We start from the raw sequence: 72,089 nt of genomic DNA on the forward strand, positions 1-72,089 counted from the left end.
TACAATCTTTTTGAATAACAAAACCCCCCAATCCTTTGCTCAAAAACGAGCTAAATAAGCTGAAACAAATAATTTCTAGAGTTAGGGCATAATCTTGTGATTAAAATCTAAAAATGACAAATCTTACCTTAGATTCGAGTTTGGAAAGTTGAATCCTAGTCCAAAGGGATCTTGAGAGGTTGAGATAGCGTTTGGATAGTGTTTGGGAGTGTTTAGAGGCTGAAGAAGTGAAAAATGAGGGCTTGAGCTAGAGTTAGGCTTTTATTTTGTGAATCTGTAGCTCTATAGTCGACCTTGTAGCCTTGGTAGTCAACTATGGCTTCCTTTTCTTAGCTATAGTTGACTAAAGACCTTATATAGTCGACCTTGTAGCCTTGGTAGTTGACTATGGCTTCCTTTTCTTAGCTATAGTTGACTAAAGACCTTGTATAGTTGACCTTTGGCCAAAATGTTTAGGTTTTTTGAGTTCCTAACTCACTGTTCTATCTTAGGGTCAACTTTTAGCCATTGGGGGTCGACCCTCCAAGTCCAAACTTGTAAAAATTCATCCATTTGACTTCTTTTTTCAACCATTCTTTCAATCATCATTCACTGTTAGTTAAATTTTACCTACGCAAATATATGTACCAAAAAGATAGTATAACGGTAAACAGAGTATCGATCCCACAGAGAATTGATATAAAATTTTACTAAGGAGTAAAATTAGAACAATTTAATCTTATCCAAACAATCAAAATTAAATAACTAAATTAATTAAAACTAATTAACCAAAATTTAAACTAAAAGGAAAAATCAAAGTGAAAATAGTTTGGGTAAAAATCAAATCAAACAAACCTACGATTACAATATCCCTCACACTTCATCTAAGTCTTACTTTTCTTCCTGAACTTATTTCAATGGGTTAAATTGCTAATCTAGAGTCCTCAATTATTTATAAGGGTCTCTCAATTTGTCTAATAAAAATATCTATTTTAATGAAAACATATATCCCTATGTGAATTGAAATTAAAATAGACTCATTAAGTTCAAGCTCTAATCTGGCTACATATGGCATTTAGATATATACTTATCCTATACATAAATCAATTAATACGATCATATGCTATCTCAATATTAGTCTACACTAAACTTCCATTCCCAAGTTTGTTTAAGTTCCTAAATCAATTTAATTGGCAGCCAATCAATTAAAAAGCATTAAGAACAAATTGAAATAAACAAGTCAATTCCCATTAAAGATAAGCAAGAAAGAGATTGAAAATTTAGATTATGTGTGAGTTCAATTGCAATCCTAGAAAACAAAATTAGCTAATCATAATTGCAAAGACAAATAACATCATATAAATTTTAACCATTGAGAGTAACAAGAAAAATAAAAGTTAAGGAAGAAGACAAAACAATTATTTGCAGCCATGTTTTTCAAGTTTTTGCCTCAATTTTTTACTTCCTGAATCTCTAAGGGTTGTCTCTTGATTTCTCCTAAATCATCCTATTAATACCAAAAATCTTAACCTAAAATTCCCTAAGTTAACTTACTAGCTCTAACTTTTGGGCTTAAAAGTATAATGAGGCCCATACATAAAATATCATCTTCAAAATTTCCATTCTCATAATAGTACACCTTGTTATCTTTTGACATAATTTTCTCTATCTTCAAGGTAGAACTGGGCAAAGTAGTCTGCATAACAGTTGTAGCTCTATCTCATAGCTTTCCAATGGTCTAAAAATAGCATCATTTGGAGTTCTGTAGAGAGAGTTATGGGAAAAACACTAAAGCATATGCAAGCACTAAGTCCTTCAAACATGTAACATCCCGTCCCTTCTGAAGTTAGTTAAACTAGAGTAATATTAGAAATTTGAGATGAATTATGATCATTGATGATGCTGGAAAGCATAGGAGATTGAAGGAGAATTTACGAAATAAAAAAATATTTTAATAATAAAATAATATTAATTTATTAATGGTGGCTGCTATGACGGCGTAATATCAAAAGCCAATATTAAGGAGTTAATTTTGGCTAAAGTAAGAGAGAGTAAGATCAAGGAAATGGAATGTTGGTGGGTCCACGTGCCATTATAAAATAAAGTATATATATATATATATGGACAAGGATTATATACCTATATACATGGATATACATACATATATATATATATATATATATATATATATATATATATATATAGTTTCCTATTTGTAAGTAAGATTGGAATTTTAAAAGTGTAAGAGAATTTGAAGTTCAAGTGGTGTATAAGTGACATATAGAGAAATTGCATGTGCATTGGAAGATGAAATATAATATATGTGAAGAAAATTTAATATATATTTATATATATATATTAAATAATGAATAGCGATATGTAGATAAAATATAAGAGCCAAGGCCATTCTAATGTGAAACGGCTGGCCACTCAAGATGAAAAATGTTGCATGCAAAGTGACTATTCCATGCAAGTGAAAATAGAGAAGTAAGTCTCTTTGTTGCCTTGGTATTAAGAATATATTCCATCCTTTCTTACTTAAGAAATAATGAAGCAAGAGAAAAGGATACTATACCTTGTCATTAATGCCATGCAAGAGAGGGAAAATATATATATATATAATAATTAAAAGGTGGAAAAGCAAAAAAAAAAAAACTATGGGTAGATTTTGCCTTCTTGCAAGAGAAAGGAATAAAATCTTTAAAAAAGAGTTTTCCTAGAGGAATCTGCCCCCTTTGTAATGCTTGTGGTCTGCCATTGTTTGCACTCTAAACTTGACACCTTTAAGCAATTAAATCCTTGGATAATTGTGGGTAGCAATTTAGCAAAGTGAAGCCTACCATTAAACCCCTTAAAATCGAGAGCATCAAGGAACAAATTCAAGCAAAAGATCAAGCTAGAGATACGATTTAGAAGAAGCTAAGAGTTGAAGGAAAGAAATTAATTACGGGAGTTAAGAACGGTTTATGTTGTTGGAGATTTAGCATTCAACCCGAGACCCTAAGGAAACATTCTTGAGCTACATTCCAACTCTTAAGGTAAGAATGGTACATTGTTTTAGTAGTCATATTTTTAGGATATTTAGTTGAGAGTTTAATTTTTGGTATGTGGTAGCAAGGAGGTTCAGATAAAAAGGTTAAGAAAGATATTGAGGAAATAGTAAATTGGGCCTTGTGAAGGTAAAAAGGATTTTAACATAAAGTTATGAAAGTTGAGCTTTAAATTTTGAGTTAGTGAAAAGACTTATTGATTGGGTTCTGAAATTTAAATTGTGTTTGTATGTGGATACATAGTTGCTAAAAGTTAAACTAAGATTCAAATTTTATGGGAGAACTGAAATTGAGTGGCTCTCAAAGATTCGGTTGAATACTAATAATGGTGCTGGATATTTACAAAGGAAATGTATTGAGTAAAAGAGATTTTGTGGCAAAATTAATTGGTATAATTGGTGAGAATTCCCACCAAATGAGGTGAGTGGGCAGTTCCTTTTTAAAGTATTATTGAATGGTGACTATGATATATTAAATATGCTGGATATGCCCACTGTATAGATATTATTCAATTACATTGAGTTCCAATGTTTATATTTGGATTGCAATCGGGTTGCATGAGTTGTTAGTGACTAGGAATTATTATTAAGCTTGTTTTATACTGTTGGTCCCAAAAAGGTGTGCTAAAGGGGATGAATAGCACTTTTTGAATGTCACTAAACTTGACTTCTAGTTAGAGGCTAGTTAAAGGACAATGATGAGAAGTTAAATGTTGGATGAGGGAATGATTTAAAAAAGAATGAAATGAAAAACAAAAAAGGATAGACAATGCACAAAGATTTATAGTGGTTCGGTCTCTTTGACCTACATCCACTACCTTGATCTTCCAATCAAGGATTTTCCAACCAAATCACTATAAACAGTGAAATTTCGAAGCTTCCACCAAGCTTTTACAATGGCTTTTCACAAGCTCAGCCACAACCTTTAACAATGGTTTTTCAAGGGATCAACCAAAACCCAAAATCTAACTTTTCTTAGGCTAGGTTAGAACCTATACAACCAATCAAGCTAGCCCAAGCTTGATTAATCCCCTTAGAGTGATTCGCACACTCTATGTAATCAAGGAAAAAAGATATAAAGAAATACCTATGATCACTAACCTGATCTGAATGGTACAAGATGAAGTGCTTAACTCTATTACAAAGATTAGAGTGAAGTGCAAGAACGATAGAGAGAGTTTTTCCTATGTTTGAGCCCTTTTTGATCTTGGAAGCATCTTGTCTCCTTCTTAGCCGTTGGGGGTGTCTTTTATAATTGAAAATCAACTTTGATGGATGTTGACAACTTTAAACCATTGGAAACAGTTTGGAGTCAATTCTAGCTGTTAGTTTATCTTTTAGTATTCAAATTCAAATTTTTAAACAGAGTGCTCTTAGTTGACTAACATTCTTCGTAGTCAATTAAGTCGTCTCTGTCTTGTAATTGAAATCTCTAGCATTGTGTTCTTAGTTGACTAACCATACTTCTTAGTCGATTAAGTTTTCTCTGTCTTGTAACTGAAGTCTCTGACAGTGAGCTTTTAGTTGACTAACAATATTTCTTAGTCCACTAAGTCTTCTCTATTTTGTAATATGCTTTACTCTCTTAGTCAATTAAGTAAGGCCTCAACCGACTAAGAGCTTACTGTCTTTGAACCAGCCAACTTCACTTTTGGATTTTAGCTGACTAACTCCCTTGATTATCCGACTAAGAGGCTTCTGTTTTGTGGCTCATTTGTAACTCCTTTTTCTAATGATTTTTTATATTTGCTTTCCAGTGATTAATCTGTTATTGACATACATTTGTCATTCTGCACACTCAAGTAGTATAATTAGATATAAATGAGTGGGAATGTTTTATTATCATCAAAAACTTATGGAGCCAACAATCTCCTTCTTTTTTATGAAGACAAAGCACTTCTTGATTAATAGCATAGTGTTTATTCATTCCTTTTGTTCTACACAAGATGAGGAATTTCTCCCCCTTAGTGTATGCACCCCCTTAATGTATGCATGATCTTTTCAAGTTATTTTGTTATCCAACCTAGCATGCCAGCTAGTTTTTATCTATTTCTTAATGGAGATAACAAGCATTGATTCAGACATTTAATAAAATATATTCATGAATTGTCATATGAGCTTGCAAAACTATATCATCATCAGCATATCATCAACAGACCATATCCATTCTAAAATCAAATGTCATTAACAAGCCAACAAGGATAACTCAATAACATAACAAAAATAAGTTATCAGCATCCAAATCCTACTCATCAGCAATTAACATAGCAAAATGTCATAAATAACTAAACATTACAAGAATCTGATTCCTAAATTACTTTATTGTTACTTCTATTTTCTACTTTTCTCTCCCTTTTTGTCATCAACAAAACAGGGATGGTCTACTAGTTTAAAAGGAGTCAAAGAGGGTGGATTCATTAGTCCTAAAGTGAACATTGATGGGTATGGGAGATGACAAAGGTGAAGATTTTTGGGGTGAGGAATTAGGTGAAAGAGTGTTTGAGACTTAGAGAGGATCTTGGCTAGAGGATTTGACTGAGGATCTAGCTTTGTCAGCCAATCTAGAAGACATTCTTCTTTTGAGGAACTTGGTTTTTGTTGCCATTATCTTTTTGCCTTTTCTAGTAAGTTTAGGTTTATCTTGTGTAGATGCAACTGTTTTTCCTTTCACTTTGTCTAAGGGTTCATTTCTGCTTGTGGTGCAAGTGGATTCAAGGGAAGTTCTTGCAGAAGTTGGTTTCTGTGTTTTGCCTCTTGCTACTTCTTTTTCTAGTTACTCTTCCTTTACCATCTAGTGAAAGACATCCATAATTAAAACTTCCTTAAAATTTGTTGGAGATGGCTTAGCTTTTTGTGCTTCATCATGTTGATTATAATTGTCACTAAGAGATCCAACCACTTTTGTGTCATCATTGTATTCTCCTTCAACTTTAGGTTTAAGAGTGGGTTGTTTTCTTGCTAGAGCATATTCAGGTTCACCACCTTCAATTTGAGAAGCAAAATTCTCAATAGTTTGTCCTTCTGGTACAAGACTTGGAACTGCCAAGGTACCTTCAGATGCAGGACCAGAAAGTGTTTTTCCTTTTTTTCTTCATAGAATTTGCCAGCTCTTGTAGATGATCTTTAATTTTCAGAATTCTCTCAGACTGATCAATAAGCTTGCCATCAATTCTCATCAATAAATTTAAAATCATCTCATTTGAGATTTCAGAAGAGGTTGACTTTGTCTGAGTAGAGGCGGGATACTCACTCCTTGGAGTGTGTTTGGGAGTCTTGATGAATTTTTCTCCTTTCAATTTGTACCCCATTTTTGGTAAACTTCCCAGATAGATGGCTTAATCTCTATTTTTAACTTAATCTATCTGATATCTGGTGTTCCAGATTCCCTTTTTCTTGACCAGAGAAGTGATTAGGTTTCCATAAGTCAGATTAACTTTATCAAATTGATAGGTTCCTTTCATTCTTTCAATCATAAATCTTCCAAGATTGAAGGGAGTTGCATTGAATGCATGCTCCATCAGCCACATATCTTGAAGACTTACACAGCTAAAGCTACCGCTTCTTCCATGAATTGTTGAAGCTATAAAGTAGTGCAGGATCCTAGTTTATGGACTCTTGATAAAACTTGCATAACTTCTGGAAGCGTACCTTTCCTTTTTCCCAGTGATAACTTCCTACAGAGATGAGGGATCATAATCCTTTGAAAATTTATACTCCCCCACATTACACTCAATTTTCAACATATTTCCCAAATTAGTTGTAGTAACCACAAATTCTTTCCCATTCAGAAATATATTAAGACCATCCTCAACAAAGTCCTCTAGATCATCAAGCTCAGTTTCATCTAGTGCAATGCTAGAGTAAAATTCTCTGACAAAACCACCACTATAAGTTCTATTTTCAAAAACACTTAATTTCTTTAATTTTATTTCCTTAAAATATTATGACAAACCCTCTTTGATCTATGGTACTTCATTAAAACTGTCCCAATCAATGCATTTCCCACAGGAGATAGGTGCATTCTCTGTTTTCCTAAATCTTTTCCCATTAAACTTATTCCTAAATTTTGTGGATGAAGAATTACCTTTTTTGTTGGATTTACCTTTTTCCATCTCTTTCTTTGATTTTGATGCTTTCTCTTTCTGTTTCTTCCCTACCTTTTCAGTTATTGGTATTGGCTCATTCTTTTTCGCTGTCTTTTGAATCTTAGATGGTGGACTGTCTTCCATGGAACGTTTCTCTTTCTTTTTTTCAAAAGCGTCACTTGGTAGTGTAGATTTAGCCATCGTTCTTGGTAGTTTTAGACTTAGGGTTTGAAGAGTTTGAGATGAGGGGTTTCGATTTTGAGAGGATCAATTCCAGATAAGAGAGAGTAAAAATGAGAGGGTGTGGAGTTAAGAGAGGTTCTTACTCTCCTTCTTTAAATAAGGTCAAATATCCCTTTTTCAAAATTCAAAATTTTGGCTCCCTTTTTTGTTTTTCAATTAGATGGTTTTTCTTTTTCTACTTCTTCCCCTGTTCTACTTTTCTTTTTCCTTAAATATTATTATTATTATTTTATTTTAGTTTCTTAATCGATTAAGTTTTGCATTTAACCAACTAAGTCAAGCAATCTAAATAAAAGAATCAACACATAACATTTTTAGTAAGTTAAGCAATTCTCTTAATCAATTAAGTTTCTACTGTCTTATGAAAGAAGAACTCAAGATATTTACCTAAAGCTCCTTTGTATTAAGCATTCCTAGATTTCTCCTAATTTCACAAAATCTTTCCTCAACTAAGGGTTTGGTAAAGATATCAGCCAATTGATGTAAGGTGTTGACAAATTCAATCTTAATGTCTCCTCAAAGCACATGATCTCGAAGTCGAATTTCAATGTGCTTAGTTCTAGAGTGCTGAACTGGATTTTTTTAGATGTTTATAGCACTCGTGTTATCACAAAATATGGGTATATTATGCATGGTTACTCTAAAATCTTAGAATTATTGTTTAATCCATATATTTAAGCACAACAGCTTCCTAAGGATATGTATTCAACTTCAACTATTGAAAGTGCAACAGAGTTTTGTTTTTTACTTGACCAAGATACAAGCATATTTCCAAGAAAATGACAGGTACCACTAGTGCTTTTCCTATCTGTTTTACTTCTAGCAAAATCAGCATCAGAGTATTCTATAAGACTATAAGATGATCCTCTTGGATACAATAATCTTAAACTTTGTGTGTCGAAGAGGTACCTAAAGATTCTTTTTACAGTTGTGAAATGTGACTCTTTAGGATGTGATTGAAAACGTGCACACAAGCATGCACTAAATTGTATGTCAGGTCTGCTAATAGTTAAGTAAAGCAAAGAGCCAATCATACCTCTATAAAACTTTTGATCAACACTCTTTTTGTCAAGCCCTACTCTATAATATACTTGCCATGTCATTCATGTATTTGACAACATGCTTGCATACTTGAATACCTCGAAAAAATCATCAAAAGTCGATAGTGTACCTAGTGGTACAACTAAGTTGATTTAAGCCTCGAACTAGTTCAAATAAAGATTTTAAGATGCAATTGAGAGTTATTGAATCTTAGAATGACTTAATATGGTGATTCGGAGTTCGGAGATTGATTTGGAGTTAAATTGAAATTTTCATAACATAGGGGTAAAATGGTCATTTTTCCACCCGAGGGCAAATTTGGGAAGGTGGATGAAATTTTGATCAAGTTTGACTATTTGGAACATAATTTGAGCTTGAGAAGTGAAAAATTTTAATTTCGATAATTTTTCGAACATAAGGGCAAAAAGGTCATTTCAAGTGTCCACAAGGACGTAATTAGAATTTTTGGAATTTTACACCACCTTGACATTTGTCAAACCCATGAAATTCATTTTATACTTTGGATAATTGAGGGATTTTATGTGGTGGAGAAGAAATGCTTAATTATTAAGTTTTATGTATGGACCAATCACATGGTGACAAGTGTCAAGCTTTAATACTATTATATTTTCCTTTATAAACACAACTAAAACTCTCCCATCTCATTTCTCTTGGCCGGCCAAGGCAAGAACAAAAGGGAAAAAGCATAAAACAAACCCTAGAGAAGAAAATCAATAGAAAATTCATTGGATTTCAAGGAATTAAGCAAGTAAAGGTAAAATTTCTTAATTCTAGCTTGTGATCTACCTTTTCTATGCATTCTTTTTCAATTACCATGGTTAAAATTCAAGATCTCATGAAGGATTCATGGCTGACCAAATTTAGGGAGAGAAGATTTGATGATTTATTTGGTTAGATTTCAAGGTATCTTAGTGTTTTTAGTTGTTTGGTGATGTTTAGCATGAAAAACAAGCAAGAAATTTCATGCCCTTCACCTACACTCCTTGGCTGAAATTTTCAAGAGAGAAATTGGATAATGGACTTTGATGAATTTCATGCTATTTAGATGTTTTTAGTTGTTTTATGATGTAAGGTGTAAAAATCAAGCATGAAAATTACATGTTCTACACTAAACCTTCAATGGCCGAATTTTACAAGGAAGATATTGATGATAGATTTTTGTGATATTACATATTATTTAACTTGTAATTGATGACTTGGAATGTTGGAAGTGGAATCAAGTTAATTGGAGTTGAATTGGATGTATTGGCCAATTAACCGGTGTATAGATCGAATTAGGCCAATACCATTTTATTTCGATACATAATTGAAGCTATGTAGAACACCATATTTAGATAATAATCCGAACATTTCGCATCCCATTTCATGCATTCATATAGAGCCTAAATTAGTTTTATAATGGTTTAGTACAAATATAGTAAATTGCTTGTTGTGCATTATGTTTAGGTGGTGAAACTTTCGATAAGGGTAAGGAGATCGTACCCGAAGACCGAGACTAGGAGTACTTCGACTCTCGATATTGTGAGTAACCTTATTATCGTCTTAATTATCTAAAGTAGTTTTTATTCGTTTTTGTGATTTTATAGAAAAATGAGTTTAAATGGCAAATCCTTATGTTTTATAAGTAAAATGTGATTAAATGAAATGAGTTTTATAAATCATTTTGAAATTGAATGATGATTTTAGAAATTGAGTAATTGGAGATTGTTTAATTTTGTTGTAAATTTATGATTTGAATTGAATGGCTTATGGTGATATTGGCATGAATGGCTGAATTGGATATTGTGTTGAAATTGTATGAACTGTTTGTTTTGCCTTAACAGGCTGGGTAGTAATATAATTACCATGTCATGTTGTCGAAACTTTTATTGATTTGGTGGGATATTGATTAGTCACTGCAGTGGTGGGTTTCCGTGGACCAGCATATTAGAGAGGGGCACGGTAAACCTGGTTATATTTTATCTCAGTAAAAGAGGCGCGGAGGGTATCTCCTAAGGAAAAGCTTTAGAGTTCACTACACACTAAACCACCACGTGAAGGTGAACTCAGCCAACGCCAAGGAACGGCTATGCTTTTAAACGTAAAAATGTGTTTTATGCATATATGAACTTTTCTTTAACAGCCTTGGCAGACTCGGTTAAATGCCCCGACCAAGGTATCCCCGAGAATGAGTTTTGGCACAAGCCAAATTTTTAAGAAATTCATAAGCCATGTTGATTATTTGAGTGAAATGAAATTATTTTATTTAGTTGAAATGAGTTTGAAACGTTATGAATCATAGTACGATGAACTATTTTAAATTGTCTCCATTTACTCGACTTTGGATCTTTTAGATGATGTTTGTTTACTCACTGAGTTTATATAAACTCACCACCCTCCTTTCCACTCATTCCAGGATTAGGACAATCCGTAAATAGCTGATTACGTCGAGGGTTATTATTGGACTCGCCTCCTCAAAAATTGTAGGTCCATAGCCTTTGTTACCTTTGGTCATTCGGGAGCCCACACGTCATTGTAAATTAAATTACATACTCTGGTTATCTGTGTTACTGTATGTATGGATTTCTTTTACTTTTACGCTACAAAAATTATTTACGCAGAGTTCTATAAATATTGTTTTATAAGAAAATGAAATATTTCATTTAATATTTTTATTTTATTCTATTAGCTACAATTTCAACCTAAATGAATGTTTTAAACATAAAAACTTGTTTTTAGTTATGAAATGTGTATTTTCCCCTTTATATTATATTTTCGACAGGTTTCAAAATTTTTGAGAAAAATGATCAAAATGCCCTTGTGAGACAGAAAATATTTTTTTATTATTGTTTTGATTTGAAAATAGCTTATAATCTTTTAAAATGTGATATTTAGTAATTATTGCTCACAGGGAGGTGCGAAAACTGATATTAAGCCTTGCAAGGTTTCGGTTGGCATTCAAGGTAATGAATGTCTATCGAGACATCGCGACGGTTGTCACGGGCTAGAGGAGAGTACCGAGTCATGACACTTTCCTGGTTCATCTTTATCAAGCTTGGTAGAGGGACTCATTGGTGTGCTAATCGACTACAGCTTCATCACATCAAACATTTTCAGCATGTATTGAATGTATCTTTCTTGATTGATGAAGATACCATCCTCACATTGTTCACCCATCATGCTCAATTCAAACTCACCCTGCATTTCTTCAACAAAGTTCTTACACAAAGCTTCATTAGTAGCACCAAATACAATGTCATCCACATAAATTTGAACTATAATTAAATCATTCAAGTATCTCTTAATAAACAGTGTTGTATCAATACTTCCTCTAATATACCCTTTTCCAACTAAGAACTTTGAGAATCTTTCATACGAAGCTCTTGGAGCTTGTTTTAATCCATATAAGGCCTTATGCAGTTTGAAAACATAATCAGGCTTTTCAAAATCCTCAAACCCGAGGGGTTGTTTGACATAGGCTTCTTCTTGAATAAGACCATTTAAAAATGCACTTTTCACATCCATTTGAAATAATTTGAAATTCATGAAACATGCAAATGCAAGCAATAATCCTATGGCTTCTATCCAAGGTTTCATCATAGTCAATACCTTCTTCCTGATTATATCCTTGAGCCACTAGCCTAGCTTTGTTTCTTATTACATTGCTTTGCTCATCTACCTTGTTTTTGAACACCCGCTTTGTACCAACAATTGGGTGATTGAATGGCCTAGAAACCAATATCCATACTTTGTTTTTTTCAAGTTGTTCAAGTTCTTCTTGCATGGCCAACATCTAGCTTTCTTCTTTTTCAACTTCTTCAAAATTTTTAGGTTCGATTTATGAAATGAAAGCTGAGTATTCACATGTTTCTTTAATTCCTTTTCTAGTTTTAACTCTTTCTGAAGGATCACCAATAATTTGCTCTTGCGGGTGATCTTTGACGTATTTTCAGCTTTTTGGAATATCACTATATTGATTTTCAACTCTTTGCAAATCTTCTAAAGATGGAGCTTTTACTTCTCTTCCAAGAAAGTTTTCTTCACTGTTTTTCTTATTTTCCATTTGTCTCTCAAGGTCCTCTGCATCATTTTCATCAACAAGAACTTTCTTTTGCAAAGCATTAGTTTCATCAAAAACTACATGAATGGACTCTTCAATTGTTAAGTTCTTTTGTTAAAAATTCTATAAGCTCTTGAGTTCAATGCATACCCTAGAAATGTTGCCTCATCACTCTTAGTATCAAATTTTCCAAGAAAATGTTTTCCATTGTTCAAAATAAAGCATTTACAACCAAAACTTCTAAAATGAGAAATGTTTGATTTTCTACCTTTGTATAATTCATAGGGAGTTTTAGATATCATAGCCCTTATTGAAACTCTGTTTAGAATGTAGGCTACTATATTGACAGCTTCTGCCCAAAAATACTTTGGTAAATTATTTTCACAAAGCATGGTTCAAGCCATTTATTTTAAAGTTCGATTTTTTCTCTCAACAACCCCATTTTGTTGAGGTGTTCTAGGTGCAGAAAAGTTGTGATCCTCCTTTTTCATTATAAAAGTTTTCAAATTTATCTCCTTCAAACTCACCTCCATGATCACTTCTAATGCTAACAATGAGAAGTCCTTTTTCAATCTGAACTCTCTTACAATATTTGCAAATACAAGTAGTGCATCATTTTTGTGAGCAAGGAAGTAGACCCAAATATATCTAGAATAGTCATCAACTATCACAAAATCATATGATTTACCTCCTAAGCTAGTTATGTTGATTAAACCAAATATATCAATATGTTGGTCCCTATAATATGTGCTAGAGGGGGGGTGAATAGCATAATTTGGCTCTTAACAATATTGGAAACTAATTTCCATAACTTAAGAAAATAAAAATAGAGTACAAGATGCACAGTAATTTAGAGTGGTTCGGTCCAAGACCTACATCCACTACCTTGATTATCCAACCAAAGATTTTCCCAACAAATCCACTAAGATTCGGTGAAATTCACAAGCTTTCACCAAGCTTTACAATGGCTTTTCAAGGCTCAGCCAAAACCTTTTACACTAGTTTTCAAGGGCTCAACAAAAATCCAAAGTGGTTTTCCAAGGCTCAACCACAACCTACAACAATCAAGCTATCCCAAGTTTGAATAATCCCTTAGAGTGACTTCCTCACTCTAAGAATACAAGAAGAGTAGTAAAAGAAAGTACCTACGATCACTGGTTGATCTGATTGGTACAAGATTGAGTGCAAAACACAAATGCAAAGAGTAGGCGTTTAAGTGCAGACAAGTGTAATGAAGATTTTCTGATTTTTCAACTTTCTATAGCTCAAATCTCATTCAAGGCCTCTAAAAAACTTGTTTCTAATTGTTGGAAGACCCTTTTATACTTGGAGAAGCAACTCTGATGGCAGTTTGGCAATTTTATATCCATTGGAAATAGTTGAAGATGAGTTCTAGCCGTTAATCTGTCTTGTAGTACTCTGGATCAAATTGCAGACAAAGAGCTCTTAGTCGACTGACTTGGTTGACTAAGTTGGTTCTGTTTCAGGTTGCAGATTCTAGCAGAAAGCAGTTAGTCAACTGACTTGGTCGCCTAAGTTGATTCTGTTTCTCAAACTCTTCAACCCGTCATTCCTCCAATTTGAAACTTGGTCAACCAACATTCTTCCTTGTTTCACCAAGAAGCTTCCTCCTTATTAGATAGTTACATCTTGTTATTTTTATCCCTCTTTTTCTTTTGATATACTCTTTGAAGAGTTAAAAAATTAATTTCATATATTAATTTTCCTGCACACTTAAGTAAAGGTATTAGACACAAATAAATAGGAATGTTTTATTATCATCAAAAACTAATGGAGCGAACACAATATGCAACAATTTAAGAGGTTTAGAAGTTGAAATAATATTTTTGGCTTTGAAAGATGTTCTAACTTGTTTCCCTAATTGGCAAGCATCACAAATTTGATCATTCTCAAATTTAAGTTCAAGCAATCCAATAACCAAATTTCTTCTCATTAGTTTTGAGATGGTATGCATGTTTTATGGCCAAGTCTTCTATGCCATAACCAACTATCATTTCCATCATTTACCATAAGACATGTCTCACAATCTAGCTCAAGATCTTCAAGAAATATGACATACATATTTTTTATTCTTATTCCTATGAATGAAATTTTGTTGGTACTAATATCTAAAACCTCACATTTATATGAATCAAAACATACCTTAAAGCCTTTGTCACACAGTTGACTGATACTTAAAATATTGTGCTTTAAGCCTTTAACAAACAGCACGTGATTAATTTGAGCATGAGAATTCTTACCAATAGTTCCTATACCATGAATTCTACCTTTTGAATCATCTCCAAATGATACAATACCTCCCTTTTTCTTATCTAGTTGAGCAAACAGCATTTCATTTCCTGTCATGTGTCTTGAACAGCCACTATCCATGTACCATGGTTGCTTCTGCTTTAGTTGAGCTTTTGAACATATATATTCTCGGTTTGGCTCAACCTGAAAGATAAATTTTCAGTTTTTCTTAATAGGTGCCCATACCTTGATGGGTCCTTGAAGGTTAGTTGCTACATAAGATCCTTTTGGTACCCAAATCATTTTTGTTCTTTGAGTGCTTCTTCTTCTATAACAGTCATAAGAAAGATGACCTATTTTGCCACAAACATAACATTTAGATGAGAAACCATCAAAATTTCTCTTAAGGTTTATTTTTCTTCTTGATGTTTCTTTTCTCAAACCCTTAAGAGCATTGTTTTCATCAATTGCCTTCTGCAATGCTTCAGTTCTGTTTTCAAGTTTCAATTTCAGAACTTTAAAATCTGTTCTAGAGTGTTCTAGTTCAGTTTGCAAAAAAAATTTTTGTTCAAAAATAAAGTTGAAATCATGCCTTATCTTTTCTAAATCATTCTCAAAAAATGAAGTCTTTCTTTTTAACGCCTTATATTTTGATGCAAGTTTTTCAAACTCATCATAGAGGCTTTCATATTCTTCTTGAATTTCATCAATTGAAATATCACAAAGAGCAGAAGATACCTCGGATTCATCATCTTTGGCCATCAGACATAGGTTTGCTCTTTCTTCCACTTTCTTTTCTTTAACTTCTGAACTTGAAATATCACTATCAAACCAAGTTGCAGCCACTATAGCTTTCTTCGATTTTTTATTTTTCTTGGGAGTTTCCTCCTTCAGCAAAGGGCATTCTGATATGAAGTGTCTAGGTTTCTTGCACTCAAAACATATAACATCTTCCTTCTTGTTAGACTCATTTTTATTTTTGATTTTCCATGAAGAACTTTGATATCTTCTGTAGCATTTCTTAACCAATCTTCTATCTCTTTGTCCCATAAGTTTTCTAAATCTTCTTGCTACCATGGCCAACTCTTCTTCATCGTCACATGATAAATTATCTAATTCTTCTTCAAGAGTGCTTGCTTTTAAAGCAATGTTTTTCTTCATTTTTTTGCTTTTCTATTATCTTCTTCTTCTTCTTCTTCTTCTTCTTCTTCTTCTTTATGCTCTAGCTCATGAGTGAGAAGAGAGTCACAGATTTCATCAAGAGTGATGACATTTAAGTCCTTAGCCTCTCAAATAGCAGTCACTTTTGGCTTCCAATTTTTAGGCAGGCTTTTAAAAGTCTTTTAATAAGTTCATGTTCAGGAATTGGTTTACTTAACTGATTGAGTTTATTGATAATGCTAGCAAACCTATCAAGCATGCTAGTGATATCTTCACGAGGTTCCATCTTGAACATTTAATAGTTGTAAGTTAGGAGAGCTATTTTGGATTCCTTGACTTGTAAAGTCCCTTCATGGATAATTCTAAGTTTGTCCCAAACTCGTTTGGCAGTGGTACGGCTTGACACTTTGTTAAACTCAGTGGGAGTCAAGGCACAATGTAGAGTATTTATTGCCTTAAAGTTTGTTTGATCATTTTTTGTCTCAACTTCAGTCCATTCAGCCCTTAGTTTAGGAATCATTTCATTAGTCACAACATTTATGGTCAAGGGGACAAAAGGTCCATCAGTGATGGCATCCCACATTTCATAATCTATTGCCCTTATGTAGATAGACATTCTAATTCTCCAATAGAGGTAGTTTGATCCATCAAACAAAAATTGTCTGTTTATGGACTGTCCCTCAACAACTACAGATTTTTGAAAAGCCATTTGGATCTCCCTTAGGATGTTAAGCCTTAAGAATGAAGGATAGGCTCTGATACCATTTGTTGGTCCCAAAGAGGTGTGCTGAGGGGGTTGAATAACACTTTTTGAATGTCACTAAACTTGACTTCTAATTGGAGGCTAGTAAAGGTCAATAATGAGAAGTTAAATGTTGGATGAGGAAATGATTTAAAGAAGAATGAAATGAAAAATAAAAGAGGATAGACAATGCATAAAGATTTATAGTGGTTCGATCTCTCTTACCTACATCTACAACCTTGATCTTCCAATCAAGGATTTTCCAAACAAATCTGTCACGACCCGGAACCATCATTGAGTCCGTGACAACCGTCGCGATGTCCCGATAGGCACTCATCCCCCGAATACCATATCGAGACCTCGCAAGGCTTTCGTATCGGTTTCTTATCTCCCCTGTGGTTAATTGTTGCCAAATGTCGTATTTTAGAGGCTTTTAAGCCTTTTTCTGATTTAAAACAGTGAAAAAATAAATTTCACTTCACAGGGGCATTTTGGTAATTTTTCGTCAAAAATTTCAAATTCGACCAAAATGTAGTACTTAAGCGAGAAATGCATATTTCGAAATCGAAATTAAATTTGAATGTCTAAAACGTGATTTAAAATGGAATTATCACCATTTAAATAAAATAAAAATATTTGACAAAATATTCTATTTTCTTACAAATTAATATTTATAGAGTATTCTGAAAATGATTTTTAGTACCATAAAAGTTAAATATATTTATACAAACTATAATACGGAAAACCAAAGTATGAAATTTAATTTACAGTATTACATAGGCCCACAAATGAACAAAAGTAGTAAAGACAGTAAACCTATAGTTTTTGAAGTAGTATGGCCAACTATAGTTCTCGACGATGTCTGCTATCTACAGGCTAACCCGGCCTGAAATGATGGGATAAAAAAAAAGGGTGAGATTATAAAATCTTAGTGAGTAAACAAACACCATCTAAATAATCTAAAGGCGAGTAAAGGGAGACAATTAAAAATAATTCATTTCAACAAGTTATTCACAACACGAATATTCATTTCAACTAAATAATCAATATGGCTCGTGAATTTCTCAAAACTTGGCTCATGCCAAATCCTGTACTCGGGGACACCTGGACCAGGGGTATCCAATCGAGTCCGCCAAGGCTGTGAAGAATTTTATATATAATCATAAAACTTGTTTTTATTTTGAAAAAAAAGCAGTCGTTCCTTGGCGTTGACTGAGTCTCACTTCACGTGGTGGTTAACGTGAAGTGCACTCAAAAAGCCCACCTCAGGAGATACCCTACGCACCTCTACGACTGAGGTGAGAATATAAAAGAGTTTACCGTGCCCCTCTAATAGGTTGGTCCACGGAACCTCGCCACTGCAATAGCTAATCTTTAATCCACCAATTGATCAGATTTCAATGGCATAGCATGGCAATTACATTACTAACCAATTTATCAAGGCAAAATAGATAGTTCATATTTTTCAACACAAGTATAAATTCAGCCAATCATGCCAATTTATCACAAGCCATTTAATTCAAATCATAATTTACAATAAATCACATGGTCTCCAATTACTCAAATTTTCAAATCCAACATTCTATTTTCAAATCAATTTATAAAAATATCAATTTATTTTATAATTTCATTTATTTTATAAATTCATATTTTTCTCATAAAACAAGAAATTCATCATTTAAAATAATTTTCACAAATCATAAAATTGAATAAAAATTACTTAAGATAATTCAGACGATAATAGGTTTACTCACAGTTTTCGAAAACTAAATTCGGATACTTCAACTATTACTCCTCGGGTGCGATTTCTTTGCCCTTGCCAAAGGATTCGCCACCTTGACAAATTGCCCAATTAAGAGGTTTACTACTTTGGTACTAAACCAAAATAAACTAATTTATACTACTAATGCATGATATGAAGTGCAAAATGTCTAAATTTTGCCTAAACGTGGTGTTAGCCTATTTCGATCTTTTACCCGATAAATCAATATACGCGTCCATTTAAACTCCAAATTAATTTTTTTCAGTTTCTATACCTCAATTGCACCCAAATTGACTTAATGTCCCTCAGTGTGGTGCAAATTATCAGTCTCGATAACAAATTACGAAAATACCCCTATTGGGTAAAAATTCGTATTTTTGCTTTCAAAATTCCCATTATTTTTCTAGGCTCATAATTCATCATTATTCATCATAATTCCTCAAATAAACATCAAGATCAGCAGCCAATATTCCCCTAGAAAATTTGGCATAATGGGCTTCAATGGGAGAAAATTATTTCTCTAGCTTATTTTTGCTATATTTCAATATAACCTAACTAAAATCACTTAATTCAATTAAAATCAACCAAAACTCAAGCTCAAAACTCATCCATGGAGGTTTGGCCAGCATGGGTGTCCATACCCACTTTCTAATTTTGCATGGAAATGAGAAAAAAATGCATGGGTAGTGAAAATCACAAGGAAAATCAATGAAATTTACCTTTTTAATGCTTGATTTCTTGATTTCTCTTGATTTTCCCCAAATTTTTCAGCTAGGGTTCTTATTTCTTTTCCCCCTTTTCTCTCCTGGTTTGGATGGCTTGAAGAAGATGAGAATTCTGGAAATTTTGACCTTTTTAAAGGCTAAAATAATATAATATTATTTTATTCATTTTTTAATGTTTTATTAATTTCTTAAATTCTAGCTATCCTTTTGTTTCCAAATTTTCACAATACACTTGTCCCACATATCCATAGCTTAGATAAAATTCTCAGACTTATCCAAAGTCTTGGTGGAGTAATTTTTGAAATTTACACTTTTACCCCCGTAAAAGTCAAAAATTACATTTTTACCTCAAAAACTGAAAGATTGCCCATAGACATATTTTTCATCCCTTATACTCATACCATTCTCCAATTTGTCAAATTTGATCTAAATTCTCTTAAAATCTCAAATTTTGTCCGTGGGTGGTAAAATTACGATTTTGCCCCTACACTCCATAAATCACCGGAATTAAACTTTTTCATTGCCAAACCCTCAAATTATACTTCAATAAGTCTAATATAATCAATCTTAATCAAACGGGATTAAAAAAATCTTTTTTAAAAAAAAATTCCATATTCGTCCTCAGGTGGTAAATTACCATTTTGCCCCTAGAATACTTAAAGTCCGGATTAACTCCAAATCGGACCTCAAACTCTGAATCCTCATTTTTAAATCAATCCATGGGTTTTAGTTTTCTCAAATTCATCCTCGATTCTCTGTTTAAATTAGTTCAAGACTTATTTAACTAAACCGTACCATTATGGGCAATACAATCATTTAACTGGTTTTCCGGGGCAATTCAATATACAAACATGCTATCAAAATCATGTGAATGATATATCACAGATAATTTAGGGTCGGGTGTTACAAAATCACTATAAACGGTGGAATTCCCAAGCTTCCACCAAGCTTTTACAATGGCTTTTCACAAGCTCTACCACAACCTTTAAAAATGATTTTTCACGGGATCAATCAAAACCCAAAATCTAACTTTTCTTAGGCTGAGTTAGAACCTATACAATCAATCAAGCTAACCCAAGCTTGATTAATCCCCTTAGAGTGACTCGCACACTCTAAGTAATTAAGGAGAAAAGATATAAAGAAGTACCTATGATCACTAACCTGATCTGAATGGTACAATATGAAGTGCTTAACTCTATTACAAAAATTGGAGTGAAGTGCAAGAATGATGAAGAGAGTTTTTGCTATTTTTTAGCTGTTTTTTATCTTGTAAGCATCTTGTCTTCATCTTAGCCATTAGGGGTGTCTTTTATACTTGAAAAACCAACTTTGATGGACGTTGACAGCTTCAGACTATTGGAAATAGTTTGGAGTCAGTTCTAGTCGTTAATCTGTCTTCTAATATTCAAATTCAAATTTCAGACAGAGTGCTCTTAGTTGACTTACATTTTTCTTAGTCGATAAAGTCGTCTCTGTCTTGTAATTGAATTCTTTGGCAGTGTGTTCTTAGTTGACTAACCATGCTTCTTAGTGGATTAAGTTTTCTCTGTCTTGTAACTGAAGTCTCTGGCAGTGAGCTCTTAGTTGACTAACAATATTTCTTAGTCAACTAAGTCTTCTTTGTTTTGTAATCTGCTTTACTCTCTTAGTCAATTAAGTAAGGCCTCAACTGACTAAGAGCTTACTGTCTTTGAACCAGCCAACTTTACTTTTGGATTTTAGCTGACTAACTCCCTTGATTATCCGACTAAGAGGCTTCTGTTTTGTGGCTCATTTGTAACTCCTTATTTTAATGAGTTTTGATATTTTATTTTCGATGATTAATTTGTTATTGACATACATTTTCATCCTGCACACTCAAGTAGTATAGTTAGACATAAATGAGTAGGAATATTTTATTATCATCACAAACTTATGGAGCCAACATATACGTATTGTTTTTGTGGGCATATCAAAACTATTAAGTTGTTTACAAAATGGGAAACAAGCTTTTGAAATATGATGAGATTTTATACTTTGTTTTGAAGAATTCAAAATTATATATATTAAACTTTCGTATAAAGGGTCTAAAGAAGTGGTTAATGAGTTTTCTAATCTACCTTGATGGCAATTTTCATGATGCTTGAGTGAAATATTTTAACTATGCCATGCTTATTGATTTTTGTTATCGTTCATGACATTCATGATTTAAACTTGCATACATGCCTTTTGAGCTTATAATTAAATTTGATTATATGCAATTGAAATTCCATTGGTTTATTTTCTCGAGTAAACCTTACGGGGTATAGGTCCTGTTACCACACCAGATTTGTGTGGTCTTTGTGCACAAAGTAATGATTATTGATGATTGATATTTGATAATAAAGGGGGACCTGAAGCCCTGATTCATATTTGGTGGCGTGGGGAGTTTCCACGAGTAAGCAAAGGGGGACTTAAAACCCCGACTAATATTTAGTGGTGTAGGGAGTTCCCATAAATAGGTAAAAGGGGACCTGAAGCCCCAACTCATATTTGGTGATGTGGGGAGTTCCCACAAGCAGGTGTTGATGTTATTGATATGAGAGAGAGCCTACGAGCTACATTAGACGTACCCAAGGATACCCTAATTAATATGTTTTTATTAATTGAGCATGGCATTACAATTATACTTGCTTTGAAAAAAAAAAGAAGAAAAAATCATGGCTATGATTTATTTGTTTACATGACGTACTGGAAATTACTATACTCGAAATTGCCATGGTTAATCAGTTTTTTTTTATGAGCATGAAATTTACACAATACCTTTGTGATTTGATTTTGAGATTTAAACTCAAGCGTCTTATATTGATTTGCACATAATCTATTAACTCTATGCATAGTTTATCTCATCATACATACATATATATATTATTATTATGCTTTTGTAAAAGCTCTACCTTAATGCTTGTTTCCTTTCCTAATCACTCACTGAGTGTGAAAGTCTCACCCCAACTAGTTAATATGGCAGATAAATAAACTTTGGGGAGCAATCGTGGTGAGAGGACTTCAGCTCGCTACGTAGGTAATTGATGTCTCATAACACTACCCATGTGTCACTTCGTTGACTAGGTCTCAAATTGTCTACTGTTTAAAAAAGATGTTGTATTTTTAAAACTATTTTAGGACGAGGCCCTTAGGTATTGTTTAATTAAATTTGAAGTTATGTTTTATAAAACGTGTTGTGTAAATACTTGGCATTTTCTTTGATGAAATCTTATGGTGATGAAGTATTAAAAAATCACTACACTGGCACGTAACATTGTTAATGTGATGGATGATATAAAGGAAAAGAAATTACTAGGTAAGATAAAAATATTTAGAAGACTTGTCGAGTCATGTGAGCTAGCCTGCATGACTTGTGCGTCGGTAACGACTATAGGTGAGGGTTGTTACAAAACACCTTACTTTTCAAAAATAAGTTTTATTTCCTTAAATCTTACAAAAACATTAAAACTAATAGATAATAACTAAATTAAGATAAATAAACATAAAATTAAAATAACTTAATAAAAATAAACTAAATAGAAAAATAAGTAAAAATAACTAAATTCTAACTTAAACTCAAGAACTTAGCTAGCTTTTAAGAACAATTTAAAATAAAAATAATTCTATTTCATAAAATTATCATTCATCCATGAATATAACACCAAATATGGAGAGATTTACATCAAATGACAAGAAATTTTCTTAGATAATCGTCACCAACATGTTAATAATAAAATTTCAAGTTCTTACCAAAATTCCACAGCATGTAAAATTAAGGTTTCACAATATCTTCCTTGTGATTAAATATTGAGTGATGATTGAGTTTCTTGACTCGAAGCAAGCTTGGTGTTGTATAGATTGATGATCTTTGAATGCTTTGAGATAAACTCCATTACTTGTGAACTTAACTTGCAATTTTGACATCTTAAAGATAAATGTTAGAGAGATCATAAGTACTCATACAACTAAGTCATACAAGCTTATAGATATACTTCAATAACTTCAAGAATCACGCTTGTAATTATGTAAAAACAAATATATGAGAGCTAAATTATTTCAAAAATTTATCAAGGATCACTCAAATAATGTTCAAGCAAATTATGATATTTTTTTTATTATCAAAACTATAATCACATTAAAGCTAACATCTTCAATAAGAAAAAGAATCAATAGTGAATGGATCTTGAGGATTAACTTACTAAAATTACAAACAATCAAATGTGCAATAAGCTAGCAGATATTCAAGTTGTATACCATTAAAGCTACAATTAAGAGATATTATATTTAAGATAATTATCTTTATTACCATGTTATCGTTGGAAGAAGTTCCTAAAAGCAAAACCTCCAATCAATGTACAACCTACATACGTACATATATATATATATATATATATATATATATATATACATATATGCATATATAAATATGTATGTAACACATTCTGTTTCAATAGCATCAATGACACATTAAGATTCAATTCTTGTAACACTTCTTCTTTCTCTTTCTAGTTTATAATTTCTTAGCTTTCTTCAATAGTGTGAATGATTTATATGTATTCTTTTTTCTCAAAGGATTTTTGAACATTCTACACAATGACTATTTAAGGTTAGGTCAGTTGGATTTTCTTTCCTTATATGGTATCAAATGGGATGTGATGATTTAATATGGAGCATGATCAAGTTGAAATAATTATAATTTGTCCACAGTTTTTTAAGCATTTCTTGTATCATTGTTTTCAAGACCTTGTGAATGCACAAAAATAGAGATTAAAAGAATAAAAAGATTCCTTGATAATTTTATTTATCCCATGTTACTATAAAACTTTCTATGCATAAGTTTGCACTGTCATTAAAAAAAGTCCTCACTCTCAAGCACCCAATTTTTGCTTTTTTGGATGCTGAGTCACCATCTTTTACAATTGCAGGGTAATAATGTCCAATCGAATGCTTGATTTAGATCCTAACGAGGTGATGACGCCATGCTTAGTTGGAACCCATGTGTGAATGTACACGTGGAAGGAGACTAGCCCTTGGACGGTTGTTCTTTTGTCTCTGCAGTCTTTTTGCCAACTTGTGTTTCATTGTTGCGTGTCTACGTATCTATACTTGATTTTGGCATGCTCGTTCTGTGGGGATGGAAGAAAAGTAATAAGTAAAAACAAATAATAAAAATAGGTAAAAGAAAAAGTTATTAAACAAAAAGAATGGATAGGTTTTTAAAAATATATATGCAAAAATTAAATTCCAAAAACGAAATCAATTTCTTATGACATAATTATAAAAAGGTTCTTAACTATTTTAAAATATTCAAAAAAAGTTTTTATTTTTATCATATTTAATTAAATTTTTATATTTTTATTTTGAGTCAAATAAGTTTTTATAACTAATGATTGAATAATTATTATTAATCAAAATACCGTTCGTCATTTGATATTCACATGGTATTAACATGATATTGATGTAGAAAGTAAAAATATCACATAACTATATTATTATACTACATCACCATCTATGATGACATTTCACATGTAATGTCACTCTACTATTACATGTCACATATCACATTAACATTACATGGCATAAAATGACAAATAACGTTTTGATTAAAAATAGTTAACCGACCGTTTGACATACGACATTTGATGAATGATATTAATTTGCCAATGATTTATGAACTTACGAAATTATTTGTTTTGGATGCAATGATTCTTTTACTATTTTGGAGGCATGATTTATCAGAATATTCTTAAATGATTAATATGATATATTGAAAACAATACTTGATCTAATATGGTATATGTGGCTATACTTGTTGACTTGTAGTTGTTCATTCCTTCATTTTCAAATTTGCAAATGATTAAAGATTAAAGTTTTAGAATTATGAGAGCTAAGAGATTCGTTACTGTCAATACACTATATAATATGCTGAAATTCTTATTATGCAATTGATACTTAAGTTTTTATTTGATTTAATTTATTATCTTGAAAATTTTAAATGGATTACAATAATTTATATTTATCAATAGATAGAAAAAGAATTAGTCAATATGACTACAATCGACAAACTTTTAAATAAATGATGGATAAAAAAGTTTCATATTGTTTTTGAGAAATAATCTCAAGATAATATATTTTTAATTTCAAGACGTAATAATATGTTCATATAATGTTATTATCTCAAAATTACCGTCGTCCAACACTCTTCAAATTTTTGCTAAAATTCTTTACAGCATGCTAAAGTTTAAGTTGTTTAAAATGCTTTCAAGTAGTTATATTACAATTATCGGTCAGAGCCTTTTCTTTGGAATCAAATCATGGCTGTGCAAAGTTTTTGAGAAATTATGTTGCAGTGATGAGCTTCGACTTTTTGTTGGATATTCATTTATGAATGAAGAACTGAATTTTGAGAGATTTTCTTGTTTTTTTTTTCTTATTTATTTACTGGATGCCTTTCATTATCTTTTTTGGCTAAATAAAAAATTCATATCTTCTTTATTGCTTTATTTCAAATGATTGAGCCGTAATGTAAACCTTTTTGTCATAAATTATTAATTTCAAAATTGTTTTTGGAATGCTGAGTCACCGTCCTTTTCAATTATTGGGTAACAATGGTCTAATCAGATGCTGAGTTCAGATCATGAAGCGGCTAGCTTGAACCCAGGTGTGTGTACACGTGGAAGGACACTAGCCCTTGGACGGCTGTTCGTTTGTCTCTTCGGCTTTTTGCCGACTTGCTTTTGACTGTTTTCTGTCTACGCATTTATACTAGATTTTGGCCCGCTCATTTTGTGGATCAAAGGAAATAAAAAGTAAAAAACAAATAAGAAAAATAGGTGAAAGAAAAAGTTATTAAATAAATAAAATGGCCACTTTTTTATAATTATATAGGAAAAAAATAAATTCAAAATTAAAATTCAAATCCTCATTTATAGAATAGTAAATTTTTATTCTTTTTCTTCATTTTATCTATTTATTATAAAATTTATTTGACATTTTTGGTAATTTTGTCATTTGATGACACCAATTCAACCATTGATGTTATATACAATCCTTTAAATAATATATATATTTTAAAAAATCTACAATTAAAATTAAAATCAAAAGTAAAAATAATACAAGAAGCAGAATTCATCAATAACAATTATGTGCAGAAGCTAATCATATAACAAAGTAACAAACTATAAAGTTGGGTTCGAGGGCTATCACGCGGTACCCTCACAACTCGATTGTTATTTTATTTAATTTTTTGTTCTTTTATTTTTCCTAAAAAACAAAAAAATGGGAACATATAAAATTTTATATTTGTCTCTTTTGAAAAGGTCTACAGTCTATTAAAATTGAGTTTGGGAGTGCCAGGCGGTCGATTTCCAAAAGGCGATTGAGGTTTTTTTTCTTTTCTTTGTGCATTTGGTTTTAAGAACAAATGGGGAAAAAAAGAGAGGAAACTTAGGAGAAAATGAAGAAAGAAAGGGCAAAAGAAATAATTATGAAAATATAAAAAATAAATATTATGATGCAATTAGATTAAAGGACGTGAGAATAAAACGAAAAAAAATTAATTTTTTCTTTTTACTTTGATTCCCTTCCCTGTCGTTCATTATCTAAATATTACAAAAAATAATTAAAATCCATAACAAATAAAAATGGGATTGAGAAGCTCTAGAGGTGAAGCATGTAGCTCCGTAACTAAATTCGTTCAACTTTTTGAAAATCGTGTCATCTTATAATATATAACTATAAAAGGTGGGAGATTCTTTTGAGTGTCACGTGGCCGTCGATCAACGTCCTCAACCTTTTGAGCGCACGACACTTGAGGGACTTTTGGGTCGGCCGACGGGTATGGTGAACCGCTACCAGCCTAATCTATCCACGTGTTTAATGGAAGGGAAAAATTATTTTCAACTTTTAAGAATAATTGCATTTTTTTCCTAAGGATCTGAAAAAAAAAGCTATCATTTATAATAATTAACGAAATATTATCAATGGTTGTCTTAGTTATTAGCTTTTTTTTTTTGGTTTTACAATTAAAGAAACTATTTTTGGACTTTCTAGTGTTTTGATTTTTTTCTCATCTGTCCTTTTTTTTTTTTGATAATATTTATGGATACTTTCTTTGAAAATGTTTATAATTTTTTATAGAATTAATGAATATATTTTATTTATAAATTTAAAAATTTATCTCCCACAGTGAAGTGGGATATTTGTTTTAGAATTCACATTATAGATCAAAGTAAGTCCTTAAAAGATTTAATTGATTGATATTTGAGAGCTTATTTTGTTGCCATTTGTCAAACAATTAAACTTTCCAAGAGCTTTTGGTTGCCTTAAAGGGAAGAAAAAAAAATGAAAAAGATAAACTGTGAAATGAAAAAAAAAATGATATATAAAAACATTTCTATTAAAAAATAAAAATCAAATTGTGACATAGAAATATCCACTTAATTAGATAAAATAAACATAATATTTAAAAAAATTATTAAATTATTTTAAAAAAATTGAATAATTCTAATTCTTTCATTATGTTCAATTAAGTCATTAAATTTTATTTTAAATCAAATATGTTTTTTATAACTAACAATTAACTAATTGTTATTAATTAAAGTATTGTTTGTTATTTATATCATATGATATTGATGTTGCATGCTAACATATTATATTAATAAAATCATATATGGAGTTTTAAATATAAAACATTTCAATCAACTATTAATTTCATAATCATAAACAAATAAAATATATATAATTAATATTATTATCAATGTAAGTGTTAAAATTAATTTTAATATTTTTATTTAAGAAAGATAAATTATTTTATTTTTGTATGGTAACTGCAATAAGCGGTGGTTATGGATAAAAAGTGCACTGTGTTTTATAGTATGATAATGAATTAATTATACATATAACGAAAGTTGAAAAGTCAATGTGTAAACTTGAAGTAGAATTTTACACAAGGAGGAGCTCACTGCTCAGGGTAAAAATGAAGTTATGTTTGTTTGTGAGACAGGGGTCAGAGGTATTAGATTTTGCTGAAATGGTACAGTGAACCTTGTAGTTTCTCAATTCCAAACACCCTCCCTTATCTGTCTACCCATCAGAAAAATTTCAATTTCTGTGACCTGACCTTTCCTTTCCTTTCAATCGCTAGCATTGGCCTTGCCCTTGCCCTTGCCCTTGCTTGCTAGGGTTTGGACTTTGGAGTTGGACTCTTTGCTCAGACGCATGGTGAGAAGCTTTTTATCTTTGGTTTTCCACAGCTTTGATCAAATTTCTGCATTCGATCGTTTCAGTTCCGAGCAGAAGCATAAACTAGGAATTCTCTGATTGATTTTGTGGTTTGAGCTCAACTTTTCATTATGCTATGGCTTACGAGTCGCTCTTTTCTCTTTTTGCATTGTAAGTTATGCTGTGGTTGCAGCTCAACTTTCCATTGGGTTTATTTGTAAAACTCACATAAAAGCTTTTTGCTTAGAGTCAAAATCTGGCAGATGCATTCTTTACTTTCAATCTTCACTAAATTCAATAAAATTGAATGGTGTCTTATTAAGGCTTCTTGTGAACTGAATTCATACTTCTTCTCTTTCACATTATTCTTTTGAATTTTGCATGCAAAACGATAAAGCACCTAAAATCGTGTTAAGCCATCTGCGATTTGAAGTGCCTTTTCTCATTGCAACATAAAAAGGTAGTGAAAATTTGTCAAGTTTCACGCCTTTCTCGTGATTCATTTGCTTTTATCAATTTTTTTATTTTCTCTATTACTTATTCCCCCTCCTTTCTTATTTTTATTAATTTTTAATTGTTAAGTTTTGTGGGATACAGAGGCTACTAGAATTGTGATCGATCACTTCACCTTCTTCTGATAGGAGACAACAAGTTTGGTAAATCCATAATTTGTTTTTTTGTATTAACAAAATTCAGAAATCTTTTGGAGAGTTGTAGTTAGAGTTCTTTAATGGTGCTCGTGAGTTACCTACTAGTTCTGCTTTATTGGTTGGACATTTATTTAGTTTTTTCCTCTATGACTTGCACATTGCATACACTCATCTGCTTCTTTTGCAACACATGTCTATGTTCCTTCTACTTCACCGTTTACTTTTATGATCTATCAGATTATATTGGCTACACTCTTTAGAATTCCTGTCTTTCATGCTAGAAATAAGTCGATTTCATTGGAGAATTTGACTTCATTTTTCCTGGATTGCCAGATACTGTAACTCTCAAGATATGGGATGTTTAGTGTCAACACCAAAGGATTCTGGTGGAAATAGGAGGAGGCCAGGAAACATTGGTGAAATTTCTGTGTATGTACCAGGTTTACGAATTCCCAAGCCTGTTGATTTCTTTCAATCACTCGGCGGTCACTTGTCAAAAACATTAGTGGAACGCCTTACCGCCTTGAGAACTCGTATAGTTGTTATGGCTGGCCAAGAAGGCCCCACAATTACAAGAACAAGGAGGAAAACACAGCATGGTTTGTTGCAGCCAAACCTGGTCTGCTTTTAAACAGATTTTTGTAAGCATTTTTCCTGATATTTCGGTTGAAAATACTGTCTACAGGGGGTTCAACATTGGCAGATCTTCATCAGGCTCTTGAGGACTACTTGCCTGTGCTTTTGGGATTAATCAAAGATGGTGAAAATGTTATTAAATGTGATGCTCCTGGAAAATGTAGAGTGTACTGTATAAGATGAAGTTTAACACTATGGTCTGTTGTTATCATTCAGGAAGCCAGCTACAATTCAAAATTCAGTTTATTTGGGTAAATCAGGAGGATGATGCTGAGGTCTGATTGTGGGTTTAGACTATTATTTATGTACATGCCTTTTATTTGCTTTTGGTGTTTGATTTGGTCCTCAACTCTTTGAGGAATACAGATTTAATGTGAATCAATTTTTTGGCAGGAAACAGCCATGTTTAATGCTTGGTATGAGGTGTTGTCAGTATTGCATTTGATGGCGATGTTATCATTATCACAAGCCAACTTATTGCTTCTTCCAAGGACTTCTGCTGATGGTTATCAACCCAAAGTATCAGAAGGTAGGTATTTATGAAGAAAAAAATATCCCTATACTGATTGTTTCTTTCATTCTCTTTTTCACCCTTTGTTTTAAAAGTTTAAAAAGACTGATTACTGGCAAATCTGTTAATCCTTTCTATTCAGTGTAGATTTTTATTCTTACCTTTGCTTTAGCCATTATTCTTACGGGCCTAATGACTGCCATTTTTTCTCGGTTAACAGAAAGCAGGCGAGCTTCTATTGATATTTTCTTGAAGGCAGCTGGATACTTGGATTGTGCTGTCAGACATGTTCTACCTCAGTTGCCATCTGAACTCAGGTGTATAAAGGCGAAATACTTGCAGTCAACTTTCTTTGATGTCTTCACAGTCACATTTGGGCTATCCAAATTTATTAGTAATCTATTGATCTCTAATTGGATTGCAGGAGAAATTTACCAGTAGACCTAGCAGAAGGAGTTCTTCGAGCACTTTGTTTGCAAGCATTAGGGCAGGTACTAACTCATCTCTGGAACGATATAGGAATGAACTGTTAGGTTGCTTGTGAATCAACTTTAGAAATGTGGACTGTCCGGTATCTCATTGGGTTGATTTGTTCTTTAAATGACTATGAATCCATTTTGGGGAACAATAACCAAACTATCATTTTCTTCTGTTCCTGTAAATTTTGGAGTGACAAGTCTGAATGATACTGGATTTGTGGTCTAGGACTATACTGATTGGCTAAACTAGTTAGTGTTGCTGGCTTGCTGTACATGATCTGATATTCTTTTTCCATTTGATGACAGCTGTTTGGTTTTGTGAATTGCCGTTACATGCTAAAGATACTGCTAGTAATTTCTAGAAGCATAAATAGAGTAGCATGTTAGATGGCAGCTGTATCCTGCATTATATCCATGTTGGATATAATAGACATCTAGTCATCTACTGCTTCCAAAAACATATCTGATAATTTGCATATCCAGTTTAAAAATAAAATTTCAACTTTTTAGGTCCTTCCAATGCTAAATACTTTTAGATTATGTGTCAAATACATGTTAAACCTCATAAAAACCTTTTTTTTTTTTTGTGATAGATCATGAAAACCATTTTAAACATAGTTTTAGATTGAGTTTATAAATAAGAGAATATAGAGAGAATAGCTACAGGTTTAAACTTATTTTGAGAAGGAATATTCATGTATTTTTTATATAATGACTTTTTACTTATACAATAAAAATCTAATAGAATTGAGATTAGCATGAACACACACAAGAAGCAGACACACAAAAAGAAAAAAGGAAAGAAAAGAAATGAAAACAAAATGTTGGACTATATCCTACTTTTCAAGAATTAGTATAACTATGTGCATAACTTACTATGCTCGTATCCTCTATTCCACATCCATGCATCAAGGCCTTAAATGTGGGTTTCTTTCTTTTATTTTGTTCATTTTTTTACCTTGAGTAATGTGGGTTATGTAAAACATTATAATTCTGGTGGACCAAGATGTGAGAGGATGATGTTTATTGCAGCTTCTTTACAGTCACTGAACATGAATAACATGGGATATATTCTCACAAAAACATTGGACACTCAGTTGTCAATATCATGTTAAGCTCCAAAGCTTTCTTATTTAGTAATGAAATTGAGGATATATATCAGCATCCATAACAATGTGATATGTTATAGAATTGTGTATTAAAAGGCTCACTGGATATGATGAACAATCAGTTTATGTGCCAAAATGACTTCCATTAATCTGTTTTCTTGATTTGATTGTGACTAGAACAAATAGGACGTGGTGATTTGATATTAACATGATTGTGAAGAAAAAAATATTTTTTAAATGATGAAAAGCATATTGGAGAAGTGCATTTGGAGTCTCATTATGACAGCAACATTCAACAAAATCTTGAGGAAAAAACTTTTAGGACCGTGATAATACCAGAAAAGTTGTATATGGGATTGAATGTTGGGCAGCAAAGTCTTGAAATAAGTAAGAAAAAGGAGTTTGACTGAGATGGAAACGCTACTCTAGATGGGTGGCCATACTGGATAAAATAAGAATACAAGTTAGTGGGTAAGTTAAGGGGAGAGATACTAATGCTTCTTGAGAAGATGTGATTTAACAGAGCATGCTTGTTTCAAGAGATGGGGATGAAGACCAAAGAGGACATGGATAGAAACTATGAAAATGATCTTGCTATGGCTGAGCTTTTTGAGACTATGATTTTGTTGTAGTATAGTAGTTCAATATGATCCATACGTAGTGAGAAAATGCTTACTTTGTTGTTTGTTATTGTTGTGAATGACTTTATCTTATTAAGCGAGGATACAAGTATTATTCTCGTGGAAACATGACTTGTTTGCTAAAAGGCCATTGAAGCCTTGAGCCATGATATCTTGTATACTTAATCAAATGAGAGTCCTTGCAACTGCCTAGCAACAAACCCCTGATTCTTGTGTGTTGCTACCCCCAAAGCCACTTGAATTGCAGCTCCATGATTCAGTATAGGTACAGACACACTAATCTTTGCAATCACTGGAAGGCTTCCAAAACAACCTTTACTATGAAGAGGTAAAGAATATTTCATAAGCACCTATCAACATAACAAGATAACCAGGCCTAACATATTGTCTGAGCAGTTTGTGTCTAAATCAGAAGCTCACACATTTCTGACCAGTCTGAGTCTAATCGACAAATTGCAATGAGCAGCATAAAACTTGCAAAATTAGAATGCCTTCCTATTGTGCTCATGGGACCATCTTTGATTGGCCTTCTTAGAGTTTCCTATTGTGGTATGAGATTTTTGGGCATCTAAATGTTTGGAAGGTTTTAATTGTTTTTGCATGATATTGTTCTTCATTCTTAAATCTCTCATCTCTATGTATGTCATGGAATAATTATTGTGTTTCTATTCATAGTATTGATGCATTAAAAAATTTCATGTGCTGTGATGTGATGGAGTGATAGTGTTTCATTTTGTTAAAGAATACATAAGTAGAGGGATTAAGTTGTTGGTCATGTTCACATTTCTTTCATTTGTGTGTGTATGTGTGAACAAATTGGAACAGACATTGCGTAGGCATTTTTTATCTTCTCATGGTTGAAGGTTACTTTTGTTTGGTGTAGGGTGTTGATATCCAGCTTGGATTGGCAATTGATAGCACCAAGGCTACACTTGCTGTGAAGCGAAGGCTTGCATGTGAGATGGTAAAGTACTGGCAGCAGGTATGGACGCGCCTTTTGTTTTATAATAATTTGACTCAGACCAGCCAAGCACATACTTTTAAAGTCTGGAATTCAGTTATACTTCAAATTTTTCATCAAATTTGCTTTTTTGTTAGATTTGCTTATCATTGTTCAGTTTCTATAGGTCATGTGTTTTAGTGGTGATACTCTATTGCAAATGGAGTATCAATGAGATTATTTGCATCTTGATAACCTTTCAAGCCATTGATTGCTTGTAACTTGAACTTAAGTTTCTTATATCCACATGGTTTAGGCATGTAAGTTGTTAGTAACTAGTGCTTGGGTTTAGGGTGTATGCATTGGAATTAGGGAACGTTTGAGCATGAGGTGGGGACTCCCATATTGTTTTGGTTGATTTTAGTTTTTGTGGAGTGTAATAATGATTGTGATGATTCCTTGCCTTAATGAGGATATTGGTGGGATTTGAGTGGCGAAGAGTACGAGGCCGTATCCTAGATAGAGTAGGTAGATGCATGGTATCTAGATAAGGGTTCAAGCCACTTGCACCGGCAACACATGTTTTAAGTCCAAAAGGTTCTTCGGGTAGTGGTGCTTGTTCCCTAGGAATTAAAATATATGTTGTTGTATGGTATAAGACAACAAGAACAAACTAAGGCCTTGCTCGTTAGTGCAATTAGTGCCAATGCGGCATAGTGGGGACCACTAGCATTGTGGTTTGGGTGTTTGGCTTATATCATGTGGTGCGATGGAGGCCTTCCCACAATACCACACCTCCCCAATCATTGCGATAGCCAGCCCTCGGTGAGTGATGAAAACCCCAAAATAACTCACATGTTCCCCCAATTCTACATCAACCTTTCTTATTTACCCCTTTTCTAAAAGAATAATATTTTAAAACAAATAAACAAGCCAGCTAAGGCCTCATTTAAGATAATGGTGAGACCAGCTTTGGTGAAATCGAACACAGTGGTGGCAATGGGATTGTCAACTGCATTAGTCAGATAATGTTTGGTAAAATAGCAGTAGTAGTGTGTGAGAAGAGAAAATGACTAGAGGTTGTCAATGGGTAAGGTACCCGTTAATTTTAAGGTACTCGAACCATAACCCTATAAGAAATAAACTACCGGAATATTTTTTAAAATTACTACCCTAAACCTAATCCAAATGCATCTCCACTACCCTATAATTATCCTAATCCCTTTAAAAACCCTATTATGTAAAAAAATTATTAAAATACTATTCACGAGTACCTAATTACCTGAATCCAAATCCGTACCCATATTCATATATAATAATATTTTTCTTACATATTTCATATAATTTACTAATAATTAAATTAATAAAAACATGAATAATAAAACTTTAAATAATCAAAAACAAATATCTCAAACTTAATTAATAAATTTGTAAGTTATAATTTTTGTAATGTTAACAAAAAATAAAAAGTAAATATATTTATATTTAAACTGCATATATACTAAAAGTATTTTAATATATATAATAGTAATTATATTTTTTATAAATGAACCCAATGTGTATAAAATATATATATTAAAAGACATTACAAGTCAGTTAATAATTATAGTTTCATTAATTAATTAATTAACTATCTGGGTTTATCCTTAATTATATGAAATTAAAAAAAAATAACTAGGTTTCAAAACTATTATAATTTTACAACTTTTTTTTTAGATTTATATGTTATAAGTTTATATAAATAAAGGTATATATATTGTAATTAATAATTTTATGAGTTATAATTTTTGTAATGTTAACACAAAATAGAAAGTAAATATGTTTATATTTAAAGTACATATATATACACAAACACACACACGCCATTAAAAGTATTTTAATATATATATATATATATATATATATAATAGTAATTATGTTCCTTAGAAATGAATCTAATATATATAAAGTGTATATATTAAAAGACATTACAAGTTAATTAATAATTATAGTTTCATGAATTAATTTAATTAACTATACGGGTTTGTCCTTAATTACATAAAATAAAAAAAATAATTTGGTTTTATAACTATTCTAATGTCACAGCTTCTCTTTAGGTTTATATATTATAAGTTTATATAAACAAAGTTATATATATATTATAATTAATAATTTTATAAGTTATAATTTTGTAATGTTAACAAAAAATAGAAAGTAAATATGTTTATATTTAAAGTATATATATACTAAAAATATTTTAATATAGATATATATAATAGTAATTATATTTCTTATAAATTAATACAATATATAAACTATATATATTAAAAGACATTACGAGTTAATTAATAATAATAGCTTCATGAATTAATTTAATCAACTATAGAGATTTGTTCCTAATTTCATGAAATTAAAAAAAAAATACCTAGATTCCAAAACTATTATAATCTTAAAAGCTTTCTTTAAGTATATATATTATATAAGTTTAAATAAACAATGGTATATATATTATAATGAATAATTTTATAAGTCATAATTTTTGTAATGTTAACACAAAATAAAAAGTAAATATATTTATATTAAATGTATATATATAATAGTAATTATATTCCTTTATAATATGATATAATATTTAAATTATTTAAACATAATTAATAATCTAATAATTTTTTAATTTAAATATATTAATGTCATCATATTAATAATTAATCATACTTTTCATATATTTGTTAGTTTTTAACAAAAAGAATTGCTTGTAAAGTTGGTAAAAATTGTATATTTTTAATTTAATTATTAAAATAATACTAAAATATTTATAAATAATAATCATGTTAGGTAACGGGCACCCAAGGGTGGTACCCGAACCTGATACGGGCAGTGAAATCACTACCTGAACCCGTCCTAAACCCGATTATAGGGTATCCTAACTCTATATAATCAGGTAGAGTATCCGTGAGTACGCTGTAACCGAGTACCTACTACCATCCCTTAAAATGACCATAGAGTTAATAAATCAATGACAATAAAATTTTTTTCCATCAAATAATGATTATTGTTAATAATTAGTATACAATCTTTACACACTTAAAAGTACTAAAGTAATATCTATTTACTTGACTAAACCCTAAACCCTAAAAGTATTGAACGATGAATTATACTTTAATTGTGAATTTTATTTGTTTTATCATTTATACTTCTTGATCATGCAACTATATGTTTTAAAGTATTTTATAATTAATCTTCAATTACATTTTATGGGTTATTCTAAAAGTATTGGGCTTAAAGCCCATTGAAGGGGGAGCCTACGCATTTTAAAAAAAGAACTTATAAAAGAAGGAAAAATAAAGTGAAGGAGAGGATTTTGTGTCAGATTCCACATTGCTTGTGAATGATGGAGCATGAGATGGCGAGTTCTACAAAGGCTGCCCGCCCATCCATTTCTTGGGAGAGACCTTTTATTTTGGTTCCTAGATCCCTTATTGGTTGGAGTAAATTGATAAGTAATGGGGGAGCTTCATAAGTAAATTGATGAAGACTGTTAAGACTTCTAGAATTGAGTATATCTAAAAAACTCTTCATCAAACATAATCTATTATAAATTTAAAAAAAAAAAAAATCTATTGTATGGCCTTCAGTGCAAGGTGTAGTGGAGTTGCCAACTTGTGATGTTGCATGAGCAAATTTAAAGGGCACTTGATACTGCTGCTATTGTTGTTGTTTCCCCTGTGAAGGAAGCTGATAATGATAATTTTGTTGTCCCTCTAAGGGTTTAGAGCATTGATTCCTGAGGTGGCCTTTCTCTCCATAGTTATAACACACTCTTGGACTTCCACAACCAACTAATCCTTTTCCACCATAACCTCTAAAATTGCCTCTTCTCCACCTGATCCTCCTCTATATTCACTAATGAACCCACTAGTACCCTGTGAGACTATGGTAGATTGATCAGCCACATCACTAGAAGTAAGAACACTTTCCTTGGTAGCACTCACTACAGTGGTAACCACATCAAATAATGAAGAAACATCCTTGTTAGCTAAGAGCTGAGAAAGAATCATGTCATACGTTGAATCTAAACCAGATCGACAGCCAAAGACCAATAGTCTCTCATGTTGGTCTTTCATCTTAGCCATATGAGTAGAAAGTGGCATGGCAGCGTTGAAATCTTAAGTAGCATGCTTATAATTATAGTAATAATCGATAATTGTCCATCCGTTCTAACTTGGATGACTAACCTCCTGTGATAAACCGTACAATCTCTTTATATTCCTTGTACCCAAAGTGCACCCATGCAATAACTCCCATAACTCTTCTAATTGTTGTAGTATGTTGCATTGAAAGAACCATCTTTCTATCAATTCAATTAACCATCTGTGAAAACGATCTTCCATCATCTGTCATCCATACCTTGGTAGCATGTTCTTTATCTGGATAGGATTCAGTAAGATGTGCTTCCTTCCCAAGTCCTCTTACATTAACCTTTACTAAAAACTTCTATTATGCAAAATTAGAACCATCTCCAGCTAGCATAAGATCAAATATTTTGTGATGTGGGGACACAACCTCCGCACTCTTACTATCTTTTGATGTTCAACACAACTGATATTCAACTAACAGGGTCTATCAATCTCAATAGAATCGTCAGCAAAGAAGACTTAAGACCAACTTCACTTAATAATTGATACATCCATTCTACGTCACACAGTTTGTGCCATAGCTCTGTATTCTGATTTTGCGCTAGATCGAGATACTACAATTTGCTTCTTACTTTTCCATGAGACAAGATTCTCTTCGATAAAAACACTATCTTGTAGTGGATCTCCTACCAGTCTTGGAACCTGCCCAATCTGCGTCTGAAAAACATTCAATAATAGTGTGCCTGTGATTTCCATAAAATAGACCTCATCCTAGAGCCCCTTTCAAATAACATAGGATTTGTTCCAAAGCTGCCCAATAGTTAATTGTTGGAGCAGACATAAATTGACTTACAATACTAACAGAGTATGCAATATCAAGATGAGTCACTGTAAGATAATTCAATTTTCCAACCAACCTTCTATACTTTTCAGGGTCTTCAAACAAATAACCATATTCTTTTGTAAGTTGCAAATTAGGAGTCATTGGTGCATTACACGACTTAGCACCCAACTTTCCTGTCTCCAACAAGACAAGAACATATTTTCTTAAAGGCAAGAATATATCTTTCTTACTTTGTCACCCCAATGCCCAAGAAATACTTCAACAACCCTAAATCTTTTTGTCTGAAACTGGGTATGAAGAAAGGATTTGAGAGATGAAATACTTGTAGCGTCACTCCTAGTAATGACAATATCATCAACATACACTAATAGTAAGATTATGCCAGCCTCAGACTGTTTATAAAACATTGAGTGATCACACTTACTCTTCTTCATCCCAAACTTTTGAATTGCCTCATTGAATCTACCAAACTAAGCATGACGACTTTGTTTCAGGCCAAACAAAGATTTTTGAAGATGATAGACTTTCCCATACTCCCCTTGAGCAACAAACCCATGTGGTTGCTCCGTATATACTTCCTCCTGGAGGTCACTATGTAGAAAAGCATTCTTGATATTTGATTGATGTAAAGGCCAGTCATAGGTAGCAGTCATAGAGATGAATAAACGAACAGAGGTGAGTTTAGCTACTGGAGAGAAAGTATCAGAATAATGAACACCATAAGTCTAGGCATACCCTTTAGCAACAAGATGGGCTTTAAGGCGAGCCACTGATTCATCAGGATTTACCTTTATAGCAAATACCCATTTGCACCCAATAGCTTTCTTCTTGGTGGGCAAATCTACCAAATCCCACTTACCATTCCCATCTAAGGCCACCATCTCCTTTACCATAGCAGCACGCCAACCAAGATGAGACAAGGCTTCATCAATTGTTTTAGGAATTGAAATGAAATCCACGGATGATACAAACGAACTAGAAGAAGACAATGATCATAAGAAACAAAGGATGGTATAGGATAAGTACAGCAATAAAGAAATGAAGACTAGGATCACGGTCACTAGAGACTGGATTTGACGACGAAGGGATTAGTAAAGGGCATGTGCTTTGAGTCTCTTGTCGTCTGGAACAGACATGGAGAATAGGTGGCCAAGGAAGTGCAGGATCAGGTGTAGGAATATTTGGGGTAGTGACAGAATGGCTTACAATATAAACTAGTAGATCATCTTCCTCCCTCTAACTATTATAACTAGAAGATGAGGAAAAGAATGGAGTATTTTCGAGCAAAGTGACATCTATAGCGACAAGATAGTGGTTAAGAGTTGGAGAATAGCAACTGTAACCTTTCTGAAGACGAGAATATTCAAGAAAAACGCATTAGAGAGATTTTGGATTTAATTTGATGACCTGGGGTTGAACATTACAAACAAAACATGTACTACCAAATATCCTGGGTTGAATAGGAAACAAAGACTTGGAAGGAAAGAGGACAGTATAGGGAATATCACCATGAAGGACAAAGGAGGGCATCTGATTAATTAGAAAACAAGTTGTGGAGACAGCATCAACCCAAAACTGTTTCGAAACTTTCATTTGAAAAAGAAGTGCTCGGTCTACCTCAAGAAAATGTCTATTTTTTTTGTCGGCAACTTCAAATACAAGAAGATTGATGGAGAATTCCATTTTGAATCATATAAGACTGAAATTTATCGAAAAAATATTCTTTGGCATTATCATTTCCTAATGTGTGCATAGAAACATTAAATTGTGTTTTTATTTTAGCACAAAAGGCACCAAAAATATAGTACATCGGAACGATTTTGTATTAAGTATAGCCAGTGGCACGAGAATAGTCGTCAACAAAAGTAACAGTATTTGAAACTAGACTTAGACACAATGGGACAAGGAACCCAAACATCAGAATTGACTAACTGAAAAGTGGACATAGCTCGCTTATTGACTCTAGAAACTGAAGGGAGACAATGATGTTTGGCAAACTAACATGACTCAATCCACCGATGATACATTTTGAAATTGAGGACATAATTTCTTTAAGGAAGATGGAAAAGGATATCCCAATAGACAATGCACCTCAAAGGGGGTCAATACGTTTGAACAAGCAATGGATCTTGGCACTTGTGTGAAGATAGTAGAGATCTCCAGACTCATGACCTCTACCAATAATCCGCATCGTCGTAAGATCTTGAAATAGACGAAGATCGGGAAAGAATGAGATACAACAATTTAAGGCACGAGTGAGTTTACTAACAGAGATTAGATTAAAAGAAAACTCAAGTAGATTTAAGACATTGGACAACAAAATTGATGGAGCTGAATTAATAGTTCTAGAACCAAAAACACAAGAGGTTGGCCCATTTGCTAAAGGAACATTAGAGAAGGTTATATGTGATTGGAAAGTGAAAAATAGATTCGAATTACCGTCATGTGATCTAAGGCACTAGAATCAATGGTCCATTTGGATGATGAGGAAATAAGACATGTAGTGGAGTTACTTGACTTATCGATAGCAGTGATAGGGGAAGTAATGGATTTTAATGACTCCTAGTGCTGAGAGAATTGAGCAAATTCATCTATAGAAGCTGGAATAGTCTTCTCAAAAGATGAAGTATTAGAAGCTGTAACATTTCCTGATTGACCTCGCTGAGACTTATTTTGGAGTTTCCTACAAAAATGCTTTGTATGGCTCGGCTCATGACAATAATAGCGCACAATTCCTCACGACTTCTGACTACGACTATCAATATCTTGGTTACAATTGCCCGTTCCCCCTCCTCTGTTGCCACTCCTATTTTTTTGATGACTTACAAAAGCACTGTTATTAGTCTGAGCCAACTTGGAGCTGGAGCTTTTTGTACTAAGTAGTCTTGTAAAGGTATCACGCAAGGAGGAAGTCTCGGAACCAGAAAAAATCTGAGATTTAATAGTCTTAAGCTCTGGAGGGAGATGCACAAGAAAACTCATATCTGCCATTTGCTCCGTTGGGCCTTGACATCAGGGCTAAAAGGCAACAAAACATTAAGCTCCTTATAAATTCTTTTAAATCCATAAAATAGGCTGTGAGAAACCTTTCTTGTTTCTCTACACAATAAAATGCTTTACATACATCATAAATACGAGAGATATTCCCTTTATCGGTATATAAAAAATTTAAATAATCCATCAACTGTTTAACAAACTGACAATGATTAATCAAGCTAATAATCCCACTGTTAATCGAATTTCGAATTTGCAGGAATAACCCTTCATCTTCCCTCATCCAGGTTTGCCTTTTATTATCAGTAGGAGAATCATTAGTAATATGATCATCCTTATCGATGCTTCTTAAATAGATCCAAACTATCTTGCTCCAATCCAAATAATTGGAACCATTAAGCTTATGCTTTGTGACCTTTGTCATCACAGGAATCACATCAGCCACTACCACTGAATTTTCCTCTAGCACAGACTTTGCCATCTTGAAAACCCAGTAACAAAACCCACCAAGAGTACCGTACTATCTTGTTGAAACCTTTCGGTGTGAAGACCAGAAGAGAAGACAAGTGAAAATCTCTGGTGGATAGCCCCCCACGTGCCAGCTTTTGGAACAGAGCTAGAAACTAAAAGTGGCGCATGACAGCCACTTGCAGGGTCTCCTCCTAGTGCCAGCTGTGAGATCAAATTGTCACCCTATATAGGTTTGGGTGCAAAAGAGAAACTAAGAATTCTGTTTCAAAGAAAAGAGATCTGCCAAAACAGTTCTGATACCATGTTGTTTTGGAAGAGAAAACTCAGTATTTTTCATTCATAATACATCATCTATATATACGGTCTAAACATCTCTAGAATAGGAAAAGAATAAAGAAGATAAAGAAAATAATATCTCTATAATTATGGTGATTCCTAATCTCTATAATTACATTAATTAATAAAGAAATATTTACAGATTTCCTATTCTATAACAATATACAGTATTAATCTTTTACAATTTGTATTGGGTTGAATACAAGAAAAGAAAAAAAATACTATATTATATGTTAAGAAATATTATTAGCTATAAGGGGTTGTATTTGATGCTCTGCCAGAGGATCTGTGCTATATACAAACAGTCTATCAGAAAATGACACCTCATTAATGAACAAACTAAAAGTTTAGATGCCCTTAAACATAGATATCCATAATTTTTAGTTTTTAGTTAGATAAAAATTATTACTTCTATGTTCTTTTCAATTTTCTCTCTCTTGAACCACAACAAACAAAGAAAAGTTCTCAAAAATAAAAATTCTGTATGGAGGAGGTAAATAGCTTTCTTGTAAGTACTTTGAGCACTTTTAAATGTCTGGGAGAGGTTAGTGAAGGAGTTTAGGCTGAAGGTGCAAGAGAGAGAAGATAGCAGAAAAAGCCCTAATCATTATTTTCATGCAATCAAACATTTAAATTTTCTGTTTCCCAAGCATCTAAAATTTCAGATAAAAATTTCCCAAGCAGCCACTACTTTTCACCATTTTAAAAATGAAACATTACTTATACCAAGACCAAAATATTGTACAGAAGTTGGGGTGCAACAGATTTGGCTTCTAAGTTGCATGAAAATCGTGAGTCGCAAAGGGCTTGTCATGGTTCATGGCCAACATTGGTTATTTCTTGCATTTTAGCCAGTGGACTCCTGTTCACAAAGGCCATTATTAAAGCATGGTTGCTTTTTCTGTTGGAAGATTTGAAAAAGAGAAATTTAAAAAAAGTTAAAAGGAGAAAGAGTTAAAAGAAAAGAAGTCCAGGAGTTTTTTCATTTAATAAGTAATTAATTGAAAACTTAAAGTTATGAATATTTATGTCTAATGACCTATGAACTTTCAGTTTTGTTTGGTAATGAGGGTTCAATTTTTTCGTTGACTGATACTGTATATCATCTATACACCAATAGTGCGTCAAATATAAACTCTAACTATAATAATATTAAGCTTCATAGACATCACAATATTTTGGTGTTTTATTATGGCAAATCCATTATTGATAATTGTTATTCTCAAGTCTTTGACGATTTTTTTATGCATAATTTGTAATCCATTTATTTTGAAATAAAATCGCACAATGTGTGAGCATGTAACTAGTGAAGTTAAAGGGAGCAAATGAGAGGTGATGCTTCTCCAACTCATAGGAGATAAGACTTATAACCTGAAGATCAAAGATGACTCATCACTAGTGACTAATTGCTTCTACTTTGTCAAGGATGGATGATCAAGATAAAAATGAATCTTAGAAGAAAAAACAAAAGCCAAGCTGGATGGAGGATGAGCAATTAATGCAGAACAACTGAGGGGAAATAGAGCTAGAGTAGGGTGAAAACTAGGAAAGGGGGAAAATTTGGAGGAATAAAGAGGAAAGAAGACATGAGAAAGGCTGGAAGTAGAGAGGAAAAAGAAAGAGCAGGTTGGGAGAACTTGGCTATTTTGACAGTGGCTGCATCATTCTCTCTTGGTAACGTGGTTCGAAGAAAATTTTCCTCTAGTTTTGAAGCATTGTGGGTTAAAATCTTTTACCTTTAAAGATAAATCAGAACAAGACTTTGGAGATTGTGAGTCTTGTTGTGCTCTGAAGAAAAAATTAGTTTTGTAGACCCTTATTTCTTATGTCTATACAATGAGTTAGGTAAGATGATGTCCATAGAAGAGACAATATGCTTATCCAACATACTTGTATTCTTACCTTGGATTTGCTTATCCTCTATTTTATTCTCAAATTCACTAGACAACAATGTCCAAATAGAAACCAATGTTGTGAATGAGAAGATTGTGAGTTAAAAGAGACTTAAGAATGTATGCTGACAATTTGAAGATCACGAAGGAATTGTACATGAGGTAGTTGAGACAATGAGGATGAATTGGATTACTCATGAAGCCATGATAATAAAGTAACCGTTCTCTAGTACAAAGTCTTGAGATTGGTCATGAGGTTTGTGTCAATGAACCAAAATTAGACAGCAGCTGCTGTGGTAGTGGCTGAGTCTGATTAGTTTCATTAGTTCTTGAATGAAAAATGTGCATAGATGCCAATCAATGTCCTTGAGCTACAAAAAAATTATCATAGTTGATAATAAAGTTCGAAAAATGGTTTGTCTTTTTTCTTCACCAAGCGTTTTATAATCATTCATCTTGTCTCAATATGTCATCTATTTGTTGAACAAAGTGTAGGTAGTGATCTTGAAACATGTATTTATATTTGTTGCCATTTCTTAACAGGCTCAAGATAACATTATGAATCTTCAATTATCAAATGGCTGGGGTGAAAAGCATCGACATTTTGTGAAGTGGAAATACATTGAAGCTAAGGTATATCCTCTTTTCTTTCATTTCTCTCTTTAGTTATGAGGCCAAAAGCATGGTTCTGTAATATTCTCCTAGTGCATTCTTGAATGAAAATTTCAGTTTATAGATCTTTCAAGAAATAATAACAATATATACTGAATGTAGAAATATCAATCAAACGGATATTTGCTAGAATTTCTAGCAGTGTGAACTATATTTTACTTCTAGTTAAGAAAGAGATTAGTCTGCAACTTAGACAAGGCACTCACCTTGTATATTAATGCACTTTGGCAAGATATGTTTGGTTGCTGACAAGCAACCTTAAGGGAGTGATGAATGTTCTTGAACTTTTTGCAATGCAATAAGAAAAGGCTTGATATGGCTATTTGAGAAGAGTTTGAGAATTAGTTGAAATATAGTGATATATGGAGCATATGTATTGGTGCAATTTGAATTAAATAACTCTATATTACTTGGACTCAGCATTTTTGGTGGTGTACCTGTGTCAACATGGCTTCACACTGACATTTGTTTGGAATTTGTGTCCAAACCCCCCCCCCCAAATTGAACGAGGAAATAATGACACAGTGTGCCAACTAGCTGCTCTAACCAGAATTTTTTTGCTCACTTTGATCACCATTTTACTTCAATTAGTGTAAAATTTTCATGCCGCAGACAAAGAAACACTAATATTGTTCAAATTCAGTCACGTGATTGACTCCAATCTTTTCATTGTTAATGGCACCAACTCATTTGTTTTTATTTTGTTTTGTTTTAATTTGGTTCATTTATTAATACGATTTTACCACAAAAGAAAAAAAGGAACTAAGAAAGAAAAATCAATACACTGCCATTTGTCTGCATAGTTTGAACCAATTTCAATGAATGAGAAGGAAAAACTGAAGGACATTTGGACCTCATTCTGCTTTAGAGTTTTGGGTTTGCAGGGAGGTAGGCTTTTTTTTAATTTTGTTTCATTTTCAAGACCCAAAACCAAAACATTAATATCACGTTTAACTTCACATAAATAATTAGGCCACTGATATAGTAATATTAAACATCTTAACGCTCTATTATGAATGAAGAATTTCTGCACCTTTATTTTTTTTTCAGACCTTCACAGCTGTATACCAATGTCTTCAATTGCGAGCAATTGTCATGTCAGATACTTGTATGAATATCTACACTTCAACTCAGTCCGAGAAAACATATAAATAAATATCAGCATTGTAGTGCATAGCACATTTCAGAAATGGTGCCTCTTAACTGTAGGGTGTTGCAGTGATTATTACTGTTGAGTATGTATGATATTTTTTCTGTAGAAGGGATTGTTACTGGTTGGGCATGTTGGCCATTTCCTGACCAACTTTACTCTCCAGTCTTATCTTTTTGTTATTAGGATTCTACCTTTGAAGTTCAAATGTGACCTTTCTCAGATCAAATTTCTTGCATTGCAGGTTATGACATTACTTTTGTATTAAAATAATTGAATGTAAATTACATGCTAATATAATCAGACTGTAATGATGCACCCTATCTGGTTTCTTCTGCTACTAACACATGGTGCTAGTATTGATGACTATCTTGAGATTGATTTCTTGGATAATGGTAGTTTATAATTATATTTATTTATTTACAAAACGTACAGGCTGCAGCATATTATTATCATGGATTAATCCTCGATGAGGGAAATACAGAGAAATCCCATGGTATGGCTGTAGCTGCTTTGCAAGCTGCTGATGAATATTTCAAAGAAAGTAAGAAGGCCTGTGAGGTGTTTAATGCAGCTCATCCTTTGTCCAGGTAATTTATTGGATCCTTTTCTGATTTACATATTTGCAGTCATTCTCCCTTTAGCTTTTTGAATGGCTAATTGGTCTTTTGTGGTAAATAATATTTATTTTCTATACAGTTTTCTTCTTTTTTTTTTTTCAAAAAATTTTTTGGGAAGCATCTATTTATGTTTATAGGTTATGGCACTAAGGTAATTTTATCCTTGTGGGAACAGGAATGGGATAGGAAGGTGGCAAGGGACCTATAACCCAATGAAAGTGCCTCTAGGAAAAACAGGAAACAAAGCAAAAGGCTAAAAGTGTGATAATTTGTCATCCATAAAATATTCAAGAGGGATGCAAACCAAGATATCATTAGTAGCAAAAATTCCTTAGTCCTATGATGCACATCTGTAGTAAATTTAAAATCCATATAAGTTATTTTTTATTTTCAAAAAGAAAAAGTCACTAGACTTTTCTGCTTAATCCCAGCATGTTTGGTAGAGAATTTCAAAGGATCAAAAAGGGAAGTGTCATGTGGGAGAATAAAGTCAACTAGGAATTCAGGGCTGATTACTGAATGGGCAACCAGTTGAACTCTATTTATGAGCAAAATTATGATCAAACCCAACAACTAACTTCAAATCACACGTACCAGTTTATTTCCCCCAATAGAACTCTGAATAGGGAATTCCCTTTTGCACCCAATAAATTCAAGTTTGTTGTCTTTAATCACTATCGTAGGTGCACTTTACTGTTCTCATTCTCATATCGAACATCATCCTCTTGTCCATTTTTGACATCAAAATCACATGTCAGCATGAATGTGGTTGTCGGTACTATCCTTTCCAAGGTCATTATCCTCAGTATATAGGTTTCCACTATTTTGAAATCTCCATCTAGGGTTCCTCAAAGTCCTGCTCCAGAAGTTAACCTCGTTTTGGGCCTTGTGAAGCCATGTGACCTTTAGCATTGCACGGAAAACACTTCATTGAAGAACCACTAAACCCATTAGTACAACTAGCTGCTGTTTGGCCCAGTTTCTTTTCTCCAAAATGCAGAAGCTGGGTCAAACTGGGTTTTACAAAAACAGTGTATGATCTTTTTGCAGCTATAAAAATGGAAGCTTTATTGGTGCTTTTAAAAAAGCTAAATGAAAAGCTTATAGACAAATTTAATAAAATTTTAAATAGAAAAAATTGACTTTTTTAGTTATTTCAAATACATTTGATTTTTTTTTAATCAGTTCAAATACATTCAAGTTGATAACACTTTTTGAGAGCTCTACTCCAATAATATATATTCTTGCAGCTCCAGTCAGGCCAAATAGGCTCTAGGATTTTTGGTATTAGAAGACAGAAGTTCCTTATTCTTAGCAGTGCTACCATTCTTAAGTTATAATGATGAGATGCCCTTCTTAGCAGTCCTATTCTTAAGTTCTAAAGATTAGATGCCCTTGGATTTACTATGACTATCAAACTGTAAAGGAGTGATGTGTTGGGAAAATTTCCAAATATATCTCTTAGAAATGAACACACTTTTGATAGTATCTAAAGAACATAGAGTTGTACATCCTTATTAGTTTCCTTTTAAGTCCATGAAAAACCTCCTAGCTGTATGAAAAGGATCCTCACTAGGCTGCACCTTAGCATGTGCTCATAAATTTATCCATATAACTAACTGGTTACATTATTGGCTTGTTGAAGCTAAATACTTGATGAGCTGCACCTAGCAGTTGTATCTTAGTGAGGCATACTTGTTTGGTCACTCAAGTGACACCACTCAAAGCTGTCCTTCAATTTTTCCAACTGATCTATGAGTTCACTACAGTCCGTGTTCCCATAGAAAAGTTGCCAATCAACCTTAACTGAATTGTGCACGTTATAATGATTCTCTAGGTACCTAGGAAGGTGCCTACCTTCTCTATTAAGCTATGAGCCAAACTCTTGGTAATCCTTATGCTGGATAAGATTGGTGGCATAAATTGATGTCTTTGTTGGAAATTGCTGTCTTTTTAGTTTATAAGAAACAATTTAATAAAAAGATGCATAAATTGACATGTTCAATATTCTAACTAGATTTTACATTTATTCTTAATATGTGATGCCAGTAGGTGAGTTGCTATCAGACGAACTCACTACTATATTTTAAAAAGTTGAATATTGAGTTGGTGTCTTATTCAACGTGGTAACAAACTCTTACACTGTTCCCACTTTTCCTATTTTAGGTTTACATGCAAAAAACTGGCATCTCCCATCTCCTCATTAATAATAATCTGTTCTTACAACTAAAATTATCTGATAAGAAAACTTTTTCTATTTAACCACACGGGTAGTGTGTGTCATTAATTTCTATTTACACATAATGCATTACATCTAAATTTCATGTCTCAAAGCATTTCCCTGAGCATTTTCTGAGTGGAATTTTTGTCCTGAGCCTTTTGAGATTCGGCTGAAGTGGGCTGCCTAGTGTTTAGAATCTTGGTTTATGTTGAAAATTTTATCTGGAGAGAAGAATTAATTATGAGAAAATAAGATTTGCTGGCTCATTTTCATTGGGAAAAGATACAAATACGTGTTACTGTACATATCCCAATAATGGTACACTAGAGAAGTATTTAGTTTTTCCTGCTTATTGGAGGCTAGATTTTAAAGTATATGACCTTGGGTACCATCTTGACTGGCCCTTTTGATCAGGTAATCTTGTAGATTGGTAAATTGATCTAGCCAACATGATTTCTCTAGATGCTTGCTCTATTTGGACTTGTTCTCTGTTTGCTATATATTGACAAACTAGTATTTCTAGCAATTTGAAGTTCCCAATTAGTAGATTTTCTGTCTCTTGCACTAGCAGATCACGCTGACTTCCTAAATACGTGCTAAAGATTCTTGATGGTTGGTGCAGAAATCCACCCCTTTGGGGAACAATGAAGTATCTCTCTGAGAAAATTCCAAAAGACACTTCTAGCAAGGTGCGGATAAACCGTGACCTCTACTCTCATGAAAAGTAAGTGTATGGTTTCTGATTGCAAATTTAAGAGTCAATTCTTTTGGTTAATAAAAGCAACGTTGATGAAGATACAGTAACTTTGGGTATTTGTGGTAATGTGATGTTCAGAATCATGGAGACAGCTCCAACTTTACCAGATTTTGCTTTAGCGTTGAAACCTGATGAATATCAACTACCTCCAGCGGATCCCTCATGGAACGAGAATGTACAAAGCCACATTGGCATTAATCAGGTCAAGTCTGATAAAAGATAGTTGTGAGTGATAATTCTTGTATCAAAGAGATACAAGGGCCAGCCACAAAACAAAATACAGATATATTCTGTCTTTTCATTTTCTTATTTCTTCACAATATCTTTTTTCCCCATAAATATGCTGTAATAAGGCCTTGCTCAAGCTCATGTTGCGTGTAAATTGACCTATTGGGAGTTGTTCTGATAAATGTATGCCTTCTTTTTGCTATTCTTTGATTTTATTTTTTTTTTTTTACTTTAATGTGTGCAATCTGCCTCATCATCAATGTAATGTTTTTTTCTTAATTGTTTTCTTTTATCTTATGTCTCTTATCCCTTTTCCTTTACTTGAACATATTTATTATTTATCAAACGTTAAGTGTGATGCACACATGCTTCTGGTTGACCTAGCATCGATTCTTTATATATATATATATATATATATGAATGTCTTAAGTCCTTTTGTTTGTTAGTAAAATTGCATGGAAATTTTCAAAACGACTGCTGTGGACCTTGTAATAATGAGATAATAATGTATTACAGTACTCTATTCATCTCGTTTTTCTTTATTTATTTTACAGTAGGTTTTTTTTTTTGAAAAAAAAATCCTTAATAATGTATTTTTATATTTAGGGATGTTAACGGGTAGGGTACTCGTTAATTTTAAGATACCCAAATACTAACCTTATTAAAAATCAAATATCCTAACGCTAATAATTACTCGAATAATTTAAAAATTACTATCTTAACCTTAATCTTAATATATTCTCACTATCTTATAATTACTCTAACTCATTTAAATACCTTGATTAAATAAGAAAAACAATGGGAGTTTTCACCTTTGTGTGCAAGAGCAGCGTCGGGGAATGGATTGCCAAGCAGTTGGAAGGAGAACTTGAAGGTTTTGGCTGCTTCTGCTTACGAGCTCAAGAGGAAACTTGTTCAATGTGCCGTTGCAGTCGACTCCTTTGGCGGCGTTACCTCCTCTTTCTCTCTCATCACTCCTAACTTTGTTGTTTTTCAGGTGATTATTGGAGGTGGCGAAGACGGAGGTTTCTTAGGAGGAGGAGCTGCAGCTCTTGTTGGAGGTGTTGCCCCAGCGGTAGAAGCACCAACAGTTGAGGAAGAGAAAGTGGAGGAGAGTGATGATGAAGATATGGGATTCTCACTCTTCGATTAAGTGCGTTTCTGTCAATTACTTAGCAAGTTATTGTTTACATTTACATGTTTCTTTTCTTGGTTTATGCTACATCAACTGGCATTGTGTTTTTTGAGTTAGGAATTTGACAATTTTATAAGTATGTGGTTTATCTTGTGCTTCTATTTTCAATTTCTTGTTTTGTTTCATATTTCCTTTTCCTTTTTTGTCATTGATTTTATAGTCGATTAGCTATTGCTTTGGTATGGAAGAGAATTGAAAGAACAAATTAAGTTGAGAAATAAAGCTACTTCTGTCAAAAAAATAAATAAATAAATAAAATATTTATAAATAGTAATTGGGTTCGGGTAACGGGCACCCAAGGGATGGTACCCGAACCCTACCTGAACTCGATTCAGGTAGTGAAATCACTATCCCAACCTTACTCGAACCCATTTATTGAGTACCTTAACTCGATATAATCAGGTAAGGTACTCGCAGGTACCTTATAATAGGGTACTTGTTGATATCCCTATTTATATTTCGCACATATTTTTCAGAATTTTTAAATATTTTAACATTAAAAATTATAAAAATTTTAAAATTTTAATATAAAAGCACTTTTTTTGCTTAATTTATGAAAGAAAAATCAAATAGAGATAAAACAACATAATGAAGGGATTATGAAATTATGTAGTGATGGACTCTAAAAAAATGTCTTTTTTTATAACAAATGGAAAAACAATTGAACATAAACGATTAGACATGAGATTTATAAGTTCAACAAAAAGATAGATGAAATTGTGTAATTCATATTCAGTCTAAAAAGAATAACTTTCAAAGGAGAATTGAGATAAAGTTCAAGTAATTCATATCCATTCCTAAAAGGCCCAATTTTTAATAGAACTAGAGTGTAACTCATGCTATGCGTTGTGGATACAATCATTTGATGTTTGAAGGAAATATAAAATTAATTTACATTAATAATAAAGATAATTGTCTAAAAACAAATAGTGAACCATACATTGTAATTTGTAAAGATAAATATCCAAAAATCAATAGATATTTTGATGGCTATCTATCGAGTTAACTTGGAGATTATTATCATATTGAAAATACATATCAAATTTCACAAATGGTGTTATTTCTTCTCTTAAAAACAAAGTACGTTGAAAAATTAAATATATATAAATTAGTTACATGCAAAAAAGTTTAAAGTGAAGACAAAAATAACATATATAGTAAAAAAACTTAGAGAATTGATTCAAAAGATAAATAAGTTGAGAAAATAAAAAGAAACAGAAGAAGAAAAACAAAGAAAATGAGGAAGAAAGGAATGAAGAGAAAAACTAAAGCGAAAAAACTAAGAAGAAAGGGACAAACAATTCTAGAAAGAGAAACCCAAAAAAACCTTGTAAAATTAAAACAACACTAATCAATTACATCCTTGAAAACTAATCCAAAAACCACATCAATTTAAAAATAGAAAAATTCATGTATAAAAAGAACCAAAGGTAGTTCATATTTACTTATATGAAAATTTTTTCTAAAAAAGGATAAAATTGTATATTTAATTAGTAAAGAAATTAAACATCAATAAAGGGAATAATAAAAAATAAAAAAGAGAAAATGTAAACGAATCTCAAAACTCACTAAATTTGCAAGTTGATAATATTCTATCAATATGATTTCAATAATATACAATTATAAAGTGAATGGTTGACTAATATTATATTTTGTAAAAATACATTTATCTATGATATTTTTGAATATTCAGAAAGTAATTACAAAAAAAAAAAAAAAATCAAATGAGTTGAAAGATAAACATATTGCAAAATAATAATGACAAACATGTCAATTAAGGAATATATTTCTAGTAAAGGACATATTCTTACTCAAAAGATAATTAAAAATAAGCTTATTATGAGATAAGATGAGTAATAAGTAAAAGAAGTCAATAATTGATACAATTTGAGTAAAAGTGCAAGTAGATTTTTATCTACAATAGAAACGTATAACCATACACCTAATCATATAAGATAAAAAACAAAGAAAGAATTTATAAACTTAAATGAAAGACTTCTAATTTCTGTATGGAAGCAAAAACATAATAAGAACAAAAATAATAAAGAACCAAAATAATGCAAGCTTGAATAAATAGAAAATCATGAAATTAAGAAATAAAATAAGAGCAATATATAACATACCTTTGAAACAATTATAATTGGAAGTTATCTTAAACTTGTAAAAACCAAGATTGTATAATAAAATAAAGCAATACTAATCAATCGCATTCCAAGAAATTAATCCAAAACCCAATCAACTTAAAAACTAGAAAAATTACCAATTAGCCTATTTAGGGACAACTTTTAATATATGTAGATTGAGGGATATCAATATCGCATCATCCAATTTCCTTTTTACGTGAAAATTTCCTCACAACATAACATTAGTTAGTTTTGTCTTTATAGAGAAAGGAAAGAATTTCTCTCAAGCATGGCACATACAAAAAGACACGTGCACCCCCACCACAGGTGAGATATTTCTTACAAATAGTAAATGAGATGAGATGAAGAATTGGTATTTTAGATCTTTGTATCAAAGTAGATTTTTAGTTGTGATGATGGATCGGTAAGGTTTTTATTTTTTTGGTGTTTTTATGTGGAAAATCAATGTCATGGGTCGAATGTTTAAAGCAAGCAGAGGGTCCTATTACATTGGTCTAAAGCACGACCCAAGGGGGCTTAATGTGCAATGTGGTTTGGTAGATAGACCAATAACTCAAGCAGGTTGGTTCGGTAGATAGACCAACAACTAAAGCTAGCCAACTGTTTGGCTTGATAGATAGGAAGCCTAGTCCTTTCTCCATATCAATAGGAAGAACAATCCACACACCCTTGTGAAAGAGTCTTGCTAATCTTAAACTCTTTAGTTGGTTGTATTTTAAATTTAAATGTAAATAGCCGTTACATTCAAATCCGAATGTCTTAGGCATTTATTTGAATTTGAGTTCTAGATAAGTTTGATAAGGGGGCAACATGCCTATAAATACCCTGCACACTCTTCATTTGTAAAATACACCAAAATTTGGGAATAAAATCTCATTTCTCTCAAGTTTTCCTCTCTTTCTTTTTTATTTTTCTACTGCTTTTATGTTACTTCAAGAACCCCAAATTCTTAACTAGTTTTGGTTATGCTTAGGCTTATTTCGACAAGAAAGGCTTACGGCCACAAGGGATGTGGTTAAGTTACGTAACCTATGATAGTATCAGAGCCAGGTTGATTGATGAAAGAGAGAAATGACTTTAGTAGTTGACTAGTTCACACCTATCCAAGAGATAAGGGAGACTCGAGGTGTAGCAAAGTGGGACATGTGAAGCTTGACAGACATGTTGTCCACTTTAGATGGTCGAGTGTCCAAGGTGGAGGTGGTTATGGGCAAAATGAGGGATCGATTTGAGGATGTCAAAGCCAAGATTGAAGAGTTGAGGTCTTAAGATGATAAGTTTTTTAGGGAGATGGAATTAACCTTTAATGGGTTGGTGAACATGTTAAACTAACAGGATGTTGGACTCAAGGCAACTAAAGGGGATGGTGTGCCTACTATCCAAATGGGGTCCTAATTGAAAGTGCCTAAGCTTAAGGAGTTTTGTGTCCAAAAAGAGGTCAATAATTTTTTGTGAAGTTTGGGACAATATTTTCAAGCTATGGGGATCATAGAGGTTGTCATGTGCATAAACGTTATCGCAATGTTCCTCCTGGACACAACTTGGCTATGGTGAAAGCACCGATGTGACTACAAGCTTGAGGGAATGATCATTGGCACTTTTAAAGCATTCTAGAAGGAGTTTCAATAGTAATCCTACCCCAAATATATCAAGAATAAGGCAAGAAGGAAGCTATAGAGGTTGGTTTAAAAGGGCAACTGTGAGAGTATGTGAAATAGTTTTTTGATTTGATAGTATCAGTTGAGGACTAGAGCAAGCAAAAAGCCATGTTTGCATTTATAGATGGTTTAAAGCCATGGGCGAAGGAAGAGCTTCAGCATAGAAGCATACAAGACTTCACGTGAGCCACAATGATGGTCGAGATTCTAGTCAAGTTCCACTCATCTTGACTTAAGGAGAAAGACTACGATAAGGGACATAGGGACAATTGTTCGAGGGACAACGTCGACGAGAAGCCAACACATCATGAGGCCAAGGTAGTTAAAGGGAGAAAAAGCTTTTTAGATGTTTCTTGTACAAGGGACTACATTAGACAAGAGATTGCCTAAGTGTAATAAGCTCATGGCTATCTTTTTGGAGGAGGAGGGTCTAAGCAACAAGAATGGCGACCAACGTGTCAAATGACTTAGGAAGAAGTTGTAATAAGGAAGCTTAGTGTTGTACAAGGAAAAGGAGACCGATCAAGTTACCTAAATAGCCTAAGAGAAGAGTTATTGCAATGGCAAGGATTGCTACCATCTATGGCCATGGTAGCTCAAGAGTGCACTAAGGTTAGGTAGTATCGTGTTGCATCAGGGGGAGCAACACAAATGACAATAAATGTTGTAAGGGAGAAACTAAGGTTAGTAACAATAATACTGTCATGACCCAAATTTCGGGCCATGACCGGCGCATGGGCCCAATGGACACAGTCCACTAAGCCCAAGCAAGCCTATTATTCTGACATGTTTATCATTCCATCATAAACTACTAAGTCATATTTCATAACTTAGAATTCAAAATAATACTACACATTGCCATCTCATACTGGCATACCAAACAAGTGTATATACATTGTCTACAACATGTATCTTAACAATTTACATTAGGTTCGTCTATACACAACAAAATAATACTCGACTTCCAACGGAGGGACTCGGATGAATGTACAGCTACTGAATGTCGAGACACCTACCAAAAGATGGATATAAGTCTACAAGGACACCTCGTCCTAGTTACCTGCTACCTAGTGATCTGAAAACATGAAGTTGAAAACGGTGAGTATAAACCCAGTGAGTGAACAAGAAAGGGAACAAGCATACCATAAGGAATCTTTAATGAAATCATGATGCATTCTTTTTCAAAACAATGCAATTTGTTTCTATTCTTATTAAAAACCCCTCATCAAGCCCTTACATGATTAATCATTTGAAAATCATGACCCCATACATAATGAACCATTTGAAGAATGAAAGCTTCAATATTACACAAGTAAGTCAAATATGACAACGAATTTTAGTTGCAGCGACGTTGGGATTTAGTTATTAGCCGAACGAGGGTTCCTTAACTGGTCGAGGGTTTCTCACTAAACCTTCTCATTTTAAACTTAACTCATTTAATCCTTAATGTTGGAAGTCCATGCTCCGATATGGTAGCAAAGAAGTGAAAGATAGGGCAGCAATTGGACAAGATAGGAGACCAAAACAGAAGGTTTTTCGCTGCAGTGAGATTCAGCAAAATTGTAACCCAGAAACAAAAGGTTTCTCATTGCAGCGAGATTTTTTTTCGCTGCAGCGAAATTCAACTGATGAAACAGAGAGTTTTTCACTGCATCGAGATTCCTTTTCGCTACAGCGAGAAGCTACAGTGACTATCTCGCTGCAACGAGAACCAGTTCTGGTGAAAGTTCTCAAACCCGAGAGTTTCTTGTTGTAGCGAGAATGAATTTCGCTACAGCGAAAATAGAGCAACAAGAGAAAAGTTTCCCCTCACTCAACAAAAAGGCCATCCTGCTAAACTAACAAAATAAACATACAACACATGAAAATTCCCAAAGTGCAATGTATCAAATTTCTCATATATGTCAATCATATATCACATTCATAAGTTTTCATTTCATAAGTCTAGATGTGCATAATTACATAGATAAACATCAACATCATCATAATCACACCCGGCTCATGTACATCCCCCCACATCGTGCACATAGCTGGCACCATCATGTGCATCCCCCCACATCGTGCACAATCAGTGCCATCGTGTACATCCCCCCACATCATGCACACGGGCACTATCATCATCCATCTCTCACGCCACCATCATCACCGGCATATGCATCCCCCCACATCGTGCACACACATGGTTACAGTCATTATACACAATATTATTCATCATGCACAACACACACGTTTATATATCATCATACTACAATAGTGCATGAGTCTATAGCAATCACATATCACAACATAAAACCATTTTGCAAAAGCTTGTTCCCTAGGCACTTGTCTTTATGAAAAACTTGATAATTCATTCAAATGGGTGGCAAATACATTATATTTCTCAAAACAAGTTTTGAAGACAATCCACTCACCAATTGATTGTAGAGCCTTTAGATGACTCCAATTCCTCTAATTGTCCAAATGAGATGATGAGGCTTCTTTAGAACCTAGGATCACATTAGCATAAGCAATAGGTCAATTTACACACTATGAACCCTAAAAGCTATCTTTGACTGGCTTTCAATTGCCACATTAAATGGCCATCTATGTTCACTATCTTAATCACTAAAAGTAATGAACATACTCAACAATAAACAGCTCATAAATCCCAATTACTAGCCATTTTCTGCAGCTAAAAATTGAGCTTAGTTAATCACTTACCCTAGGGCTCTTTTGTAGTCAAATTCTCTTCCAATTGCTTCCAAATCAATGGGGTAATTCTCTTTTTCTCTTTCTAAAATGTCCAACTAGTGAGAGAAAGTATGAAAACCAGATTTTTTCAAGGGTTTTAAAGTGAGAGGATGAAATAGCACAAGAGTTTATGGAAGGGTGCACCAAAAGCATGAAAATTGAAGCTAGAGAGAGAAAGTTATGGAAGCTTGAAGAAAACTCCCATGGAGGAATTGAAGAAACGTGAGAGGGAACAAGGAAGAAGAAGACAAGCTACTGGAAATTCAAGAAAGTGCTGAAAATTCAAGATATTTATAGGCCAAACTTATCCACTCCCTTGAAATTACCAAATTACCCTTCCACCAATTAGCTTACTCTCCTCCAATCTTTTATGCAATCTTTTTGCTCTTTTGACACTGGGACAAGGTCCATAATGGTATAAACATACTCGGGTTCATGAAAACATAAAATTTTAACCCGAGGTGAAAAATGACCATTTTGCCCCTACCATGAAAATCATCAAAATTTTGGTTTCCTTTCCATTTTACCCCTAATTTCACCATCCATTTATGCCTTAGGCCCACTTAGACCATAATATTGTTTAAAAATCTTACTTTTATGGGTTTACTAAGAAAATGACAAAATTACCCTTGATTAGGGATATCGTGTATATTTCCCTTTACGAGTCTATAAAGGTCAAGGTCTCACAAATACTACCATAATTCAAGAGTCAGATGGGCTAGGAGGCCCAAGGCATGAGTGTAGAATTGTGGAAACTAGTCGAGCACTCGTGAGGCTAAGGGGTCAAGTCAATGTTGGACTAGTTCACAGTATGTTCCATAGGAGAAAACATATGCTACGGAAGTGTGTGCAAGACAAGAGTGTTAAGATAGTGATACCTAAAGGATTAGCACATGATGTCGTATGTGAGCAAGGGCATCCAATGCAAAAGCACCTAAAAAGATAGCACATAGGGCAAGGGAGCTCGAGACAATAGTACATAGAGCAAAGTTGTTCGAGGCAAAGAAGTTTAAAAGGACGACATGTGGAATGGTAGTGCATGACACAAAAATGTCCATCTCTCAACAATGATGGTGTTTGTTGGATTAGTGAAGGTAGATGTCACAGCTCTAGTGTTCAAACCAAACATGTGCATGATGATGTTGGTTAGTAGCATGACCAAAAAGGGCTTGGTGAACAAGTTGGCTTGGCAAACAGGCCAACTTGAGGCCCAACCCCTTTGGGTTGTGCCATTAGTAACTTGATACATGTCAAGATTGTGCTAGAGCCTTAAACATGTCAAAACCATCCAAATTTCTTCAAATGGACCAAACACTCAAACTCATCCTTCGCTCATTATTTATGCATCTTCGGGCAAGTTGACCAAAAGAGTAAGATTGCCCAACACCCCAAGATAACCAAATTCATGGAACACCTTGTTATGCGAGCCTTCACTTGAGTTACGTATTGATGTAGGGCATTATACCTAAATCTTTTTATTTGGGAAAAGGTTGCTTCAAGCATGAATTATGGGAGCATGAAATGAAAAAAATAAAAAATAAAAAAAGTGAGAGAATGGTGAGAAGAAGTTGATAATAACATCATGCACTTAGGAAATTCAAATGATTCCAAACAAAACAAAAGAAAGAAAAAAAAACAAAAAAATTTTATTCAAATTTAAAGATCTTTTTTCAATCAATTACCCTATATAAAAGGAAGCCCCAAAGGGGCTCCTAAAATTGGCCATGTCTACAAGTGGTCACAATGTCCTGAGGTGCTGACACATGGGTTCTTCGGTATAGGGTTATTTTGAAAGACAAAGGGTTTATTGTGTGGGTTTGCTAGGCGGCGTAAGTGACCTGTGGTGTGCCCTATGTTTTCCTAGATCTTGACATGTGTTTTTTTATGTCTATTGATTTTGGAAGTTAAAAGGGGTTATTTCGCTAGCTTTGGTGTTTGTTTCTTGCTCAATATTCTTCATGTCTTAGCCTTCTGCCTGTGTTTATTTCAATGGGTTTTGGAAGTTCAAGAATTGTTATTTGGTTAGGTTTTTCCAGTTGGTGGCTCGGAGATTTGTTTTTTCGTGTCTTTTTCCATGTTTCTAGTATTTAGTTCGGTGTCTCGAGTCAGCTTGGGTTAGTGGCATGGTGATTGGTCTCTTCATGTCTCTTTTCTAGAGTCATGTGTGACTCTTTTGGTTTATTAGTTAGTTTTTTGGGATTTGCACCCACCCAATTGATACTGTGTGGTCTATCAATGTGCCTGGTCTGAAATTGGTGCCATGTTTTGGTTAAGCGGCTCTGTCTTTTCTACATCTATCAATCAGTTCCTAACGTCCTTGCTACGTGATAATTTTTGCTTGCCTACAAGTTTCCATCTATGTTTATTAAATCAGGTTTTCCTTTGTCGTCTCTTTACATTCGTTTCCTTTTAAATAGGGTTCTTGATTTTCTCCATTTGTTTTATTGTTTAGTGTCTTCTTGTCACGACCCAAACCTGAAGGTCCGGGATCGACGCACAAGCCTAGCCGGCGAAGCTCGCTAAACCTCGAGCAAGCCTTAGAGTTCATAATCATATAACATAGAGCCAAGGGATTTCATAACTGAATATTCATAAATAAAGTTTAAGTTCATCATAACACATTATCCCTGACCCATAGCTCATACAAATATCCATAAGCCCATACATTGACCATTTAAGGTAGGTTTGTACATAATAAACCTTATACAAATCATATGGCACTCAGTGCCTACAATATCCAAAATATATTATTTTCTAAACTTTAAAATTTCAAATGCAGAAGCTAATGTGGACCGGGCTTAGCGGAGTGAACCATTGAGTGATATACCTACCAGATGCCAAAATTTGTCTGTCCAAACGACAATGCTAAGCCACGTAAATATCACTTGTTTGCACATGGTACACAAAAGGGGTGAGTCATCTAATACTCAATGAGATGGGGATGTTAACTCAACATAGTAAAATATAGGTGAATATTCATAATATGGAGACACATTTATTATATAATATACGTATTAATTTATCAAACATCTCTGAAATATAAGCGCGAGGATCATTTTAATATCTTACATGCACATCACACCATTCTTGTTGGAATCACATCTCAACGGTGCATTCATATTCACTAATTGATCAAACCTGTGTCTCCAAAATACAGCATAATAATCAAAGCTTACCGTCATAAACCATCATTAACTAGGCTCCATAAGCACACTCCAGTTGTCTAGCATAGCCTTAAACTCAATATGTATGACTTACCTCCCTCGAAGCTTTTCGTCAAATGTCAACCACACTTCAATTATACAATGACCACTACATTTCAGTTATATATCAATAACCACATATTCACATATCTTATCATCATAATTAAATAAATCAATAAGTGGTCCTCCACTAGACATAGTCAAATCATGCAAAGTGGTCAATCAATGAAGCAACAAATCACGCACAAGGCAAAGCCATTGGTGGAGCACAAGTCACGCCCGCGCCGAAGCAACGGGTGGAGAATCAAATCACGCTTAGTATTGGAGCAGCTAGTGGAGAATCATATCATCAACTAGACTAATCTCCCGACGGTCGGCATCGCCCGAAGTAAGCTACCATTAGCGGCATCACTAGGAGTAATCTCCCGACGAGCGGTATCATGGCATTGCAAGTAAGAATCATAGGTGGGACTACACCACAATCCCTATTTACCACCATCCTTGCATTCACACACGCATAGTCACAAGGTAATGAAACCCACTCAACCTCAAGTCAAACCAACGTTCAAAATTCATCCCTCAGAGGGAGCACACTCCACAATGAGATGATCATGTCTCTATCTTTCCATATATCCACAACATATCACAAATCACATTTATCAAGCTTTAATCATCTATAAGCTCATTTGAATTTTTAAATGCCTTAATGATTCATAAATGATGATGTCGTATCATTAATTGGCTTTTTTAGCTTCACATGCACAAACAATTTACATCGAATATTATAATGCATGGCCTCTCATACTCAAGCAATTTTGCCTCAATAATCATGGGTCAATGGCCGCAAATGCATCAACATTCTCATTGTAAATTAGTCATGGCCTAATAGTCATATATACATGAGTAATCTCGCATTAAATCATGCATCAACATTTCATTAACAATTGGGCAATCTATTCCCACATTATTGTATAACCATCATGCTAACTTAGTCATAACATATCCAGAAGCCATTAAGATCATACATCACTTAGATGTCTAACAGTTCATACTTCCTAATAGCAATCACAACAAACACATATATTGACATATATTGATAATATACTAGCCTAAGCATGTTCATCCAGGCATATACAAATCATTCAAGTACCATGGCAGTGCATTAAACAATGCGTGATGCATCACATGCATTTTCAAAGGTAAACCCCACTCATAGTGACAAATTAGAGGTACTCTATAGCTAAGGTTCGATCCTTAGCCTCTAATCGTATTTCAGCTCACAAATGTGCCTAAATGGCTCAATCTTCCATTAAGCACATCAAAATGTCACAAAACTAATTAAATCGTGGCTTTTGAAAAATGCCAGCTTTTCCATAAATAACCAAATCCTTAACAATCCAACATATAAGCTCAAATCCTTCAATAATGAGCTAAACCCATACCTAAGAGGCTAGATTCTACAATTCTTAGCTCCAAATTCCTTAGCAAACTCAAAGGGCAAATCTCACCAAAGTTGGACCAAATCAAATCTAAGTTATTAACTGATTAAATTAAAAATAAATTGGTAAAAATGTTTAATCGTACATCTAGAAGCATTTCCCAGCTGTAAATCTACTCTAAATAACTCCAAGTGCTCATTTGTGATTTAGGATTTCAAATTGGTAGAGAGAGAAAATAAAAATCAAGCCAAGCTTTCTAGGAGTGGAATCTTCTTTCTTTAATGCTTAAAATTTAAGGTTGATTGTTGGATTTGACAAGGTTTGAAGGGTATAAAGTTTGAGAGAAATTGGTGGGAGAATAAAGGAAAAAGGAGTAAAAATGAAGAAAAGTCAAATTTTGAGCTTTTAAGCTTGATTTTGGTTGACTAGGCAGCCTAAGGTCGACTATAGGAAGTTTGTAGTCGACCCTGGACTAGTAGAATTCACCCATTGCCCTTCACAGGTTCGACTATCGAAGGCCTATGGTCGATCCTAGACCAATATGTTTGCTTGTGTTTGACTTTACCTTCATAAGATCGACTATGGAGGCTTTATAGTCGATCTTGGACTAGTATGCTTCATTTTTTCCCATTTTTCCTTTCTAGGATCGACTACAAGGGGCTTACAGTCAATCCTAGACCACTAAACTCAACTTCCCCTAAACTTTTTCTCCATTTTAAAGCCTAAACTCATTCTAAGTCTCTTCCATAACCTCAAATCATTTATAAAATCCAAATCCACATATACATGTACTCAATTACCACATCAAATACAAATCAAAACCTCAAACCATAGAGTTAATGCATCATTTCTCATATTTTCCTCAAAAAAATTCTAAGTGTAAATGTATACACTCTCAACACTAGCCATACATAACATATCATCAATGCGTTCAAGGCACAATATATTTAATAGATCATTCTCAATTAACTTAATTTACATTGAAAATTGAGGTGCTACACTTCTCGAGTGGGAACGACTTCCAGATTTGTTTGTTTCTTTTTCTGTTAATTTTGTTGCTTATTCTTGCTATTTGAATTGTCACTTTAGTTATTTTGTTTCTGAAGTTTTTGTCTTTGTGGTGAGAAATTTTGTTTCCCTTTTCTTTGGGTTTTTCTTGTGATTTTCTTTCAATGTCATTATGTTCAAATTATGGATTTAATTTTAAATCTTCCTTTTGCTATTAATTTCAATATGAACATGTAAAAAACTAATATATTTTGGCTTCAAGGCAGTCTTATACGTTGCGTTTCAGTATTTCTTAAATTTATTGGTCAAGGTTTTTTGTGTATCCATGTTTGATGCTTTATTTTTGTAGATGTTGTCCTCAGATTGGTTATTAATTTGTTTGTCTTTTTTGTTTTACAAGAAACTTATCTTTGTTTTGTTCTTTGAATGTCATGCTGTTCAAATTATGGATTTAATTTAAAATGCTCCATTTGTTATTTCTGTATGGTAAAATTAAATTCAACATGAATATAAATAATAGATAGGCATGCCATATGTTAAAGATGTAAATATACATTATGCATGAATCTTTCAAACCTTTGACCTTAAAACATTATTGATTATTGATTGTGAGAATAGCTTATGCTATTCAAACCTTTGATTTTAAAAATATGGTAAGCTGGCCAACTGCAAATTTAGTTAAAGATGTAAGATATTTTGTTGCCTTGTGATTTTTAAGAATGAGGCAGATTGTTAGCCAGTATTTAGTCTGGGTACGTATGCAATTGCATATGGCCTTGTTGTTCGTTATATTTGTTTTATGATCATCCTGTTATGTTAAATTTTCAGATGTTGATCACAGAAAGCCTCATTGAAACTAAAATTAGATAGGTATTTATAAGCAAACCAAAATCCTATAAAATGCCAAATATGAAATATAATCTTGAAACCCTAATTTTATATTTATTTGGCGAGTTTTGCTGCCTTATACTTGACAAAGAAAGTGTGCGGTCTAGATGACTGTGCTTGCCTATCAAACTTAGTTTAGAAATTTTTAATTTCGACTTGAAAATGTTTGTGTTAGGTTAATTTTGAAGACTTCAATGACATACATATTATTTGTTTCGGATTTTTTTGTTAGTGGTTGAAAATGATTCATTTGATGTTATTTGTTTTTTTTGTTATATCTTACAGCTGAAACTCAATTTGATAGTGATGCAGATTTGTAATTGGAATTTTGGCATTTGATATCCATTTGCTTCGTTTATTAATGCTTTTCCTTATCGAATTCTTTCTTGTTTAAATTTTCTCAGGGAATTGTGCTCGAGTGTCTGTTTCAGTGCTTCAAACAATTGTAAGCATCAATGTTAGTTAATTTTTTGACTTGTTATTTCTGTTTATTTTTCCCTCTATTCTTTTACCCTGTTATCTATGTGTTTTATTTATCCCTATGGTGGTTGCTAAATGAGGAAAATAGATTTTACTCGGGCATGGAGTGATGTTTTTCTTGGCTAAATGGAGTTGTCTTTTGCTAAAAAACAAAAAACATCATTTACTTAATTAATTTTTTAAATTATGTTTCTTTTGTCTATCACTGTTGGGGATTAAAATGTTTTATAGAAATATGGACTCATCTTATTTTGCAGTTGCCTAATCAACATATTGCTGTTCAATATAGATTTTTTTTTAAATTTTTTTAAATGGGTTTTGTTGTTTATTTGTCTTTCTTTTTTTTTTTTACTGCAGTGGAGTTCGCTTCAATTGTTGTGTCATTGCTTATAATAGTTGTGAGTACCTTACTCCACGATTTTTTTTTTTACCCTTTATATATTCTGTTTGGAGTACAAGTTTATTGTGACCAAACTAATATCTTGACCTCACTTAAACTTTGCTTATATCAATGTTAATGTTATATTGTGAAGTATTGTTCCATACTATCTTTTAAGATCTTTGTATTTTATTTTATTTTTTGAAGTCAATTTTTGTAGATATTACTTATGCAAGTGACCATAATTTTGTTTGTACATCTACTTTTAGTTGACTGATTATCTTAATTCATTACCAACTTATAAAAATCAAAGTCCCTTTGTTTGATCCATTTTTATCTCAAGCTTCTGAGTCTTATATCATTCTTTTATTTATATATGCGTGTGGATATTTTCTTTTGCGGGAAATAATTCGGCGGATAAATTCTTTCTTATTTAATGCTTAACCGTTTTTTAAGTTGATGTTCATTTAATTTTGTTTTCTATTACACCGGTTTTTTTTCTTTTGCACTTTTTATTCTGTCATCAATTTGTTTTATTTTACTCAGCATTTATAGATATTGTTTATGCAAGTTATTATAGGTTTTATGCCTAATTTCTCTTTGGTTAAGATACATATTTACTGAATATCTTATCCATAAGTCTTTCTTGCATGATTCTTTTATTTTGTTTTGACAACTTAAAATTGATAAGTAGTCATGCATAAATTCAATCTATACAGCAAAAACGACATATTAAGTTAAAAATATTAAGAGTTAAAAAATATCTAAATTTTAAAAAACTTTTGCCCCCCCCCCCCCCCCCCCACTTTGGCTTTATCTGAGTATAACAATCCATATCCCGACCGAGGAGATAATACTCGCTTGAGGTTAATAGCATAAGCATTCCATCAAATAATAACTCTCAATTACCTGGTGATGTCCAACAATGTAATCACACATTCAATATTATTGATGTGCCTGTTGGAGGGCATGTGACCGTTCATTCATTTGTGAATGCTGATGGTGAATTGGAAACAACTTTAGTCGAACCTATTGCAGCTCTATCAAGTCTTGGTTTGCAAATGTTGTTCATCGGCTAGTAGGAATCAATTCCCAGACTTTTTCTACAATCGATCCCTATACTAATCTAGCTAGAATTGGTGGATCGATGCCTAACAATTCCTCTACCGTTTTTGCTTTGGAGGTCCTGATTATGCATACCTTTTTTGTTTTGCTTACATGTGGTATGAAGAAAGATCTGATGTCTCAAAACATAATAAGAATATGACTTTTAGTCTTTGTTGTCAAGAAGGTTTTGTATGCTTACCTGATTTTAGAGATACACCACCCTTTCTAAATGACTTACTTAGTGATAGTTCAAATAATAGAGGATGAAAGTTCAAAGATAACATAAGGATGTATAACAACATGTTCCAATTCACCTCATTAGGAGGCCAAATTGACAAGTCAATAAACAATAGGCTAGGTTCTTATATATTCAAAATCAATAGTCAAAGTCATCATGGAATAGGCTCTTTGCTACCCATAATCAGAAACAAACCAAAATTTACTCAATTATACATTTATGGTACTGACAATGAAATCTCAAAAAAGTTAGAGATCTTCCATAGTGATAATAACAACAATTTTGGTGATCGATCAATTGTTAAAGGTTTATTGAAAATGCTTGATGATAACAATCAAATTGTTAAAGTCTTTAGAATGGTTAGGGATGATTGACAACCACAAATTTCACTCCCTTTCGACTAAGAATTATATGTTCTCGAGATCAATCATAATTTAACTATAGGCTTCCCACAAGTTTTGAAATAGTTGCTTTGAGGGTAGGTGATTTAGGAGAATATGATGGTCATCGAGACATAATAGTTGATCATGTTATTGATGGTCCTAAACGAATCAATGAACTACACTCTTATTTCATGTCCATGCAATACCCTCTTCTTTTCCCTTATGGAGGAGATGGCTATGCATATAATTCAAATGTTACAATGTGAGAATATTATGCATATATAATTCAACAATGATAAACATTTAAAAATAAATTGTTAAGAGGTGGTAGACTATTACAACAATTTATTGTCAACGCATACATAATTATTGAAGAAGAAAGATTATTGTTCATAAGAAATAATTAGAAAAAATTAATAGCAGAATTGTATCAAGGTTTAAAACCTTTGCAAGAGGCAATAATAATGCTAACACAATAGGTAAACATATAGTACTACCTTCAAGTTTTACTGGTGGGCCTAGATATTTTTACATAACTACCAAGATTCCATGGTCATCTGTAGGTATTATGGTTGCCTAGATCTTTTTCACATGTAGTGTTAAATGGAAAGAAATTCAAGTTGCACTAAGTTTAATCCCAAATCAAAAACTAGAAGATAGACCTGATATAACATTAAGAGCTTTTAGGTTAAAACTTCGTTATTTAATGGAAGACTTAATGAAGAATAAACACTTTGGGCTTGCTACAACTTGTAAGCCAATTGTATTCAGTTTAATCTATTATTTTTGAAAACAAATACATTAAGGTTGCCTAAGCAAGTGAAAAACTTCTTAATGCTAATCCTCTATCATTAACTCTTTCATCATCCAGTGACTTATACCATCGAATTCCCAAAACAAGGGTTGCCACATGTGCATATCCTCTTTTGGCTCCACCAAGATTCTAAATGTTCATCACCTGAAGACGTAAACAAAATCATATCAGTTGAATTTCCAAACAAGCATGTTCATCATGTTGCCTACAAAACTGTTATCAAATTCATGGCCCATGGGCCATGTGGTTTTGCATGCCCAAATTCTCCCTGCATGGTAAAAGGACATTGCTCAAAATACTATCCAAAAAACTTTCAAATTAGAACTATAGTTAATGAAGATGGATTTCTCATATAACGAAGAAGAAATATCCCTCATTGTGTAACAACAAAAAACAATATCGAATAAGATAATAGATATGTGATACCTCATAATATTGATCTGATTGTCAAATATCAGGCACACATTAATGTTGAAATTTGTGGCCAATTGTGAGTTATAAAATACCTATTCAAGTATATCAACAAAAGACTTGATAGAACCCGAGTCATCTTAGATAACAGTAACTCAAGTGACTGAAATAACTTGGAAAATGTAAATTCAATTACCAATGAGAACCAACAAGAAAACCCTACTGAAATAGATGAAATCAAAACCTACTTGGACTATAGATAATTATTAGCATCGAAGCATGTTAGAGGCTTTTTGCTTTCCCAATTCACCATAGAGAACTAGCTACTTAAAGGTTAGTAATACACTTAGTACAAGAACAAAACATTTATTTTCATGAGAATGAAACCATATCAAGAGTCATACATAGGCTAGATATTAATAAAACAACTTTTACTATATGGATGGTTTCCAACCAAATTGATGAATCTGGCAGACATTTACTATATGCTGATTTTCCTGTTAAATATGTTTGGCAGTAACAAGAATCTAAATGAAAGAGGAGAAAACAAGGTAGATCTATAGGTAAAATAAATTATGTGCACCCAACAACAGGAGAATTATATTACTTGCAATGCTATAAATGTTATTAGAGAAGCTACTAGCTTTGAACATAGTAGGATAGTAAATGGGATCATTTACCAAACTTACCAACAAGCTTGTCAAGTGTTAGGATTATTAGGAAATGATCAAGAGTGGAATGATGCATTACTTCAAGCCTTTCAATGGGCATCTAGCGAACAATTAAGACAATTAGTTGTAACCATTATTATGTTTTGTCAAGTAGCCAACCCTTTTTATCCTTTGGCAGACTAATTGGAAATTATTTTCTAACAATATTGAATATAGAATAAAGCATGCATTTGGAACTTTACAATATACAATTCCTGAGTTAGACCTTCAAAGCATGCATTTGGGCTACCTATGCCAAACCAAGAGACTGCCATTTGTGACCAAGATAGACTTATACATGAAGAAATGAATTACAACTTGTTTGACCTTCAACAATTACATCTAGAATTAATTGCTAATTTGAATACTGAACAAAAACAAATCTATCAATGTGTCAAACAATCATTTGACAATAATGAAGGCTTAATGATATTTGTATATGGACATGGAGGTACTAGAAAAACTTATCTATGGAATACAATCATATCAACCATAAGATCTATAGGAAAAATAGTTTTAGCTGTTGCCTCCTATAGTATTGTTTCTTTGTTATTACCTAGAGGTAGAAAAACTCACTCAAGTTTAAAATTCCTCTTGAAATTAATGAATATTCGACATTTCAAATAAAAAAAAGAACACAGCTAGCAAGATTAGTTCAGTTGTGCAGTTTAGTAGTGTAGGACAAAGAACTTATTGTCCACAAACATTGTTTTGAAACATTAGACAAAACTTTAAGAGGCATACTCAACCAAGATTGTAGTAAGACCACTGACAAACCTTATGGATGAAAAGCCATGTTATTAGCTGGTGACTTTAGGCAAATTCTAATAGTTGTCCAAATTTGCCACAAGATAGATATCATCAATGCCACAATAAACCAATCAACATTATAGTCTAAATGCAAGGTCTTCAGGTTGAAAACTAACATGAGGTTATTAAGGCCTGACTTAATTGAAGATTCAAAGAAAGAGATCGAAACATTCGCCTAATGGTTATTAGATGTCGGTGATGGAACATAGGGTCATCGACAAGACAAGATCATGATGATGACTCTTATTATATACCATTATCGAATGATTTGTTAGTTCCTATAATAAATGACCCAATCAAAAATATCATCTTTGCTATTTATTATAGATTTGACAGATTCTATGCAGATCTAGAATGCCTTAAGCCAAAAGCTATAGTCATACCCTATATTGAAACAGCTGACTTAATCAATACATATGCACTAGATTTAATACCAGGGATCACAAAAACTTATTTTAGTAGTGACTCAATTTCCTAAGCAACCGATCAAGTATCAAATCATCAATTGTTATACCCAACAAAATTCCTTAACTCATTAAAATTTCTTGGTTAATCAGATCATGCCTAAAAGTCGATGTTGTTGTCATGTTGCTTAGAAACATAAACCAAAATTGCGATCTGTGTAACAGAACAAGGCTCATTATTACACAATTAATTCTTAATATCATTAAAGGGAAAATCATTTCTTCGAATCAAACAAACAACAAATATTTCATACTGCAGATTCTTTTAACAACAAAATATCATAATCCATTTGTTTTTAGACGAAAATAATTTGCCATTAAACTATCTTATGCAATGACAATCAATAAAAGCCAAGGCCAAACACTCAACAAAATTGGCATATACCTACCTAAACTTGTTTTCACACATGGTCAACTATATGTAGCTTTCTTAAGAGTTACATTTCAAAATGGATCGTGTATTTTAGCAACGGATGAAAATGGTTCGGCTATCACTAAAACAAAAAACATAGTTTTTCGAGAAATTTTTGATAATTTGGTTTAAGGTTTGTCTTCCTTCTTATCTGTGAACCAAACACTAATATTTATCCTGCAATCATTTCTAATTTTGTTACAAAGACTATATTAGCACATGCTGTTATTCTTTTCTCCTTGATGCTTATCACATGTTCATCTTCCAAACAAATTACTACTAAAACTGCCACAATTCTCATCTTACTCACAAATCTTTATTGATTAAATCTCAATGCATGTTACAAATGGCTAATCGATTTCCACACAATTTACACCCTTTCCAACAAGGTATATCAGTCAAAGTTAGAATCATACGTATATGGCAGTCGATAAGCCCTCCTTGACTAGACATGTTGTTGAGCCTCAATTTCTTAGCTACCGATGCTCAAGCACATACACTTGACTCAACTCGAAAAAACCACTGCACTTAAACAATATAGCCAAACCTTGTAATGTTAATTGCCTACTCATTTAAATTATCCCAAACCTTACTTTTATTCATTAAACAATTCAAAACATCTTGTTGCAAATTTGTTCTATTTTGTGGTACAAACCATTGGAATGATCAAAATTTTTAGATTATGTTGAAGATAATTGAATAAGCTTTTGTTGAAACAATCCATTGCAAGTCTTTTTTGTTTTCACTCTCTTCATAACCTCTATGGCCATCATAAACAATACCTACAATGATGTGTAAGATCAGTTCAATATAACAAAATCACCAACACTGAGTTTGGTTCAAAATTTTTTATGTTCAACTTTGCTTTTATTCAAAAAGCAATTCTGATGCCAATATTTAATGTTAAACTTTAATGCTTTATTCAAATATACATCATTTTCCCTATCCATTTAATTCTTGTTGTGTACTCATAATTAACTTCCTTTCTATCAATAACATTGTTGAGCAGAAAGACACGATGCATTTTATGATCAGGAATTTAGATGCAATGTTGTTCCAATCTCAACTAGAAGGACGCCTTTTATGAATCAAGGGATTCCAAGTTAACAACAACAAAAAGTCTATCAATCCCATTCCCTCGGATGTCATGGCCATATTTACGAAAAACACTGCCACCTACCCAATCCAAGAAGATTTCAATCCATACCCTGTGTGGCACTTTAATTTTGCCTCCATTGACCGACTCAATCCTAGAATACGCAACGACACTATTTTGACGGGTAAGCAGCATTTCTAAAAAATTTTCACTCTAACTCTTAATTTCATGCCATCAATGGTTATTATTGTTCTTTTAATTATACATTCCTCTTCTCGCCAAACTTTATTGGAGCCCTTAAATCAATGACAACAATTTAAAACATTCACTTGCAAAATCGAACCAGTGACTTCTAGAAATGGGACCTCTATATTGAAGACCTAAGGTAAAAAAAAAGGTCAAAAATGTTTGCTACTAATCAAAACAATTCAGATCTGAATATGTATTAACAGTGATTTATTTTAATCATAGTGGCAACAGCTTGAAGGTTGTTCTGTATTGAGATAAAGCTGAAGCAATAAATCAAGATCAACTCCTCGATGAAGTCATCAGTTTGATTATTATTGTGGCTGCAACCACTGTTAAGAAATACATGAGTCAATATATAATGTTTACCGAAACTTAAATTTATATATCTAAGTCAAGATTTCCTTTATTTCTTACTATTTTGTGCATATACAATTTACCTTGTTTCTTGTTCAGTAACCAAATTTTATGTGGATCTTGACATACTAGAAACCATGCTCCATAAAAAAAGGAATAACTTATATAAAAAATGTTTTAGCCTATATTAAGACTAGATTGTTACCTAAAGACAAATCATCATACAGAGATGAAAAAGAACTATTTAGTGTCGGGATTATCAATATGTAGATGCTACCCCACCAATCAGTAATGAAAATGAATGAAATCAGAGACTTAACCATCAAATA

At 32.9% G+C, this 72,089-nt stretch overlaps 1 protein-coding gene and 1 pseudogene across 3 annotated transcripts; both read left to right on the forward strand.

Annotated features, from left to right (window-relative positions):
• Positions 1-28,081: 28,081 nt before the first annotated feature.
• LOC18604495 (uncharacterized) lies at positions 28,082-49,790 on the forward strand. 3 transcript variants are annotated; one of them, XM_088804975.1, is made up of 14 exons: positions 28,082-28,322; positions 28,720-28,782; positions 28,920-28,978; positions 29,306-29,571; positions 29,658-29,732; positions 29,825-29,883; positions 30,002-30,137; positions 30,340-30,436; positions 30,544-30,610; positions 33,232-33,330; positions 44,484-44,573; positions 46,198-46,352; positions 49,226-49,327; positions 49,439-49,790. In XM_088804975.1, the coding sequence occupies exons 4-14, from the start codon at positions 29,325-29,327 to the stop codon at positions 49,581-49,583; spliced, it is 1,272 nt and encodes a 423-aa protein (XP_088661101.1). In that variant the 5' UTR covers positions 28,082-28,322; positions 28,720-28,782; positions 28,920-28,978; positions 29,306-29,324; the 3' UTR covers positions 49,584-49,790. The 3 variants fall into 3 exon arrangements, with proteins under 3 accessions (XP_088661101.1, XP_088661100.1, XP_017973887.2); XM_088804974.1 differs by lacking the exon at positions 28,720-28,782; XM_018118398.2 differs by lacking the exons at positions 28,720-28,782; positions 28,920-28,978 and having other exon boundaries at positions 28,083-28,322.
• Positions 49,791-50,386: 596 nt separating this feature from the next.
• Positions 50,387-50,861, forward strand: LOC108661245 (large ribosomal subunit protein P3z pseudogene; annotated as a pseudogene).
• Positions 50,862-72,089: the final 21,228 nt, after the last annotated feature.

The sequence above is a fragment of the Theobroma cacao genome, chromosome 3, assembly GCF_053813885.1.
Source record: "Theobroma cacao isolate CCN51 chromosome 3, ASM5381388v1, whole genome shotgun sequence".
NCBI lineage: Eukaryota > Viridiplantae > Streptophyta > Magnoliopsida > Malvales > Malvaceae > Theobroma > Theobroma cacao.

What these genes read in the sequence shown, in the direction of transcription:
- LOC18604495 (XM_088804975.1), top strand. Translation starts at nt 29,325, where the DNA reads ATGGGATGTTTAGTGTCAACACCAAAGGATTCTGGTGGAAATAGGAGG. An exon ending in ATCAGGAGGATGATGCTGAG is followed by an intron (nt 29,884 to 30,001) that starts GTCTGATTGTGG and finishes ATTTTTTGGCAG; the next exon opens with GAAACAGCCATGTTTAATGC. An exon ending in GCAGCTCATCCTTTGTCCAG is followed by an intron (nt 46,353 to 49,225) that starts GTAATTTATTGG and finishes TGGTTGGTGCAG; the next exon opens with AAATCCACCCCTTTGGGGAA.